Source organism: Aedes albopictus, chromosome 2 (genome assembly GCF_035046485.1).
Source record: "Aedes albopictus strain Foshan chromosome 2, AalbF5, whole genome shotgun sequence".
Lineage (NCBI taxonomy): Eukaryota > Metazoa > Arthropoda > Insecta > Diptera > Culicidae > Aedes > Aedes albopictus.
Window position 1 is genome coordinate 326,632,850 of NC_085137.1, and position 72,089 is coordinate 326,704,938.

The 72,089-nt window shown below is 40.8% G+C and overlaps 1 protein-coding gene and 2 long non-coding RNA genes across 3 annotated transcripts; all 3 read right to left on the reverse strand.

The window, feature by feature from the left end:
• Positions 1–628: 628 nt before the first annotated feature.
• On the reverse strand, positions 629–3,441 carry LOC134287191 (uncharacterized). The gene is made up of 2 exons (XR_009997104.1): positions 1,661–3,441; positions 629–1,486 (listed from the first exon to the last, which is right to left on the reverse strand). It is a non-coding gene; the product is annotated as an uncharacterized LOC134287191 (long non-coding RNA).
• A 17,436-nt stretch (positions 3,442–20,877) lies between these two features.
• Positions 20,878–22,428, reverse strand: LOC134287192 (uncharacterized). Its single transcript, XR_009997105.1, has 2 exons — positions 22,369–22,428; positions 20,878–21,822 (listed from the first exon to the last, which is right to left on the reverse strand). It is a non-coding gene; the product is annotated as an uncharacterized LOC134287192 (long non-coding RNA).
• A 6,887-nt stretch (positions 22,429–29,315) lies between these two features.
• On the reverse strand, positions 29,316–32,614 carry LOC115269935 (uncharacterized). The gene is made up of 6 exons (XM_062852446.1): positions 32,326–32,614; positions 32,036–32,263; positions 31,798–31,974; positions 30,669–31,559; positions 30,313–30,583; positions 29,316–30,250 (listed from the first exon to the last, which is right to left on the reverse strand). Exons 1-6 carry the CDS (start codon positions 32,513–32,515, stop codon positions 29,617–29,619), a joined length of 2,391 nt encoding a protein of 796 aa, XP_062708430.1. The 5' UTR covers positions 32,516–32,614; the 3' UTR covers positions 29,316–29,616.
• Positions 32,615–72,089: the final 39,475 nt, after the last annotated feature.

Consider the following 72,089-nt stretch of genomic DNA (forward strand, 5'->3'; position numbering starts at 1 on the left):
CAACAGTGATTTACAGCCTTTCTTATATATATTTTTTTCATCATTGAATTTTATATATTTTTAAAAGTTTTTAAGATCATCCTCCTCCTCTTCTTGGCGTAACGTCCTCACTGGGACAAAGCCTGCTTCTCAGCTTAGTGTTCTATGAGCACTTCCACAGTTATTAACTGAGAGCTTCCTCTGCCAATGACCATTTTGCATGTGTATATCGTGTGGCAGGTACGAAGATACTCTATGCCCAAGGAAGTCAAGGAAATGTCCTTTACGAAAAGATCCTGGACCGATCGGGAATCGAACCCGTCACCCTCAGCATGGTCATGCTGAATACCCGTGCGTTTACCGCCTCGGCTATATGGGCCATGAATAAGATCATGCATAAGTCAAATACTTAGCATGTCTCTTTATATTTAACTATTTAAGCCAATGTCACATAAATCAAGATTCTTCTCCGTTTTTGCATCTAGAACTGGTCAAACGTCAAGTGTTATCTATTGGTGTGATTGTAAGTAAGAAATCTATGTGACGCAGGCAAAATTATAATCCGATGATGTGAAGCGCCCTGTACCGTCCAGGGGCTCAACTAAACACTACACGGAATGTGATATCTTTCATTTCATTACAGTCCGACACAGTTTTAATAAACTATATTGAAGTATCACAAACCATCACTTATATTACAACGATTCACTTGTTCTTATATTACCCTAACATTTTCAGTATTTCTTCACCGAACTACTAGAGACACTTCCAGCTTCTTCTTGACCCGACTACTACGTCCTACCTACAGCCTTTATTTGGACAGTATCTAGAGGTGTCCCACATGGGAGCTCAAGACTTATCCGATGTGCTGCCTGCGTTAACGTTGTCACCGAACTCTCCGACTACTGGCCCCGACTGAAGCCAAAGCCTCCGTATTTATAGCCTAAATTTCCAAGCAAGACCCGAACCAGCTTGGGCGTGTCTAAAATTCCTACGATCATTCTCGTCTTGCCGAAGATGTCATGATAATTCCTAACAATGCCCGAACCAACTTGGGCGTATCCAAAACCCTACCAAATGAAAATACTAATAAGTCCAAAACCTAGACCTCTACCTATCCTACTTGTCCTCATCGTGATTAAAATCCTTCTCTTCTTGAAAACATCACGACTCTTCTATCTTGGGCGTATCCCAAGCCCTACCAAGAATATTAATGCCAACGAAAAACTTAAATCTCCTAACCACGCCTGACTTGGGCGTGTTCGCACAAAACCTACTGAGAATCTTTACACCAAGGCCTACATCTTCTAGCCCCGCCTCACTTGAGCATATACAAGGCTTGGGTGTGTGAAAGAATTGAACCCCACCATCGACGTCATTATCATTCTCCCCATCATCATCATCGTCACCATCATCATCCTCATCGTCTTTGGAATTTGGCACCAAATTCTCCAAAACAAAGCACCCGCTTTGTTATTGAAGTGTACCTTACTTGGGCACAGTGAACCTTAGCCGAGCCCCGTCCGCGGATGTTGGTTGAAATTATACCCCCACATTCTTTTCTTTCAGTTTACTCGAAGTCAAAACAAATCGAGTGCAAAACAAGTCCGGCGCCCTATGCCGCCAATACGGTGTCTCAAATTTCAGAACATTCCAGCTAAGGTTCACCTGAGTTCAGAACCTTACCCGGCCAATTCGGCGCCTTGATTTCGAAACAAAAATAAACAATCTTTGTTCCAGCGCGATCAATATGATGTCGCGGTTCCATATCATTCTTTCGGGTTTATTACCCATCGTTGTCCCAAGCGTAATTGAAATTGCATCACACCGACCGGACCTAACGCGTTGCAACACGATCGCACCCGGCCACCACCGGACGATGATGGGTTATAAAAACTAGGTCAATAACGAATGGCGCGATTTTCGTTGCTTCCAAAATGCCGCGCGTGAGGTAGGTAGACCCTACGATGAAAATTGAATCTAAAATCCCCCGGGCAGCTGTTGGGAATGTGGGGTGAAAATGCATTTTTGTTTCAGTTGAATTGACTTTGAATATCGGAGTGCGTGGGAATATTTAGGTCTATGCATGCCCTCCCACTTAGCGGAGTTTGAACGTGTATAAAATTTCACGTTCAAATGTTAGTATGTGGGTAAAATGTATCCCCCGAAAAAAAAACTCAGCATTTAAATGATGATGCTAGCGATGATTGTTAATATATAATCTGAAATTGCTATACTAATCTTCATCTTCCCTGTAAGTGTCTCAAAATGTTTTACATTACAGTTTTTCAACTTCCAAAAGAATTGTAAATTTACCGCATTAACTTACATTCTTCCTCAAGAGATTGACTTCATTGGTACTCGCTGCTGCTCCTCTTGGTTCGTCGTAGGAGTTCGGCTGCCATTGATATTTACCTTTTCTTGTTAAATGTCCAGATCGCTTGGTTAGTCTAACGTCTCAGATGAGTGGTATCGTTGCTCTCTGGTTTGTCTTGGAGATGATGTAGTTGCTTTAGTTGATGTTGTCTCCTGTCATAGCCATGAAATTTTGGTGTGCGGATATTATCTCGATCGAATCGTATTCCATGCTTGTAATTCCCGCGTTATCGTTTGTATACAAAAAAAAAATAGTTTTACTGTTGTTTTCTGTTGTTTCTCGAAAAAGTGTCTCAAGTTGCCTTCCGAACTGGATTGTTTATCATTGTCGTTTACGGTGTTGTGGTTGATTAATTATCGCCCTCCTTCTGAATTTTGTTGGTATTGGATCAATCTCAATAGTGATGCGAATATTGTTGTCTTTGACCTGGTGCAAATTGTGGAACTGTTGCACACTCTTTAAAGAGTTTGTAATTAGTTGACTTAAATTCCAAAGCTTTCGATGATGTCGAAATGTTGTATTCCTGATTATGGTTACTGTTAATTGTTGTTGTATAAAGCACGGAGTAAGTGCTTTTTCAATGGTGAATGTAATGCGGTTGGTGAACATTACATTATATCGGTTAATTTGGAAAACTTTGAAGACGTCCTCCTCTCATCATATGTCTGTATGAATTGTTGTTGTTGTGGTTGTTGTTGTTGTTTTGTTGTCATTGTTGTTGTTGTTGTTTTTCCCGATGCTCTGCATTGTGTTGGTTCATATTAGCAGATTCGCAGATGTACAATAATATTTGTCTCGATGTGCCACCCGAGTTGACCTTGAATCGTCTCCGGTGATAAAATTATATTCGCTGAATTCTCTCCTCCGCCATACCAGCACCTTTGACCTTCAACTTTCCATCCGATCTGTTATTTCTCGTCATCGTACCAATTGGCTGTGGTACGTTTTCATAGAGGTACTGTTGAACTGCTCCTCTGATTGCTCTCGCCAGGTGTTGCCTTCTCGTCTTGTCCTCCCGCGTCATCTCTCGAGGAAGTTGTATTTAAATTCTATCGAAACCATCGATTTATAAAATATTGATCTACCATGGCAAACCGAACTTTTAGTCTTCATGTTATTATTATTTGTGTTTCTTGTATGTGCAAAATATAACCTTTACAATAGTATTTATAAAATACTGAACCATTACATTAATCATGCTCTGTTACCGTTACTTTCCTTAATAGTCATAAACTGTTATTTTTTTTTTACTCAAAAACCCGTAAAATATTAAAATGTGAGTTGTAGCAATGGAAAGCTTCTGTAGGGTCACTATAAGCATCTGTATTACCAATTCCAAAAAATCTCACTACAGAATTCTCTCCAGTGTGTTTTTTTTTTCAATTCCTGTTTGCTCCGTTTCCTTTCGCAGGCTCGGCTTGATCGCCTCATTGCTACGACTTCTCCCCCTTACCGAATAAGGTTTTTGGATGGATACCTGTAACGAGACTTAGATCTTGTGTTTAATTCATGATTTGATAAAATATAAATATATTTATGTTTATTTCTAGTTTTTGCTTCTTGACGCAACCTAATGATTCCGAATCTATAAATATTACTTCATTTTTCATTCACATATTATTATTTTTCTTTTTTTTCAAATTAGTTATTCATTCACCATTCACACTCAACATTCACAAGCATCCTGGGGGGCCCTCCCTTGTCCTCATCATTCAATTTTCATCCGATCTCGTATATACTTTCAAAATTGTTATGTGACATGACCATATTATATAGGAGCGTCCTCCGTAGTTTCATTAGGGTCTAAATTGTTTCTAAATTGTTTTTTTTTTTTTGTTTAATCCGTTTTGCTTTATCGTTTCAGAGAATAATCGTTCGTTTGTTGTCATTGATTCTTTTTATTATTAATACTCTCAATCAACAATTTATGTCTTTTGTTTGTTTGCTCAAACCTCATTTATTATGTATTCCATATGTATTAATGTTAAATAGAGCTGCTTCTTTATTCAAGAATCTCTCAAGTTATTATTTTTCTTCTTATACATTCCCCGCTATTGTTACCCGATATACCCCAATGATATTTCCCCTTTCAAGATTACTTTTTATTTCCCATCATATTATTCCCAATATATCAATTCTTCATTCCCAATTTCTATATACCCTTTTCAATTAATCATTTTGCTTAGTTATGTTTACTCCTCCCAAATTACCCCTTTTCAGCTCTTCGGTACATTCAAATCGTTCTTGCATTCAAACTCATGCCGAATTGATGGACGCATTTTTGTTATAATTCAGCTGTACAAAATTTCCCGAAAACTTATTTGCATTATCCTGATTCATTCATCATTATCATTTCTTTATGTCTCTTCATATTCTCATAAAATTTATTTATTTATTTATTGCTATTATCATTATTTTTTTATTTCATTTTTTTATCAATTCCTTTTGAGTTGTTACGATATAATTTCAATTAAGGTAATTCGTATGCTCTCCAATCGTTAACCGTTTTGTTGTGAACCTTACTACAGTTATATGTGATAATTGTTTATTTAATATAATAATTCAATTAATATTCCTAGCTATCCTACGCAAGCCTCTATCCTAACATATTATTCCTATGGTATTTTTTTTAACAACATATTTAGTAACTAATATTTACAAAAAATCATTCGTAATAAGGAAATAATTGGTTTTTCAATATTTACATCAATTTATACATTGACGACTACGCATAGCTAATCAATCATTATACTTTTTTAACCTATTATTGTGGACTTTTTCAAATTTGTTCCCATTTTTAATGATTGTGGTTTGTTCGCTGGGTAGGTCAACGACTACGTATGGGCCTCTCCATTTACTTTGAAGTTTTTGACCTGTTCCTGTTGGGATTGCTTGTACTAAAACCAACTCGCCCCACATAGGTTGCCATTCTTCGGTTTTCTTATCATAAATAATTTTACGTTTCTCTTTCGAAATAATCAAATTTCTTTTGGCGTTTTCATGCAAATTTTTAAGAATTTGTTTCATTTCGCAAAAATAGTCATTATATGTTAGATCTGAATCTGTTGGAGTGTATATAGAGGTAGGAATCCTTGCCTTTCTTCCATATAAAAGTTCGAACGGACTGTAGCTTGTTGAGCTATTATTTGTAGTATTGTATTCAAAGGTAAAATAATCAAGATGTTGGTCCCATTGTTGCGGGTTTTCTCCGACAAATTGTCGCAAATATGTTTTCAATTCTCTGTTTGATCGTTCTACTAGATTTGCTTGTGGGTGATACGCACTTGTATTGATTTTTTTGATTTTCAAAATTTTGCATGCGTGTTTAAAAAATTTGCTCATGAAATTTGCTCCTTGGTCTGTCACCAGTTCCAACGGAGTACCGAATTTACAAATGAATTTTTCGACAAAAGTTTTGGATACAGTCTCCGCTTCTTGATTGTCCATTGGAGCTACTACCAAAAATCTTGTAAGGTCGTCCTGCATGACCAGCGCGTATTTGTTGCCCCATTCGGATTCTGGGAGAACAACAATGTCCATATATAATTTTTCAAATGGCTCGGATGACGTTGTAGTTACTTTTAACGGAATTCTGTTGGATTTACAAATTTTATTTTTCTGGCATGAATCACATTGTTTTACGTAATTCTCGATGTCTCTTCTCATGTTTTTCCAATTAAAAATAAGACCAATGCGTTTCCGCATTCGCCTTGCTCCAACATGTCCGCCTAAAGGAGCATCATGGAACTCTCGAAGAATTGTTCCGATATCTTCATTACGTACTTCAGTGCGTTCCGAATCTGCGTTATAAAGGCTTAACGTAATTTGATTTTTCAAAGCTAAAAATTGAATCATCTCAAGTACTTCAAATTGTTTAATCTTTCTGAACGAAATCAAATGAATATTTTTGGACGCTGTTATCGGCGCTTTATTTTGATTGAAGCAGTTGCTAAGTTTGTAAAAGAATGTTTTGGTATTAATCATTGAATTACTTTTGCCTTCCACAATAATTCCGAATAAATTACTATCTGGAATAGAAACAACTCCATCTTCGCAAAAATCTTTCAGTCCATGGGGTAAATCAATAATTTTTGAAATTTCATTAAATGCTGATCTGCTATTGAAAATTACAATGTTACAATCAGCATCTGCACTTTTCAAATTCCTAGAAATTTTCAATCGATTTACATCAGTTGGATTATTCTTGGACATCTCTAAAAATTCATCATATGCGCTTGCCGCAAATGTGTCATTAGTATGTGTGTTATTGCATAAATCGAAAACGTCGGCCATAATGGATTCCTCAACTTCAGCCTCGTCCGATATCGCACTCGTACTTGCTGGAGGTATATTTGACACCTTGTTTATGCCTCGTAGGTCGGAACCCGTGCAATTATTATTTACGCTATCATTCATATAGGTCATCTTTTGCGTTTTTGTTTTGGTTCCCTCGCTTTCATGGTCCCGGTCAGCGATCGCGCCCCTGTTATTGTCGCCAGAAACGGTGTAGTTTTTCATCAGCTGTTTGTTCGCTTGATCGCGGTCGCGGTGTTTTTGGTTGGATACGTTTTCTTGTTCTGCTCTTTTCGTTTGCTGTCGGGTGACCACAGCAATTAATTTCGACCTTGCGGTTTTAATTTCATCGGCTGGATTACTCTGCTCTTCTGATTCATTGTCTGGATTTAGCCTAGAGAGAAAATCCGCTACAACGTTATCCTTTCCTTGTTTGTATCGAATATCGCATTCCAATCCTTGCAATTTCAAACGCAAACGTGTGAGGACTGATGAAGTTTCTTTTAGATGCCATATTAAGATCAATGGTCTATGATCTGTGTAAACAATAAACCTCTGATTGTAGATATAATGACGGAAATAATTCACTGCCCATACTATGGCCAGTAATTCTTTCTCAATTGTATAATATTTTCGTTCTGCTCCAATAAGTCCCCTACTAGCGTAAGCTATGGGTCTGTCAATTGATTTTTCATTCGATAAAACTGCTCCAATAGCGTATTCACTGGCATCTGTCGTTAAAACAAATGTGTCCTTGTAATTTGGTCTCACTAGCAAAGAGTCAGACGTTAAAAAGTTTTTCAATTCTTCAAATGCTTTCTGGCACTCTGGGGTCCAGTTAAATTTTACATTTTTCTTCAATAGATCATTCAGAGGTTTTCGTTTTTCTGCAATTCCTGGTATAAACTTACCATAAAAGTTTACTGTTCCTAGGAATGATCGCACTCCTTTTACAGTTTTTGGTATTGCCATTTCTCGTATAGCCTTAATATTACCATCAAGCGGACGAATACCATTTTTATCAACTGTATGTCCTAAAAATTTCAATTCGGTTTTCAAAATTTGGCATTTTGTTGGTTCAATTTTTAAATTATGTTTACGAAGAGCTTTCAAAACTTTAATCAGATTCTCGTTATGCTCTTGAATTGTTCTTCCAAAAACAATGATATCATCCAAATAAACGATTGCTTTAACATCTTCAATTTCAAATAAAACTGTGTTCATCAGTCTTTGAAAAGTCGAGGGACTGTTTCTAAGCCCCATAGGCATTCTCGTGAATTCAAAATGACCTTTGGGTGTAGAAAATGCAGTTTTTGCAGCATCTCTTGGGTCTATAGGAACTTGATAAAATCCGGATTTCAGATCAATTGTTGAAAAGTATTTGCTATCGCCTAGGCTATCCAATATTTCATTTATTTGTGGAATCGGATATACAAATGGTTTAGTTATCAAATTCAATGCCCTAAAATCTACCACAATTCTATGCTTTTTGTTTCCTTCTTCGTCTAAATCTTTCTTTGGTATGCATAAAACAGGTGCATTCCAAGGACTTTTACTGGGCCTAATAATCCCTTGCCGACGCATTTCTTCAATTTCCTCATTAATTTGTTTCTTTGTTGATTCAGGGAACCTATACTGCCTTTTATTTATTGGCACATTAGTCGTTGTTTCAATTTCATGTACTGCTGCATCTGTTACTGTCAGGTGATCCCCCTTCAAATAAAATACATCACAATATCTTGCCATTATATTTTCCATTGCGTCGTAATTAGCGCTTTTCAAATGCTTCAAATCAATTGTATCTAGCAATTTTTCGATACGATTTTTACCTTGTATTTGTTCATAATTCAAATTATCTATCAAACTTAGATCTTGGTTTGAATCTAAATCCTCCGGCGTATATTGATTCCCGGCCTCTACATTCTTATTGTAACATCCATTATTATAATATTCTTCATCAAAATGTTGATTTATGCATTCCTCGTCTTCATAATACTTCTCATAAAGGCACATATTGCATGAATAATCTTTTTTCGGTACGATTGGCTGTGTAACTATTTCATCATGTATGACTTCATCAATATCAAAATTTACTTGACAGCTTTTGTCATTGTTATCATATTGTATACAATTACTATTATCTTGTAGATCAGTCTGACAAGATTTATCTGATACCATTACGTACTTTGTTGTTGTAATATTGTTAATATTATATTCTACACTATCTGGCTTGCGTAGGGCTATGTAATCAAAGTTCTGGCTAATATATAATGTATGCTGTTTCAAAAATTCTGCTCCTATGATACCATGTACATTTAAGTGGTGAACTAAATAAAATTTTATCTTATACTTAGACTTCCCAATTATTAAACTAACTTCAGTAGATCCGAGCGTTCTTGTTTGACTTCCATTGAATCCCGAAATCAAAAACTTTTCAGATTCAGAATAATCTATGTCTGTTGCTCCGATTCTAGGGGCTGCATCCCATCTTAATATGTTTAGTTGTGAGCCTGTGTCTATCATGTAATTGATTTTTGTGTATGGTCTTTCTACAGTGGGTATATTTAACATAAATTGATTATTGCCCGTCCAATGTATAAATACTTTTTCTTGTGCTGGAATGCATTTATCAAATTGAACCATTTGTTTTTGTGGTATGTTATAACTCTTATTTATGTTCATGGGCATCATTTTCTTATTACTTGCAGCATATAAGCGCCTTTCTAAACTATTTTCTGATTGACGGAGTGATCGGACGCAATTAACGAACCTCCGGTTATTTAGTTTTTTCGCTCATCATAGCAAATGTTATTGTTTTGAATTCCCATGTTGCGTTCATCAAAATTTCTGTTGGTCCAATAAGGCATTTGGTAATCACCACGATAAATTTCTTGTTGTCCTAGATATCTATAATTGTTAAAATCTTTTTCATAACCTATTTCGCTCTGGTTGAATCTACTTTTATCGTAATGGAAGTTGTGATCAATACATTGTGGATTACTGAATTTCTGTTTTTCATTTTGTTGCCTGTAAAATTCTGCAGTGTGGGAATCCCTCAATCTCTGCTCGATGCGTTCTTGTTGTTCCACATCGATGCATTCTTCTTGTAGGTAATCTAGCAAATCTTCCAATGAGTCTTCTTTTTTCGTTTTTGCAAAAATTTTCAAATTTATATCTTCCAATCCCGCTAGAAAATGTATTCTTAAATGTCTTTGAGCGTATGACTCAATTGTAGGATCTTTAATATAATCTTTTTCGAATTCATCAATATTCCTCTTAAGTTGAAGAACGCGATCTTTGTAGTTTTTAAAACTTTCACACTTGCCTTGTTCAAGGGTCTCTATTTTATTAAACAGTTCTTCCAAATGTAAACTAATTCCGAATTCTTTTTGGAGATTATCTTTCACTTTATCCCAAGTATTTGAAAGAATGTTTTTAAATTTTAACGCTGCTGGGCCTTTAAGTTTAGACAGTGCAATTTGAATGAGTACGGTTTCTGCATTTTTCCTTTCACTAGCATCAGTTATCCGTTTTATGGGTTTCAAAAAACAATTTATTTGATATATGAAAGCATCTAATTCACATGCACTACCATGAAATTCTGGAATACACTGTATAGCAAAATTTATTGGAAATTCAAATCTAGCGTTGTTCGCTCCACTATTGTTGCCTATTTCATCCATTGTATTAGTGGTCATTTTTATGTTGATATTTTTACTGATTTTTTTTTTCAAATTAACACGACCTTATTATCGCCGGTCTGCTGCATATTTACAAAATTATTATTATTTTTTTGTTTTGATTGATTCCATTCCATTGTAATGCTAGCTTACATCTGAAAATCATGTTTAGTGTAAAATTATGCCCTAAGTTCGAAAGCATAAGGGAAAAAAATACAGTAGAGCTGAAAATATTTTCGATATCCCGTACAAAGCTGGCGATTTTGAATCAACATTGCTATAACTGATAAAGATTTTTTTTTTTTTCGAAAGAAAAATGCAAATCTTGTTTTATTTATTGAATATTTTGCTACAATTTAAGGAGATTGTTCCCAACACTCATCAATATCTAATCTGACGAGAAAAAAAAAATAATTAGATATTCAAAACATATTACATTCAGCTTCCTATTATTCCTAAAAAGATATTTAAATTTGGTGAATTGTAACTTGAAATATTTAAATTTTAGTAAATTCTAAAAAAAAACTTGGTTGCGATTGTCTCGTATAATAAAAAAAAAAACTGTACTTCTTAGTTTTCTTATTTTAAATACGGTCTCAAAATCAGCACGTAATTATGCATCAATAATTTTAATCGTTAACAGAAGTCCGCGACTTTCCTTTGATTTTGTTAACTAGTGTTTGTTTGTATTTTTGTGTTTGTTCGTATTTTTCATCCACTTGTTCTTCTTGAAATCATTATTCTTGTTATATTTTTCCATTATTTATTAAAAATCACTATGATTTCCTTTTTTTATAAATTTTTGAATAACTTCTTTATTTTTCCCACAACAGTATTTCAATTAAAATGTTTTTGTTCATATCGTAAAAATTTTTCATCATTTCAAACCAACTCACAAAAAATTTAAACCATCTCAAAACACTTAATCATTTAAAAGGTTAATACTCACGATACCATCAAATAATGCAGGCTGAATGATGTCCATTGGTCCAGGCACTCGGTTCCATACACAGGTTGTTGCGTTGCCATTTCCAATTCGGTGTTACGTTGTATTCCACTATCACTTGCGCTGCCACGAATTTCATCTTTTCCATCCAGTCTGTAACATTGTTTTCTTCTCAATTGTTCAAAACTGTTCAATGTTCATGGTTTGCACTGATTCTGACACTGATTTCTTCTTCCAGTCAGAAAATTGGCGTTCCAATGTTCTGATTAGCGAACAGTTTTCCGCTGTCACCATATGAAGCGCCCTGTACCGTCCAGGGGCTCAACTAAACACTACACGGAATGTGATATCTTTCATTTCATTACAGTCCGACACAGTTTTAATAAACTATATTGAAGTATCACAAACCATCACTTATATTACAACGATTCACTTGTTCTTATATTACCCTAACATTTTCAGTATTTCTTCACCGAACTACTAGAGACACTTCCAGCTTCTTCTTGACCCGACTACTACGTCCTACCTACAGCCTTTATTTGGACAGTATCTAGAGGTGTCCCACATGGGAGCTCAAGACTTATCCGATGTGCTGCCTGCGTTAACGTTGTCACCGAACTCTCCGACTACTGGCCCCGACTGAAGCCAAAGCCTCCGTATTTATAGCCTAAATTTCCAAGCAAGACCCGAACCAGCTTGGGCGTGTCTAAAATTCCTACGATCATTCTCGTCTTGCCGAAGATGTCATGATAATTCCTAACAATGCCCGAACCAACTTGGGCGTATCCAAAACCCTACCAAATGAAAATACTAATAAGTCCAAAACCTAGACCTCTACCTATCCTACTTGTCCTCATCGTGATTAAAATCCTTCTCTTCTTGAAAACATCACGACTCTTCTATCTTGGGCGTATCCCAAGCCCTACCAAGAATATTAATGCCAACGAAAAACTTAAATCTCCTAACCACGCCTGACTTGGGCGTGTTCGCACAAAACCTACTGAGAATCTTTACACCAAGGCCTACATCTTCTAGCCCCGCCTCACTTGAGCATATACAAGGCTTGGGTGTGTGAAAGAATTGAACCCCACCATCGACGTCATTATCATTCTCCCCATCATCATCATCGTCACCATCATCATCCTCATCGTCTTTGGAATTTGGCACCAAATTCTCCAAAACAAAGCACCCGCTTTGTTATTGAAGTGTACCTTACTTGGGCACAGTGAACCTTAGCCGAGCCCCGTCCGCGGATGTTGGTTGAAATTATACCCCCACATTCTTTTCTTTCAGTTTACTCGAAGTCAAAACAAATCGAGTGCAAAACAAGTCCGGCGCCCTATGCCGCCAATACGGTGTCTCAAATTTCAGAACATTCCAGCTAAGGTTCACCTGAGTTCAGAACCTTACCCGGCCAATTCGGCGCCTTGATTTCGAAACAAAAATAAACAATCTTTGTTCCAGCGCGATCAATATGATGTCGCGGTTCCATATCATTCTTTCGGGTTTATTACCCATCGTTGTCCCAAGCGTAATTGAAATTGCATCACACCGACCGGACCTAACGCGTTGCAACACGATCGCACCCGGCCACCACCGGACGATGATGGGTTATAAAAACTAGGTCAATAACGAATGGCGCGATTTTCGTTGCTTCCAAAATGCCGCGCGTGAGGTAGGTAGACCCTACGATGAAAATTGAATCTAAAATCCCCCGGGCAGCTGTTGGGAATGTGGGGTGAAAATGCATTTTTGTTTCAGTTGAATTGACTTTGAATATCGGAGTGCGTGGGAATATTTAGGTCTATGCAGATGCCTCCACGAATTCCTCTCGGGAATCCTCTAGAAATAATTCGGGAAATTACCCACCCAAGTAACACACTTGTCACCGAAAAGTCACGGCGGCGCAGGTTTATGTTGCGCAAAAGTCACTGTGACTTACTTCTAGCAAGTAAGTGTTTATTTGTTAGAAGTAAGTCACAGTGACTTCTGCGCAACAAAAACCTGCGCCGCCGTGACTCTTCGGTGACAAGCGTGTTACTTGGGCAGGAGTTCCTGGTTGAGTGCCTCATGAAATACCTAATGTGATTCATCCTGAAGTTCTCTAAGGATATTTATCCAAGGATCCTTCAATCTTCTATGATTTCTCCTTAAATTTTTACTGAGTTTTATATCTGCTATGATATCTTTAGGAACGCCTGCCTTAATTGCTCCAGATTTCTTGATATGATTCCTCCACGAATTTTCCTTGTGGTTTCTCAAGGGATTTCTGTAGGATTCCCCAAAGAGATTTGCTTTTCAAGATTTATTATGTCCAAGATTTTTCCAAGATTTAATTTAATAATGTTCCTCTTAAAAGTTCTACTAGGATTTCTCCAGTTACTCCTGCAAGGATCCTCCAAAAAGTTCCAATATTTCAACTATTCTTGTTCGAAGAGTCCCAAATAACACCTTTCTCGCAGAAGACTCACGGCGGCGCAGGTTTTGTTGCGCAGGAGTCACTGTGACTTACTTCTAACAAATGAATTCTTACTTGCTAGAAGTAAATCGCAGTGACTTCTGTGTCACGAAAACCTGCGCCGCTGCGACTCTTCTATGACAAGTGTGTTACTAGGGGTATTTGCCAAGATTCACCCAGGTATTCTTGCTTCAACTCATCCAGCACAATTTGACGGAGTTTCCAAAAGATTTCCTCTTCAGTTCTCGCTAGAAAAAAATCTGTGATTTCTCCAGAAGTTTCTCCAGAGATTCCTTGGAAATTTCCTTCTGAGATACAGAAGTAATTCTCTAAAAAGATATTGTAAGGATTTCTCCAAGAATAACAGATAGAATTCCACTAGAAATTTCTTCAAAGATTCCTACAGATATTCCTTATTTGATTTTCCAGGAATTCTTCCTGAAATGCATCGAGGATTGGTTTTTTAAATTACTCAGGAATTCAATCTGAGTTTTTCCATGGATTCTCACTGTGACCCTTCTTGAAAATCCAACTAGGATTCCACCAGTGCACTAATTTCTCCAGAAGTTCCTGCTGAGATTTATACAGAAGTTCCTTATGTAATTAATTAAAGACTGCCCCTGAATGTTACCAAGAATAACTGCGTTTATAGCGGTAGAAATACCTCCGAGGATAAAGGATTATTTTTTTTTTCAGGCATTCCTCCAGGAGTTCCACCGTTTAATCAGGAATGTCTTTGGAAATTCCTTCAAGAGTTCTTCTGAGGATTTCTTCGCGAATTTCTCCAGTAATTTCTCAAGAAATTCCTCCAGCAATTTATCAGAGAATTTCTCTAGTGATTTTCTGCAAAATTTACTCTAAGACAAAGCAAGCCGTTACTGGCGTTCTTACAAATACTAGGTACACGAAATCGAGTTCACTACCAATGCTGTCTACTGTCATCTCGTTTGGAGCTTAAAGGCTATGTTCCAGTAGGGATGTAATGTCAATAATAAGTAGAAGATGTAATGTTTGTTCCGTGAAGAGCTGTCATCAACAGTGACACCGAAAATTCTTATAAAACTTTGAAATTGGCCGTATAACCTATAACTGGATAGCAGGCTTGGTTCCAGGAGGGGTGTAATATCATGCAGAAAATTTTATAAATCACTCTAATTATTCAAATAGTGAAAAGTTGGAACCAAAAAAAAAGTTACGTTATATCGAGGTAAAAGTTACGTTATATCGAGTTACGTTATATCGAGGTTACGTTATATCGAGGTTACGTTATATCGAGGTATGACTGTATACAGATTTTTTACGAAAAATATACAGATTTAAATGTGGCAACCCTGGATGGGAATAGTAATAGCGGCTGGCAAAAATCACGACTCAAAGTGCCGAATCCAAAAATTGAGGTCGACTGACGAGATGACGCACAGGCTGTATTATACGTCTGTTATGCCCGTGTAGCTGCCGGCTTAGAATAGCACTACGGACCCCCTGTTCCGGGGGTAAAAGTTTACCAAACAGGGAATCCCAATCCAAGGTGTCAGGCGACTCGTGCTGATGGATGAACGGTTGAGGGGGTTTCAAAGATGCTCGATCGTTAACGGAGCCCTTTTCGTGTTGCGTTACGGAGTAAAATCTACCGAAACCTAGTGTCGTCCTATTTTTCCAATTTTGGAATATGCGTTCTGGCAATTCAAGGAATCATAGTATTTAGTCCTTGTCACTGGTATCGTGGTGGCTTACGGTCTCTGAATAAACTAAGTTAACCAACTTTACTTTGCAGATAGTTAAAAACCTCGCCGTTCGAGGCTAAACTTGATGTAAACATCAATTTGGGTTAGGGATCCATGCGTTGCGTTGCGTTGCGTTGCGTGGTAACGGAGTAATTCGTAGATTGCATACTGAAAGTTGTCATGTTAAAACTTTAATACTCCTAATCTAATTGCTTATGGAATGCTATTTGGGAAGGAATAGCAATCCAACCAGAGGTTGAAGTAAGAAACACATGAGAACTTCCATTGCCGGCCACGCCCATCTTCTCCGTTACGAGGATAAGAAAGGATGTGATGATATGACACCTACTTTATAAGAGGTCAGCGACTCACCGACACTCCCATAGGTATCAAGGAGTTGGATATTTGGAACGGGGTAATTTGGTAATCACTATAAGCGAGTGATACGACAATATTCAGATTTTGTAGGTGTATTGGTGTAAATCATGTAGATGTGTTGGAATGAGTGAAATTGTTTTAGTATATTTAAACACCAACGTTGGGAGTGACATAGCTAAAAAATTTTGTCACTCCATGGGCCTTTTTGCTTCCGGGATGGGGCACAGGCATTTACACTGTGTCCTGGCTAACAAGCCTAGGCTTAACCGCCATTGATCGGTCTCTGAAACGATAAGAAACACGTTATGGGGATGGGAAAGGATTGTAGGGAAGGGATAACCATTTATCGAAATGCCAGCGACTCACCGACGCTCTCGAAAATAGAAAGGAAATAGGATTGGGGTACAGGAATGGGCAGGGGTTCAGTATGATTAAGCTATGCCTTATGTTTCTAGCTTGATATGTTAAAAACGGTCGCTTTAGTTGATTGATACTAAAGCAGCGATTAGATTGCGTTGAATAATTAATAGAATATATAAAGGAACAGACTCACCAGATTTTCCAATTCTCAGGTCCTTTCTATTGCATACCATGTTGAAAATGTCGTGTTTTTTCCTCTTCTGGATCATATGAGATAAACGACTATCTGTAGAAATTCCTAAAGGAATCGTAAGTATATTCCCGTTGGAGTCCCGAATAAGTTCTGGAAGAAATCCTGAAAGAATTCCCCGAGGAACCCTGGGCAAATCCTCGTTGAAATCCTGAAGAAATTCCGGAAACGGTCCTGGAAAAAAAATCCCAAAGAGGGAATCGCGAAAGAATCACCCAAGAAATTCTAGAAAAAAACCCTAATTAATCCACCTAGCGGTGATGGTGCCTTTCTCGTGCTTTAAAATATCCTTTCAACAAAACTCAAGCGACATGTTGACGACTTTGACATAAATACAAAATGAAAACTGCTTGCTAAATCTACTCAATATGGATACATTTTATATTTGTATAACATCCAATATTCAGAAATTATAAAACAAAATTCAAACCATATAAGTGTCATGAAGCCACAAAATTTTGAAACGTCATTTTAGATTTTCCGTTCATCATTTTATGACTCCGGATATCTACCCCAACTAAACTAACCGCCATCTTGAACATTGAGACACCATCTTGGATGTCCTGGTATTCATTTTTGGACCTATAATTACATAAAATAGTCGCCGTATTGCATTTTGGCATGTCGTTTATGATTTTCTGGTTACCAGTTTTGGACGAAGACCGGCATTCTTCCCTATTCAAACTATAGTCATATTGCAGACCTAGTGAAACAGCGGACAGCTTGGGTTTTCTGATTACAAATTTTGAATTCTGAACATATTGCCATACAAAATATGCCCATAATGCAAGAATTAAAAATCCTATAAAATAGGCACTTACTTGAATACTCTGGTAGACTCCGAACATATTTCCTATACAAAACACACTTATTTTACATAGTTTTAGAGCTCAAAATTCCTTAAAACAGCCGCCATCTTCTGTTGATGCGATCAAATTATTTTTCCATTCAACGTTGACCCATCCTGCTATAAATTTACACCTTAGGAATCTGAAATGGTACGATTTGGTGAGATCGCTTTAGTTTTGTCTATATTTTGTTCTTTTTCATATATGTGAACTTGGACCGATTCGTCACTGTTGTTCATACCTAACGTTTATCAGGCCATTAAACAAAGCCACGATTTAATTTTTCACATGAACGTTGGTTCTGCTACACAAAAGCTAGTCTCTAATGTGATCTAAGGCTATTTTCTTGCTAATTTTTCATTAGATTATCAAAAAATCTGCGATCTGATGTGTCGTATATATGGGTTTGGTTCATTTTTATATTTGGTAATATCCAGTGGGATAGCCGATTCTGATTCCATGAGTCATGGACCATGGTTGTCCCAATTATGGTCTGAGATTATTTTATTGCTTATTTTTCTCCTTTACCTAATCACCGCGATTTGATATATCGCATGTATGAGTTTGATTCACTTTTACTTTTAACCACTTTCGAAGCCACAGCTGAACCCGCAACACTACCGGGAATCTAATGTGGCCTGACCCTATTTTTCCATCAGGTTGTCGATAAGTCGTGATCAGTCTTGTTAGAGATCACAGTCATTTGAACCTTTCCGTTGATATTCGGCTTCCTTTGTCTCCGACAATTGCAACACAAGCAATCAAACTACTGTTCGAAACAAAAATGTCAAACGAATGCACTTCACCACGATAGCGGCTTCGGAAGACGGTTCGGCTTTTGTTATTCCTGTCTTCTTCCATAACAAGAGCTATGTTGCCCATCTGTGTGCCGTATTCAATGCAACATGCAAGAATAAACTCATATTAACATTCATAATCGGAATTGGCTGAGAATCTATGCGTAATGCTAGAATTATACACGTGTCATCGTGTCAGATGACATTGATTTGACTCTTTCTTATGTTTATTGATCTTCGTTCTACTGCTCGTGTTGTGTGTAGGTAAGAGGTAACGGTAGCACACAAATGTAACAAAGCAAGCTTACACCCGACTGCGGCAACGAAATGAAGGTAGTGAAAAGTGTCGAATGTTTACAAGACTGGTCGTGATTTGATACACCGCATCCATGGGTTTGGTTAAATTTTACATTCTACTACCCGGATCTGATTCTGGGTAACTACCGGCTGAACCAAATATGGTCTGACATTATTGTCTTGTTAACTGCTCATCGGTTAACCAAAAACGCTGCAAATTGAAGGTGTCACATGCAGGGTTTGACAATTTCGACGGGACTCTCGGAACCCATTCCGGAACACTACCAGTTGTCTTTAGTGTGACCTAAGGCTATTTTCTAGCTAACTGTTCATCAGGTTATCGCAAAAGCCACGATTTGATGTGTCACATGCCTGGATTTGGTTTACTTTTACATTTGGCTTCTCCCGGCCACTCAAAACCGATTCCGAAACACTTGCTGGCCGTTCATTAGGTAATCTAAAAAGCCGCTATTTGACGCATGTACAGTCGAGTCTCTTACTAAACGAATTCCTATTAAACGGACTCCTATTAAACGAACTTCTACTAGACAGGGGTGAGCGTTATAGGAGACTAAGAGCTTATGGGATTTCGGCATTTTGGGGGTGTGGCCTATTATCTCGGGTGTGTTAAGAGTTAACGCAATACTTTCTTCGGCAAAGTTTTAGGGCTTGATAAGATCTACCATTTAGAACTTTGGTTCATATGATTAGTTAGCAATTTGGCCGCTAGAGGGACCATCAACAATTTGATGCTAAATTGCACTACAGGAACCATATCAGGTTGTCAAGCAAACGTTACGATATGCGACAGCTCAAGACCCTGATCATTTGGAAGGATAGTGTCTTCGGGAAAGTTGTTGGGTACGCCAATAACTTACTGACGATGAGTTGCGAAGTTCGAAATTCCTCCACTGGGCGGCGCTAGTGAGCAAGTAAATTTTCAAAACCTCATATCTCAGAATCCCGATAACTTAGGAAGTTGGTGTCTTCGGCAATGTTGATCAGTATGATATAAACTTACATAAAAATAAACACTTGGTTCAAAATTCTGCCACTAGGAGGCGCTAGTGAACTTGCAAATTTTAGAAATCTCATAGCTCAGAATTATGATAATTTAGGAAGTTGGTGTCTTCGGCAAAGTTGATCAGTATGACATAAACTTACATAAAAATGAACACTTGTTTCGCAATTCTGCCACTAGGCGGCGCTAGTGAACTTGCAAATTTTAGAAATCTCATAGCTCAGAATTCTGATAACTTAGAAAGTTGGTGTCTTCGGCAAAGTTGATCAGTATGACATAAACTTACATAAAAATAAACACTTGTTTCAAAATTCTGCCACTAGGAGGCGCTAGTGAACTTGCAAATTTTAGAAATCTCATAGCTCAGAATTCTGATAACTTAGAAAGTTGGTGTTTTCGGCAAAGTTGAGCAGTATGACATAAACTTACATAAAAATAAACATTTGTTTCGCAATTCTGCCACTAGGCGGCGTTTACCGGGTTTTTCGTCTTTTTTCGACTTTTTTGGTGGTTTTTCGGCTTGGCAAAACTACTGTCGCTCCCCTCGATAACTTAGAAAGTTGTTGTCTTTGGAAAAGTTGATCAGAGTGACATAAACTTATAAAAAAATAACACTTGTTTCGCTATTCTGCCACTAGGCGGCGCTAGTGAACATACAAATTTTAGAAATCTCATAGCTCAGAATCCTGATAACTTAGAAAGTTGGTGTCTTCGGCAAAGTTGATCAGTATGATATAAACTTACATAAAAATAAACACTTGGTTCAAAATTCTGCCACTAGGAGGCGCTAGTGAACTTGCAAATTTTAGAAATCTCATAGCTCAGAATTATGATAATTTAGGAAGTTGGTGTCTTCGGCAAAGTTGATCAGTATGACATAAACTTACATAAAAATGAACACTTGTTTCAAAATTCTGCCACTAGGAGGCGCTAGTGGACTTCTCATAGCTCAGAACTCTGCAATCTTGGAGAGACTGTATTCTTCATTGATGATATACTTGGTTTGAAATTCTGCCCCTGGGCAGGATGCATATTTTATGAGTTGTATACCTTGATGTCAGTCGGACTCAAGGGGTCGGTCACTCGGCACATCTACTTTCGTCTTCAATGTGCCGGTACTGTGCCGAACTGTGCCGGTCGTGCCGAACTGTGCCCAATTGTGCCCGATACTGTGCCGTACACATTTAGCGTGCAGAGATTCTCAAGTATAATTTTTTTGATGTATCTGGCAACCATTCTAAATTTAGGTGTTTCGTAGCAATCCATTTGTAAACAAAACATATCAGGTGTGATGAAGTTATTTTAAATTAGCTCGCTGAAGTTATTTTAAACTACCTCGCTAACTACGTAAGATCCAAGGTAAATTTACACATAAAAACTGCTATGTGAATCGGTTGTTGAAGATATTGAAATTCAGTGTTGTTTTGTTCCAGGAGAGAGTAAAGAATGTGTTATTTTTCGGAGCAGCACCACCGCTGGTAGCCACGGTCATCATTCTGGCAGGAAATCGATTTCTGTTCGAGCAAACTGGAGAAGACCAAAGCATTATGCGGATGGACACTAGTCTACGATAGGTCTGCTGGTGCTGGGATTCGCATTAATGATGTTGGTGGATCGGGTAGCTCCACCGAGAGAGGATTTCCAGACGCACAATCAGAATGCCACCAACTGTCACAATCCAATCGATAGTTTCCGCCGCAGCTGACGAAGTGAGCACAACACCGGGCACGGAGACCACTGAACCGGCATACACAACATTCAAATCTCTGGAGACCGCTTCCAGCAGCAGAGTGGAAATGGGGGCCCTGCTGCCGCTGTTCCTGATCATTTGGTTACCACCAGTAGAGAACGTTCAATGAAGCGCTGACGAGGTAAACCCAAACATTACTCAGTTAGCAAAGCTGGCCTAACTTTATCGAAGGGAAAGCAATCGATTTATTACCAAATGTGTGTTTCCTGAATAATGTTGGTTTAGGCCTGGTATGTTATTGAGTGGTCGAATGTCGGATATATACTCAGAAATGTATAATAGTAAAAGCTACGGATATGCTAGAGCGAACGCGCCAGTTAAGACAGATTGATGTAGTTTTGTGCAATAATAACAAAATCACGATTTGTAGCACTTTTAAATAAATTTTTGTTTTAATTATCAAATGAGTTCGTTGTTATTTAAACCAGTTTATATGTTTGTAGGTAAGACAGTGTGTCACTTGACAAAGAAAGCTTGCTGTTCGGTGCTTTGATGTGTGTAACGTAATGGTCAATATCCGATTTTAGGTGTTTCTTATTGTTGACACTTAAGCATCCAACCGAAGACACAGTGTAGAAGTTTCCCAGAAGAAAGATTCCTCTTTTCTCTACATTCGCTGGACACTCTCTAGGTACAGTGGTGAGTGGACAAGTTTTCAATTTACCTGTGGATAAAACACATTTTTAGTTTTCATTGAATTTCAATGCACTCAATACTTTAAACCAAAATACACACCCTCATTCTGGAGCTCATTCTTGTTTACGGACGTATCCACTTTCGAACGTTTTTGGTTCGATCCAATCAGTAGGCCATTTGATTTTGCTGGCGTAAACGGGAATGCGAACGATTTACGTTCGAATGTGGATTCGATCGAAAACAAGAATGAGGGTGACAATCACGGTAATAGAATCTTCGAACTTTTATTCATTTAATGTAAATTTTAAAACGAACTGTGCATTGAGGATCTTCGTAAGAACACAGAACGAGACAGGAATTTTGACTGCAAGGACTATCCACGTGCAAGCCAGAATGTCAGTAGTTCAATTTTCTAAAGCAGTTACAAATCTTACTTGTAGTAAATAGGGTAGTAAACTGCCCCCATTCGCACAACAGTCCCATGTGAATAGGAGACCTAGCCAACATGGGACTCTTATGCTAATAAGGGCAGTAAATGCCCTGCTTAAGATATAGCTGAAGATACTCTTTTTACCTGTTTGGTATTGGAAGTTTGTTACATGGCAAACCATGGGTCCTTGTAATGCAATCCAATCTCTGGTACTGATCTCATGTTTAATGCAGTTTTGGTTAGATGAATCTTTTGGTGCAAGCATTCTTATTTGATGGAACCGTCTCAAGCGGTCGTTGGATCTTTTAAAACGCCCCGATGAAAGCATCCATAGCATTGTCGATTTTTTAATACTTATAACTTTACCGTTTCATCTGGTCACTCTTTGGCGAGTGTTCGTGCGAGACAGTCGCAACTTTTCGTTCGTCCGGTTTGTCTCCCGATACTATCCAGTTCGGTGGCTTTTTCCAGTGCTAGTTTTCCGAGTGATCAAGTGTTGAAGTGAAAATCCCTAGTGGGACGCGTGCGGTTGGCTAGGCCACAATTTTTGCCGCAAAAGTTCGTTTAGTTTGAGTAAAGTTCACGTTTTCATTTTATCACGTGGCGCATTGACCGATTATCGAGCACATCAGTGCAGCACCCCCCGCACACCGCGCCGCTCGCGCGGCCGTGATCGGCTTCTTCCAGTGAGTACCCAAGCTCATCGTCGTCGACAGCAGCAGCCCACCGAGAGAAGAGCAGAGAGCGTTCAACCGCCGCACACCAGCGCAGCGTCGGGCGCTCAGCAGCAGCTCGCTTCCTCCCTGTGCGGGCCATCCGATCGCTTGGACCTGTCGTCGTCCAGCCTGTGGCTAAACAGAGTGCACAAAGATAAGTACATAAAGTTACCTCTCGTTGTTCCCCCCTCTCCACTGACTCTTTGATTAGATTTAATTTGGTACATAAGCAGTTTTTTCTCACTTTTCCTGTAGCGTTAATTTTGTCCCTTGTTTTTTGATTATTTCTCGTCCCTGTGATAGTGGTAGTTTAAGATTTTTGAGTGACCCGTGGTGGTAGTTAGCTACCACAATGGGCGATGATGATGATGGCGGGGGAACATCGTACCGCATCAACGAAGCTTCGTTATTGGCATCGAACTGCTCAAGCCAACAAGGCGATGTAAATGCTAATCCTATTGTCTCCCTTCACCCTGGTGCTTCTGCAATGGACACCAACAGTAAATCTGTTTCGACGTCCCCCCGCCTCAAGGCCTACCCTCCCGACTTTGGCGGGCCATATGTTGTTTTCTTCCGACCCAAAGGCAAACGTTTGAACACCGTTCAAATCAGCAAGGATCTGACTAAGCGGTATTCTTCCGTTGTCTCCATTGACATGGTCGGTACAGCTAAGCTTCGGGTGACAGTAGGCGACCGAAAACACGCTAATGAGATTGTGGCCTGCGAGTTGTTTACACTTGAGTACTTCGTTTACCTACCAAGCGCGTCGATAGAGATTTCGGGGAAGGTCGCCGACGCATCTTTGACCTGCGAAACGATCATGCAAGGCTGTGGTCGTTTCCATAACCCTTCTCTTCCTCCTGTCCAGATACTGGATTGCCGGCAACTGCATTCGGTGTCCCAGGAGGGCGAGAAGAAGGTTTACACACCATCTGAAGAATTTTCTGTGACCTTCTCCGGATCTGCATTACCAGATCTGCTGGTGATTGGCAAACTTCGGCTACCTGTGAGGCTGTATGTACCGAAGGTAATGAATTGCATCAATTGCAAGCAGCTGGGCCACACCGCCCAGTACTGCAGCAATAAACCTCGCTGTGCAACATGCGGGGAGAGACATGTGGACGGTGCGTGTAAAACGCCGCCCAAGTGTGTTTATTGTGGCAGCGACCGTCCACATGATCTGATTGATTGCCCAAGGTACATACAGCAGAAAAAACATCAAAAACGATCGTTGCAGCAGCGATCACGGCGAAGCTACGCCGAAATGCTGAAAAAAGCTGCCCCGACCGTTGAATCCCGTAACATCTACTCGTCTTTATCTCTCGATGATCAGGGCTCTGACTCTGAGGTCGGGGACGGGGTTCCCTTTGTTTTCAAGGGTGAAACGAGGAAACGGATGAGGCTCCAGAGACCCACCAAAAAACCTCGGAATCTGCCTAGCAGCGACCCCCAACCCACCATGACAAATTTGAAGAGTGGTAAGAAAGCCACAAAACGTTCCCCTCCGGGATTCAAAATCCAGGACGAACGAGACTTTCCATCACTCCCGGGAACATCTAAAATCCCAGATGTCCCACGTTTTTCGAATTCTCAACCGGAAAGACAGCATTCGGAGCACCAGGAGCAACCTCAGGGTGCGCCATTGTTTACGCTCTCTGGCATTGTAGACATCATCCTCAGCTTCTTCAATGCTTCAGACTCCGTGAAGAACATTGTAAAAGGACTTCTTCCTTGCGTGACCCCTCTTTTGAAGCAGTTGGCTTCTAAAATGCCCCTCCTTGCGACAATCGTATCTTTCGATGGCTAATTTAACCACCGAGGTCGAAGATACGATTTCGGTTCTACACTGGAACTGTCGTAGTATTACACCGAAATTAGACGTTTTTAAATTTTTAGTTTACAATTTACAATGCGATGTTTTTGCACTATCCGAAACATGGCTGACACCTGATGTAACCTTACCTTTTCCCGATTATAATATCATTCGCCTTGATCGATCCGACTCTTACGGAGGGGTGCTTCTAGGGATCAAGAAGCAGCACTCATTTTACAGAGTCTATTTTCATCCGATGACAGGCATTGAAGCCGTCGCATGTGAGGTGACTATCCGAGGTAAAACCCTCAGTGTTGCCTCCATATATCTTCCACCGAGAACTGCAATATTTCGCAGGGATCTCGCCCACATCTGCTCGGTTATGCCCGAGCCTCGGCTGCTCATGGGAGATTTCAACTCCCATGGTACAGGCTGGGGGGAACTGTACGATGACAGCCGTTCAACGTTGATATATGACCTCTGCGACGACTTCAACATGACAATTTTGAATACCGGAGAAGTTACACGAGTGGCACCTCCAGCTCAAGATGGCAGCCCTAGAAACAGCCGATTAGACCTCTCAATCTGTTCGAGCTCACTATCGCTGGAGTGTACATGGAAGGTTATCCAGGATCCTCATGGTAGTGATCATCTGCCGATTGTTGTTTCTATTTCCAATGGGTCACATCAACCTCCATCTATCGACATCGCCTACGATCTCACCAAGCACATTGACTGGGAGAAGTACGCAGAAGCAATTATCGACGGTGAACAATCGGTAGAAGTCCTTCCACCGCGGGAAGAGTATCAGTTTCTATCAGAACTGATCTTCAGTAGTGCGCTTCAGGCACAACGTCGACCAGTGCCAGGTCCGTCGGTTCGCAGGAAACCCCCCAATCCGTGGTGGGATAGTGAGTGTACAGAAATATATCGCGAGAAATCCGCGGCGTTCAAAGAGTTTCGGAAACGCGGTTCGGTCGAAAACTTCAAGCGGTTCGCTTCCCTCGAAAGCAAGTTCAAGAACTTGATCAAGGCGAAGAAAAGCGGTTACTGGCGTCGGTTCGTCGAGGGTTTGTCGCGCGAGACTTCGATGAGAACTCTTTGGAACGTCGGTAGAAGAATGCGTAACGCGTCGTCGGTCAACGAGGATCGAGAAAGCTCTCCTCGATGGATCCTCAAGTTCGCAAAAAAAGTTTGTCCAGATTCCGTGCCCGTGGAGCGAATAATTCGTGATGTTTCCGACGATAGGGACGACATGGATAGGCCGTTTTCAATGATTGAATTCTCACTTGCTCTTCTTTCATGTAACAATTCCGCTCCAGGAATGGATCGAATCAAGTTCAACTTGCTTAAAAACCTCCCCGACGTCGCTAAGAGGCGCTTGTTGAACTTGTTCAATCAGTTCCTGGATAACAACATCGTTCCGGATGATTGGAGACAAGTGAGGGTGATAGCTGTTCAAAAACCCGGGAAACCCGCGTCGGATCATAATTCGTACCGTCCAATCGCGATGTTGTCTTGTCTACGGAAGCTGTTGGAGAAGATGATTCTCTTTCGACTGGACAAATGGGTTGAATCGAATGGCATGTTGTCAGACACACAGTTTGGTTTCCGCAGAGGCAAAGGTACGAACGACTGTCTTGCGTTGCTTTCTTCAGAAATTCAGCTTGCCTTTGCTCAAAAGCAGCAAATGGGCTCAGTGTTTTTGGATATTAAGGGTGCTTTTGATTCAGTTTGTGTCGATGTTCTTTCCGACAAACTACACGACTGTGGCCTTTCCCCAATTCTTAACAACTTTTTGTATAATTTGCTGTTTGAAAAGCAGATGAGTTTCGCTCATGGTGACTTGACAGTTTCACGAATTAGCTACATGGGCCTCCCCCAGGGTTCATGTCTAAGCCCCCTTCTTTACAACTTTTATGTTAGAGACATAGATGATTGTCTCATGGAAAACTGCACGTTAAGGCAGCTTGCGGATGACTGTGTTATCTCTGTAACGGGATCAATAGCAGTCGATCTGCAAGGACCACTACAGGATACTTTGGACAATTTGTCTACTTGGGCTCTCAAGCTGGGTATCGAGTTCTCTCCGGAGAAAACTGAGATGGTTGTCTTTTCTAAAAAACACAAACCGGCAAAGTTTCCGCTCGTTCTGATGGGTAAGACAATCACTCATAGCATGTCTTCACAATACCTCGGCGTCTGGTTCGACTCCAAATGCACCTGGGGGAAGCACATTGTGTATCTGATACAGAAATGCCAAAAACGAATCAACTTTATGCGAACTATTACCGGAACATGGTGGGGAGCACACCCGGAAGATCTGATCAGGCTGTACCAAACAACCATTCTATCGGTTTTAGAATACGGTAGCTTCTGTTTTCAATCCGCGGCGAAAACACACTTGCTGAAGCTTCAACGGGTTCAGTACCGTTGCCTTCGGATCGCGTTAGGTTGCATGAACTCGACTCACACAATGAGTTTAGAGGTACTTGCTGGTGTACAGCCTCTGACAGACCGCTTTGCGGAGTTGTCGTTCCGGTTCCTCATCCGATGCGAGGTTGTGAATCCGTTGGTCATAGAAAACTTCGAAAATCTGCTCGAACAGAATCCCCAAACTCGTTTTATGAGTGTGTACTACTGGTACATGACGCTGGAGGTAAGCCCATCTCCGGTTAACACCAATCGTGACAACTTCTCAGACTTCGACAGCTCCTCTGTGGATTTTGATCTCTCTATGAAGGATGAGATCACCGGTATACCGGAATCTTTTCGTTCCATAGGTATTCCACAAATTTTTGCAAGTAAGTTCGGGCATGTTAGCGGGGCCAGACAGTTCTTCACAGATGGTTCCAAAACCGATGATTCGTCTGGATTCGGTGTCTACAACGAATTTCATAGCGCCACCTTTATGCTTCAAAAGCCATGTTCGGTATATATTGCTGAGCTAGCGGCTATATACTACACCTTAGAGTACATTCGCACTCTCCCACCTGAGCACTACTTCATTTTTACCGACAGTCTAAGCTCTCTGGAGGCTGTTCGGTCAATGAAACCGATGAAGCACTCAGCGTACTTCCTGAAAGGAATACGCCAAGTCTTGAGTGCTTTGTCCAAACGCTCATACATCATTACCATAGCTTGGGTCCCTTCACATTGCTCAATTCCGGGCAATGAGAAAGCGGACTCTCTGGCTAAGGTGGGCGCTAGCGAAGGCGATATTTATGAGCGTCAAATCGCCTTCGACGAATTTTTTGAATTGGCCCGTCAGGAGACCTTGATCAGCTGGCAACACAAATGGAGAGATGGAGAGATGGGTAGATGGTTGCACTCCATCATTCCACAGGTGTCGAAGAAGCCATGGTTCAAAGGGTTGGATTTGAGCCGCGATTTCATTCGTGTAATGTGTCGGTTGATGTCCAACCACTATTTGTTGAACGCACATACCTTCCGTGTTGGGCTCTCAGAAAGCAATCTCTGTGTCTGTGGCGTGGCTTACCAGGATATCGAACATGTCGTGTGGGGATGCAATGAGTATCGTGAGGTCAGATCTGAGCTACATGAAATTCTCCGGGTCCGAGGAAAACAACAGAAACCCGTTAGAGAAGTGTTGGCAGGACTTGATTTGGAATACATGAACCTGATTTACCAGTTTTTGAAACGTGTTGATGTCAGAGTTTGATGTAGTACGTTCCTTGTTTTCGTTGTCCGCCTTTTGGTTTTGTTGTTCGCCCCTGTCTGTCGTCACCCCCTTCCGTTTGTCCTCTTCTTGTCGTTTTCTACCGATAAAGTCCTTTCTTTTTGGTTCCGTTACAGATATGGACAATTTGTCCCATCAAAGTTTTAGTATAAGTTAGCAAATAATTTAGTTTTAAACCCATAAATCCGTCCTTCCCATTTTTTTTTTCTTCAATCCTTAACCTCGAAACAGCCGCGAGTACTTCGGCTTCCCAAACTAACATAGTTTTAAGGCAGTAATAAATTGTAAAATGTATAACCATTGTAAAAAAAAACAAAAGATTTCGGCTCAGTTATGCCCATGTGGCGCCCGAGCCTTCCAAATAAACGAATAAGTAAAAAAAAAAAAAAAACTTTACCGTTTATCCCTTTTACGTAGAAAACGTTTCGATTGTTCTCGGATGAACATTGGCGTAGAAGTAGCTCTCCACCTGCATTGGAAAAGATTTTCTCTGCATCCTCAATTATATGTTTCATTGAATTTTCATTCAGCGAGGAACTTTCAACTTCCGCATCACTACTAATTCCATCTGTAATTTGATATTCATTTAGTTCGCATGCATCTGAAATAATGAAAAAAATGATATCGTTTGAATTCGATGAAGCCTTGAACTCAAGGAGACGTTTTCTTCGATTCTAAAGCCTGAAGTACACCTTAGCATTAGCATTAAGCGAGTCGCACAAATTCGTAGGTGGTACAGTCCCAGACCGCTGGTATGAGGGTTGCCTCCTTCTCGTCCGAACCAAAGCACAAAGATTTGTGATCTCTGACAAATCTCTGACTCTTAGACAAGACTGACGCAATCATTCAATGGTCGAGAACTGTCTTGGCCACGTCCTTGCGACTGCCGAAGGAAGGAAAGGATGGTTAGTTGGACACCTAAGAAAGATGTAGACAACTCTATAGATCTATACGAAGACGTATACGATCTCTCATGCTTTAAGGCCTGAAGTACACAGAGTCAAATATTAAAAAAAATCAAGAAACAACATCAGTTTGACACTCATGAAAATTTGATGGAGTCAAACAAGATGTTTGAGCATTGGATTTTTAAGACAAATATTTGACCCTGTATACTAACAGCTCGAATATGTATAGGCTTGTTTATGAACCAAGTTCTAAAGCTAACCCGAACTTACAGTTACCCTGCTTGTCTTAGTACCTTTGCATGCTGAATCATTTGAGTTGTTGGCGACCTCGGAGCTCTCAATCGAGACAAATTCAAATTCGGATTCTGTTTTGGAATTTCTGGTCATACTCTCCCTGAAATCAATTTCAAGATTTTGAACTCCTAGACAGGTTAATAAATGTTCCGCGTTTTTCGCAGCTGTGTCGATGGCCAGACGGATTTGATCGTCGTTAGGAAGATCTTGATTTGCTGTTTTTTGGCATTTTAGCTGCTGCTTTTGCAGACAAGGAAAGTTTAGATCTGCTTTTCTCCGATGCACTATCAGCAACTTCATTTGCACCTTCTGCATTCTTTGCTCAACTTCTTTCATTGTAAAATTGACTGCCGTATGGTTGACAGTCGTCATCGAACGAAGCTCCCGAAATGTTGTTTCACATGGTTGACTAGATAAGTGAGTAATTATGAATTGCTCCGGGCTGTCGGCTTGTCGGCACCTGACAATGAATTTTACCAAGCCATGTGCGTTTAACTCCAAACAGTGATACACGTTTGATGTCGGGCAGTCCTTCAGTGTTTTTCTATTGCTTATGCAAATTTGGCGCCATGCCCTTACAAATAACAAAGCAGTCCTGAAAGGAAAAAAATAATTTTAATAGATTTATAACTTTGCCGACATCATTTTGACACAAACCATATCGAAGTTATTCGTTCAATAGGAGACATATGCTCATCGTTGAAAGCCAAATATGCATGACGCATTATTTGTATATAAGTAGCAGTTCCAATACTGCCAGGTACCACATCGATTAGATGGTCAATAAGATCCAAAGACATCAGTTTTAGCGATGGGTCAAATTTCATTCGGTCCGCCGCGTTCAAATCTGAAGGGTTTAATTTGTGAATCATTTTTTGACCATTTTCCATCATTTGTTTGAGAACAGCTGATGAAATTACGTAGTCTCCTAAAGTAAAGTAAAGAGTAAATAAAAAAAATTAAGAAAAGAAGTCATAAGGTGTTTTATAATAATGTAAATAGAATATCATTACCTAAGCGCATTTGCTTTTTTGGATCTAGCAAAGAATGACGAAATTTATTAACTAAGTGAATACTGTCCTGGATGGAAATAGCTTTGAAATCAAGTTTGAAATCGTTATTCATAGCAAAGTGGGGACCATATTGTGATTCCGATCCCACGTGAAGTGCATGAAGAGTTGATCTTTGTCTCATAGCCATGAGAAGCCGCGGATCACCATCGGACGCGCTAGCAATGACAGTTATTCCAGCTTTTAGTAGCTCGGATTCTATATAATTCCAACGTGAAATGACTTGGTCATGTGTGAACCTGTTATCACTGCACATATACAAAATGCAGAATGGTGATGCTCCAACGGCCATTGGTGTTGCCATTACGATGTAAAGGTATTCACCCACAGAATAGCGCTCAAGGTCATTAATCATTTTTTCAACCGTGCTGGCGTTAAATGTATTCTGTTCAGGCATACCGGAATGGTCCAACGGAGCCACCAGGCCACGAATTGAGTCATTTCTTGAATCGTATTCTGGGTTGGGCGAAAGCGTTGTTCCATCTTCGCTTAAGGAAACTACTAGAGGATAATTGTGCGCGTTCAAATACTTCAGTAGAGGTGTCACCATTAGGATTCCTTCCTGAGTCTCTGTAGTATGCTTTGCGATATGTCGCTTCAATGTTTTTGAGCTAGGCAGCTGCATATTTGCCTTTATAAATTGATAGTTGCTATTGCCACCAGCCATCAATTCGTATGCAGCTGCATCTAGCTCAGGTTCCGTGTACCGTATTCCATTTGGCTTACATAATTTTGATCTCGAATCCATCTGAACATGTAAGTCAAGAAGAGGGCTTGAACTTTTTCTTGTGACATGTCCAATGAATTGGCTTCCAGTATAATTTTCCGGGTATCCTGAAGATTATGTTAATAGATTTTTATTTAAGAATACAAACCGTGCGACTCTTGTTATTAGAGACCATTCATATGCCACGTGGACAGAACAATCTTGAATTTTGACCAGCTTCTCTACTTCCCTTGGATAAGCATGGACTTCTCCAAAATCCTCTCCCTTTATAAATTATCCACGTGGTATATGGACAGCATCGGGACGGCACTGGCTTTATTTAGTTTATTTAAATTATGTTATTACTTGTAGCGGTTGAATGGCCTTCATGTTTTTGTTCCACTTGTTCTTCTACGATTTCGTGGTCCTTTGAGCTCTCCTTAACATCTTTGCTCTCGTGTTCTTTTGCGTATCCGTGCTCCTTAGTGTTTCGATCCCAGCTATCGTTCTCGTGTGCCTCTATAGCATCACCATGGTAATCATCTGAATCGAATCGAGAAAAAGTTTACCGAAATCAACTGAGACGAAACAAATTTTTTTTTACCTTGGGAGTCATACACGGTTTCATCAAAATATTTGCCCTTGGTATCAGACACATTATACTCGTGAATTTTTTCGGCCTGTAAATCACCTGTACTTGAGCTTACGGTGTCGTCAAGGTATTCTGCAGGTCCAATTTCGGTTTCTGCTTCATCGAGGTGCAGCGGATCTATTTCCGTACCAGCTGTATCCAGATGAGGTGGATCCATGCTAGACGTCGTAAGTTCAAAGTCTGAAACATTCAATTGGTTTAGAAGTTTGTGTGCACCACTTCATTTAAACGTTTTAATATACCACATGCAGTTCCGATACCAGTGGATTCCAGGGAAGGTCGTTTTATTGGACAATCGTTCTCGTTAGCATCGTCAGTAGCAACTGGTGTGACACTACGGCGTTTCTGTTTAGATGAGTGCGGTGTCTGGATGTGAAATGTTTTACAGTGCCGTTTGAAAGCAAAAATATGCCAACTGCCTGTTGTGTCCATGTTGAGGGAAATTTTAGACTGCTTACTGTCGTCACAAATGGGACAGGTCACGTGAGCGTGGATTTTGCCGCTTGTAGTGTATGCTTCTACTCGAAGATCTTGCATTTTTTTCTCGAAAGCTATCAAAAGCACCGTCCTGACAGCTTCTACAAAAAGAAACAGATAGGCGAAATGATTTCAAAAATGAATAAGTTGTTTCATCATAACAATTAAAAAGTCAGCTTTTAACAAAAACAAAGTTTTTTTTTATTTAATTTACAATACTTATTATGCATTAGAATAAAATAAAGTTGAAACATAAATATTTTCGAGCAAAATTCTAATGGTATTTTATGAATATATTATTATAGCTATATGTAATTTTTTTCAATAATGTATAATCTAAACTAATATTTATATGTATCTAGTGATTTTGCTTCACTCTTTAAGGTCACAGCTGCTCACGATAGAAATGTAAGAAGAATGAAGCATATTCAAATACCTAACTAGATTCCAACCACACGAAACAACAGAAAATATTGTTTCGTTTGTCTCAAGCAAAACTAAGTGCGATCCGTCATCAATCAACTGCATAAAATTGGTACGGGAAAATCGAAACAATAATATTCCATTGACATACATTTCGTTCAAATTGAGTGTCCCTTCTGTCATAGAGGCTCTCATCACTTCTCCACATTTTTGGCCTGCCGGTATTTCAATTAATCCTTTTTTTACCCGGAACACGTCGAATAACCAGATTTTTTTAGATATGAAGCGTCAGCGCCCTACTATTCAGAATACTCCTTCCCCGCGGGACCGTGTCGCACATCAAACCAACCGCCAGCAAATAGTTTCACCTCTAGCTTCTCCTCTACCGCAGCACAACGCTGTACTAATGCATCAAATGTTGAATCACCGTCGCCAGAACCCAGTTCCTTCAACCAAATTAATGCCCCAATTCAGAAGAGTCTTGTCAACGATGGTTTAAATCACAATTTGTTGGTTTACTACCAAAATGTGGGTGGAATTAACACACGTATTTCAGATTATCTTCTTGCATCCTCAGACAGTAGTTACGACGCGATAGCACTCTGTGAAACATGGCTCAATGGTGAAACTATTTCCAACCAAATTTTCGGTACCATTTACAATGTTTTTCGCTTGGATCGAAACACCAATAATAGTAAGAAGCTTTCTGGTGGGGGAGTATTATTGGCTTTACGAGCCAACCTCAAAGCTCGACAGTTATTAATACCCGATACTGAAGCTGTTGAACAGATCTGGGTAGCTGTTAGTTTTAAAAGCCACACTTTATACATTTGTGTTGTATACATTCCGCCCGATCGCACACAAGATCCGAATGTCATTGATCAACATATCCGCTCGCTTTCATGGATAACTTCTCGAATGCAGCTCAAAGATACCATTTTGATAGTGGGTGACTTTAACTTACCCAATATAAAATGGAAAAGAGGTACCTCAAACTACCTGTATCCTGATGTCGCGCACTCATCCATCAGCTCAATAAGTGCCAGCTTATTAGATTATTATAATTTGGCAGGAGTTTATCAGTTTAGTCACTTGGAGAACAGTAATGGTAGGATGCTCGATCTATGTTTCGGAACTATCGATAGCAGTATTTATTTTTCGGTAATTGAGGCGCCTTCGCCCCTTGTGAGTTCGTCATTTCACCATTCTCCTTTGCTAATCACGGCGACCAGCTCTACACCCTGTCTGTTTTCTGATCCAGTAGAAAGTATCTATTATGACTTCAACAAAGGCAACTATTCGGATATGAATAGCTTTTTTGATTCCTTAAATTGGCATGAAATAATCATCAATATGAATGTCAATCTGGCTGTTACTACGGTTTCTAACATAATGCTATATGCGATTGACCAGTTTGTCCCTAAGCGGATACCCACTCCACCCAAGAGTCCACCGTGGGTCACCAGTCGTTTAAAACGCTTAAAAACGACCAAAAGATCAGCCCTTAGGAAAAATTCCAAGCATAAGACGCAGCATCACAAAGTTATCTACTACTCAGCAAATCTTCGATATAAACGCGTTAATCAAAGACTGTTTTCTTCTTATCAGCGAAGGGTTCAACAAAAGTTACGACGTAACCCTAAAGGCTTCTGGACCTACGTAAACCAACAAAGGAAGGAAACAGGTCTTCCATCAACCATGACGTATAAAAATGTTGAGCAGTCGACAACAGAAGGAATTTGCCAACTTTTTCTCCAACAATTTTCCAGTGTTTTTTCAAACCATTGCCTCAATGAGGAGGCTGTGCAACAAGCTGCCGTAAATGTTCCAATTTACCCTCCAGTCGACCAACATCCTGTTATTACTGCAGAGTCTGTCGCGACTACTTGTTGTTCCCTGAAATCTTCTACCAGCTCCGGTCCAGATGGTATTCCATCAATAGTTCTTAAAAAATGTTCAAGCAGCTTGTCCGTTCCTCTATCTGTATTATTCAATACATCTTTGTGCTCCGGTATATTTCCTGATTATTGGAAGAAATCATATATTTTCCCCGTTTTCAAGAAAGGCCATAAAAGAGATGTTAGCAACTATCGGGGTATAGCAGCTCTATGCGCTACTGCTAAGCTATTCGAAAAGATCGTTTACAAGTTTTTATGTCATAATTGTCTAAAATACATATCAGAGGATCAGCATGGCTTCGTTCCTAAACGCTCAACCAACACCAATCTCATTCTGTATACTTCGCTCATAACAAAAGTTATTGAAAAAGGACTTCAAGTAGATACTATTTATACAGATTTCTCAGCAGCATTTGACAAAATTAATCATCAAATAGCTGTTGCAAAATTTGCGCGTTTAGGATTCTCTGGCTCTTTGCTGTGTTGGCTTCAATCGTATTTAAATTCACGTGAAATGGCAATTAAAATAGGAGATTGTATGTCATCATACTTTCCAGTAACTTCAGGAGTACCACAGGGTAGTCATCTTGGCCCCTTAATATTTATAGTCTACCTTAACGATGTCAATTTAATATTGGATTCCCTTAAACTCTCATTTGCGGATGATTTTAAGCTATATTGGATTATCAAGAATATGCATGATGCAGAATTCTTACAAGCGCAACTCAATGTATTCGTCAATTGGTGTGAATTGAACTGCATGGTTCTTAATGCAGATAAATGTTCTGTTATTTCTTTTTCTCATAAACGATCGTCTGTAGATTGTAATTATAAGATTGGTTCCTCTAGTCTTGAAAGGAAAACTGTTGTAAAGGATCTAGGAGTTTTATTAGATTCGAAGCTTACATTTAAAGAACAGATCGACTTCGTGATTTCTATGGCTTCTCGCACACTTGGATTCATTTTCCGCATAGCAAAGAATTTTAAAAACATTCAATGTTTAAAAGTACTTTACTGCTCGTTAGTAAGATCAATAATTGAGCATTCTTGTATAGTTTGGGACCCTTACTACCAAAATAGTATCTACCGTATAGAATCAATACAACGTAAATTTATACGATTCGCATTACGCCATTTCCCCTGGAACAACCCTACTAGTTTACCTAGCTACGAATCACGTTGCAATCTTATAGGCTTGGAATTACTTAGCGTTCGGCGCAAAGTATCTAAATCGTTGTTTGTATCAGATATCTTACAATCTAGAATTGATTGTTCTTATCTACTTGCTCATTTAAATTTCAACATTCCTCGACGTCAACTTCGCTCTCGAACATTCTTTTATTTACCAGGCGCACGAGCAAACTATAGCCATAATGAGCCTTTCTTGAGTATGTGTAGGGTTTTTAACCAATGCTCCAATGAATTCGACTTCCACCTTTCTCGAAATGTGTTACGCAGGAAATTTTCTAATGTACTTTCAAATATATAACGAGATGTATACTTTAAGTGTAGTTATGTTAATTTTAAGATAGCTGGTTTAGTTTTTAGTTTTAAGTTGATTGTATCATTTGGAGTTGATTGTATTCTGTTGATACTTAAAAGATTAATAAATAAATAAATAAAATATGGACTGGAATTTTGCGTCAAATGAAAATCAAGGAAGTTAGGAACAAATAATTCACGACCATGCTTAAAATATGAGTTCCATTTCTGGTCAGTGTGGGAACTTCTCGTAATGAAAATTTTCTCGACTTTATACAGGGTGTTTGATTCCGGGTTTTGGATATTTTCAGGGCTGATAGGTCTTGATGAGAGATGAAAAAGTTCCCATGGAACATAGGGTCGGAAATCACTGCTAAGTGAGTTAATCACATTTTAAGTTTTTAATTTTTGGTTATCTTTGAAGTCCCATATCTACTAAACTATCAATCGTACAAACTTTCTCAGCGCACGAATTGAAAGCTAATTACTTCTACTTTCTTAGTCTCTTGGACGTAAACTTTGTAAAAATAGTTTAAAAGGCCTTAAATTGAAAAATAATGCAAATTTGGTCGAAAAAATCGACTCTTTTTTGGACATTTTTGATGATTTAAATAGGAAAATAAAGCTTTTGTTAAAAAAGTTCTTCTACAAAACATGCACGAACTTGTTCCCTAAACATGTTTCTTTGACACCAAAACTCTATCTTTTGTAGTTAAGCCAAAAAATGTTTTTGAAAATAACGTTCCAAATTGCATTAACTTCATGCCAAAACAATGGTCATCACCCTATCCGTCGTGCGTTCGTGTGCTGTTGCTCCACGGCATGAGGACGACTACTGCTGCTGGCTTGGCTGCTGGTTATGTCATCGCATACAGAAAACGAGCTCGCTCTTTGTCGCGTCACATCTCCGCCTGTGGAATCACTCGAGGCGGAGTTTGGATTTGCGCATACTAAGTGCGACGTGCAGTTAACTTGTTTTTCGACGGAGCGAAAGGAAAGCGTCGACGAAAGTGTATTTACAAGAGCAACCATTTAAATCCTTCGCACTCGTAGCTCTGCTGCGGTGCTGTTCAGATGGGGGGAGGTCTGTGCGTGCGGCAATTTAGAGCATGCACTTATTTGATGCATTTCATTTTTTTTTTTTGTATGATGTGCAAGGATAATGATTTTTCTTATTTCTTGCATTACATTCCCACTGGGACAGAGCCTGTTTCTCAGCTCAGTTGTAAAACATACAGCAATAAATTCCTTTGGAACCAATCATGGGGATCCTTGGGAAATGATACCTTTGGGGAATCTAATCAACAAGTTGGACATTTTAGGAGAAGTTGGGGATTCTTAAGGGACATTGGGGATTTTTAGGCGATATTGGGGAGGGTAAAGGGAACTTAGGAATCATGGGGGTCCTTGAGAAATGATACCTTTGGGGAATTTAATCAACAAGTTGGACATTTTAGGAGAAGTTGGGGATTCTTAAGGGACATTGGGGATTTTTAGGCGATATTGAGGAGGGTAAAGGGAATTTAGGAATCATGGGGGTCCTTGAGAAATGATACCTTTGGGGAATTTAATCAACAAGTTGGACATTTTAGGAGAAGTTGGAGATTCTTAAGGGACATTGGGGATTTTTAGGCGATATTGAGGAGGGTAAAGGGAATTTAGGAATCATGGGGGTCCTTGAGAAATGATACCTTTGGGGAATTTAATCAACAAGTTGGACATTTTAGGAGAAGTTGGGGATTCTTAACGGACATTGGGTATTTTTAGGAGATATTGGGGCGGGTAAAGGGAACTTAGGAATCATGGGGGTCCTTGCGAAATGATACCTTTGGGGAATCTAATCAACATGTTGGCCATCTTAGGAGAAGTTGGGGATTCTTAAGGGACATTGGGGATTTTTAGGCGATATTGGGGAGGGTAAAGGGAACTTAGGAATCATGGGGGTCCTTGAGAAATGATACCTTTGGGAAATTTAATCAACAAGTTGGACATTTTAGGAGAAGTTGGGGATTCTTAAGGGACATTGGGGATTTTAGGCGATATTGGGGAGGGTAAAGGGAACTTAGGAATCATGGGGGTCCTTGAGAAATGATACCTTTATGGAATCTAATCAACAAGTTGGACATTTAAGGAGATATTGGGTAGGGTAAAGGGAACTTAGGAATCATGGTGGTCCTCGGGAAATGATACCTTTGGGAAATTTAATCAACATGTTGGCCATCTTAGGAGAAGTTGGGGATTCTTAAGGGACATTGGGGATTTTTAGGCGATATTGGGGAGGATAAAGGGAACTTAGGAATCATGGGGGTCCTTGAGAAATGATACCTTTGGGGAATTTAATCAACAAGTTGGACATTTTAGGAGAAGTTGGGGATTCTTAACGGACATTGGGTATTTTTAGGAGATATTGGGGCGGGTAAAGGGAACTTAGGAATCATGGGGGTCCTTGGGATATGATACTTTTGGGGAATCTAATCAACATGTTGGCCATCTTAGGAGAAGTTGGGGATTCTTAAGGGACATTGGGGATTTTTAGGCGATATTGGGGAGGGTAAAGGGAACTTAGGAATCATGGGGGTCCTTGAGAAATGATACCTTTGGGGAATTTAATCAACAAGTTGAACATTTTAGGAGAAGTTGGGGATTCTTAACGGACATTGGGTATTTTTAGGAGATATTGGGGCGGGTAAAGGGAACTTAGGAATCATGGGGGTCCTTGAGAAATGATACCTTTGGGGAATCTAATCAACATGTTGGCCATCTTCAGGTATCAGGTATCAGAAGGCCGGCTCCAGAGGCACGTTATCCTCCATTTGGGACATTTGTGCCATCGCCAAAATAACAGCCTATTTCATCATCTACCTGAGGGAAAAGGAAGGAAAAAGGATTTGGATGGGGATAGGGACAGGTAGGGAAATAGGAAAAATACCCTGGAAGAGGGTACTAACGCACAAGCGTACCACAATGGGTTCAAACAGCGCCCTGAAAAGGGCACTGTAATAACGCATAAAGCGAAAGAGAGCCTATAGCTCTTTACCACAGCGGGTTAAGAACAACAGAATATCCTGAAGATTCAGGTTTCTGAAGTCAGTTTCACTTAATAAGTGTTTACCGAATACTCGGAAACGCAGTTGCGCGAAAACTGGACAGTTACATATCAAATGATACGAAGTTCCATAATCGGATTCACAGCTATCACAGGCAAATGAATCAGCTTGCTGAATATTCGCCATGTGATAGCTGAGTCGGCAGTGGCCAGTCAATGCTTTGACCAGCATGCTGCAATTCTGCTTAGACAGATTAGTTAGATACTTCGCCACCCGTAGAGATGGCTCAGCACTATACAATTTGGTTTGACGACATGACTCCAAACTATTCCAATATTGTCTGTGTTGAGTGACAGCCCAGGTGTGAATCTGAAGCTTAATCCAACACTTCGATATCGAAATAGCTGGCTCAGGGCCAATGAAGTCATGTGATGCTCCAGAGCGAGCTAACTCATCAGCCAATTCATTTCCAGCGATGGAAGAATGACCAGGTACCCATAGAAGGTGAACAGCGTTTGCTGAATTCAGCTCCTCGATTTGAGTTCGACAAGCGATAACTATCTTCGACCTGGAGTTGGCCGAAGCAAGTGCTTTAATAGCAGCCTGGCTCTCTGAACAGAAGTATATTACTTTGCCCATTACGTGCTGCTGAAGTGCTGATTGCACTCCGCACATAAGAGCAAAGATTTCGGCCTGAAAAACGGTACAGTGTCTACCAAGTGAATAAGACTGATACAGCCTTAGCTCACGAGAATAAACACCAGCACCTGCTCGACCTTCGAGAAGGGAGCCATCAGTGTAACATACGATGCCGTCTGAAATACTTCTTTCCAGATAACCAGATGTCCACTCTTCCCGGGAAGGGAATTTCGTGGAAAATGTCCTATATGGAAAATTACAAGCAATTGTAAGATCACTTGGAGCAAGGACAATTTTGTCCCAATTCACCAAAAGTGGAAACAACGAGGTGTGTGTTGAACTGCGGTTCACAGTAGTTTCCTCTAGTAGACCGAGTACCCGTAACCGGTAAGTGCAAGAAAGGGCTTCTTGTTTGAGATGAATGTGTAGTGGGGCAACGTCAAAGAGAACTTCTAGCGCTGCCGTAGGAGTTGAAGAGAACGCTCCAGACATCGCCATTAAGCACATCCTTTGGAGATGGCCTAATTTTGATTGGACCGTTCTCACTCCACCCTTTTGCCACCACACAAGACATCCATAAGCCAATATTGGCCGAACCACAGTTGTGTAAATCCATTTGATATACTTGGGTTTTAGACCCCAAGTTGTACCAAAAGTACGCCGGCATTGCCCGAAGGCCATACAAGCTTTCTTGATTCTGAACTCAATGTGAGGTGTCCAGGAAAGCTTGGAATCAAGAATGACTCCAACGTACTTTACCTGTTCAGTCACATCGATTTCAGAATCAAAGAGACGCAAAGGTCGAACGCCATTACGGTTTCGCCTTTCCGTGAAAAGAACAATAGATGTTTTACTCGGATTAACCGAAAGGCCATATTGGCGACACCAACCCTCAACTACCTGAAGGGCGTTTTGCATCAGGTCGAAAAGGGTGCTGATGCACATACCAACTAACAATGTTAGGTAGTCGTCGGCAAAACCATAAGTAGGAAAACCGCTATTATTGAGTTGCCTCAATAGCGTATCTGCTACGAGATTCCACAAAAGCGGTGATAAGACTCCCCCTTGGGGGCATCCACAAACACTCAATTTCCTAATCCCTGCTAGACGCAATGTCGAGAAGAGATATCGGTTTTTGAGCATTTGGTGAATCCAATTGGAAATCATTGGAGATATACCATGACTCCGTGCGGCTTCCAATATGGCATCGAAAGGCACGTTGTCAAAGGCACCCTCGATATCTAAGAAAACACCCAAACAAGATTGCTTTTGAGCGAATGCTTTCTCGATATCGTAAACAACCTTGTGTAAAAGAGTCACAGTGGACTTACCAGATTGGTAGGCATGTTGGTTCACATGAAGAGGCACGTTGGCCAGACGAACATCACGGATATGATGATCCACAATGCGTTCTAAGCATTTCAGAAGAAAAGAGGTCAAACTGATAGGTCTGAAACTCTTTGCTTCTTCATACGACGCACGACCCACTTTCGGAATAAACTTTACAGTAATATCCCTCCAGGATTTGGGAATATACCCTGTAGCAAAACTGCAAACAAGTAGTTTTTTCAAAACATGTTTGAAATAATCAAATCCCTTCTGAAGCAAAATAGGATAAATCCCATCTGCCCCAGGAGATTTGAAAGGAGCAAAGCTATTAAGAGCCCACTCAATCGATTCTATAGTTACAATACTCCGAGCCGAAGCTAAAGAATCATAACTACAAGAAAAGACATCAGGATCATCCGAAGATGTAATATCCACACATCCAGGGAAGTGTGTGCTGAATAAGCATTCCAGAACTTCCTCATCAGAGGAAGTCAGATCGCCATTTGGCAAACGAAGTTCGTTCACCCGGAAATCCTTAGATTTCGCAAGGATTTTGTTTAACCGACTGACTTCACTCAAGCTGGAAACATTTGTACAAAGGTTTTTCCAGCCGGATCGTTCAGCAGACCGGAGAGCTTTCCTGTAGGCCTTGCGAGCCGACCTGAAAGCCTCCGAACCAGCCGAACGTCGTCTGTTCCAACTCTTTCTACATTGTTTCCTGAGTTTCGCCAGATCAGAGTTCCACCAAGGGGTTCCTCTTGTGATCTTCACAGACCGTAGAGGGCATGCTTCTTCAAAAGCTTCCATGATGAAGGTCGTTGTAGTATCAACGGCATCATCTAAATCACTTGGAGTGTCAATGGATGGTGAATATCCATGAAATTTGGCTGCAACCAAATCAGTATAAAGATCCCAGTTTGTTGACCGAGGATTCCTGAAACGCAATGTTTGCGAAGTAACATTTAAATGTTCAAAAAAGATATAGCGATGGTCAGATAAAGATTCTTCATCTGACACATGCCAATTGGTCAGCTCGTGACTAATTCTGCTTGAGCAAAGCGTTATATCTAACACTTCCTCTCTAGCAGATACCATGAAGGTTGGGCGGTTGCCTATGTTAAGTAATGCAAGATCTGTACTACTTAAGTACTCCATCAAACTGGAGCCTCTCAAGTTAATGTCTGAGCTGCCCCAGATGATATGGTGAGCATTAGCATCACTGCCAACAATTAGCGGAAGGCCTTTTGAAGTACAGTATGCGATGACTTGTTTGAAAGCATCCGTAGGGGATGGTTCATCATGTGGTAAATACACAGAACAATAGACGTATTTCCTGTTGAGGTTTCCAACAGATACATCAATTGTGATAGCACATACATCTCTGGTGGTTAGTTCAGAGATGAGTGTAGCAACTATTGCGTTGTTGACAAGCACACAGGCTCGAGGCATGACACGCGAGTTTGCCATTTCATGTTTACTGAAAGTGGCAAACACCGGGTTCACAAGGTTTCCTAGATAGAAATTTCCCTTACGAAAGTAAGGTTCTTGTACCAAGGCCACTTGGGCTGTACCATTTTGCATAAGTCTGCAAAGATTGATCGTCGCTGTTCTTTTATGCTGAAAATTGATCTGAGCTATCCTAACCGTAGCCACTACCCAAACTAGGTAAGATTAAACTCTTCGCAACAGCAGCACAACAAAGAACAGCAACAATAAAACCAAATCGGTATCGATTGGAAAACACCAAAGGCGAGGATACGCAGAATACACTGTGTAAATCGCATAATGCGAAACCATATAGGTGAAAATTTAAACTAATTAACAACATCTTCATAATCCCGCCCTTATTTAGCCTCAAGTGAGACTAAAGAAGGGCAGCTGATTGTCTCGGAGAAACACAAGGTCCACTGCACCATTGCTCCGGTTAGCGCAGTAAGGGCTACATACTGTGGAGGGCGCCCTGGTACTCCACAGGCTCCGTTAGCGGTTAGGTTTTTATTAGACCCCCCTAGCCATTCATTCCTAGGCACGGTAAGCATAAAGCCGCATCACACCATGAATTAGGGGTCACCTGTTGGTGGATTCTTACCACCGGAACAGGCGGTCCGTAGTGTTATTCTTAGCCAATTGAGACAATCGCTACCGACACTACACAGCTATCTAGGCTGATCGAGAAAAGAAGTTAATATTGATGATCAACTTCATACGGACTCGAACAGCCGACCAAATTTAATCAACAAGTTGGACATTTTAGGAGAAGTTGGGGATTCTTAACGGACATTGGGTATTTTTAGGAAATATTGGGGCGGGTAAAGGGAACTTAGGAATTATGGGGGTCCTTGAGAAATGATACCTTTGGGGAATCTAATCAACATGTTGGCCATCTTAGGAGAAGTTGGGGATTCTTAAGGGACATTGGGGATTTTTAGGCGATATTGGGGAGGGTAAAGGGAACTTAGGAATCATGGGGGTCCTTGAGAAATGATACCTTTGGGAAATTTAATCAACAAGTTGGACATTTTAGGAGAAGTTGGGGATTCTTAAGGGACATTGGGGATTTTAGGCGATATTGGGGAGGGTAAAGGGAACTTAGGAATCATGGGGGTCCTTGAGAAATGATACCTTTATGGAATCTAATCAACAAGTTGGACATTTAAGGAGATATTGGGTAGGGTAAAGGGAACTTAGGAATCATGGTGGTCCTCGGGAAATGATACCTTTGGGAAATTTAATCAACATGTTGGCCATCTTAGGAGAAGTTGGGGATTCTTAAGGGACATTGGGGATTTTTAGGCGATATTGGGAAGGGTAAAGGGAACTTAGGAATCATGGGGGTCCTTGAGAAATGATACCTTTGGGAAATTTAATCAACAAGTTGGACATTTTAGGAGAAGTTGGGGATTCTTAAGGGACATTGGGGATTTTTAGGCGATATTGGGGAGGGTAAAGGGAACTTAGGAATCATGGGGGTCCTTGAGAAATGATACCTTTGGGGAATCTAATCAACAAGTTGGACATTTTAGGAGAAGTTGGAGATTCTTAAGGGACATTGGGGATTTTTAGGCGATATTGGGGAGGGTAAAGGGAACTTAGGAATCATGGGGGTCCTTGAGAAATGATACCTTTGGGGAATTTAATCAACAAGTTGGACATTTTAGGAGAAGTTGGGGATTCTTAAGGGACATTGGGGATTTTAGGCGATATTGGGGAGGGTAAAGGGAACTTAGGAATCATGGGGGTCCTTGAGAAATGATACCTTTATGGAATCTAATCAACAAGTTGGACATTTAAGGAGATATTGGGTAGGGTAAAGGGAACTTAGGAATCATGGTGGTCCTCGGGAAATGATACCTTTGGGGAATCTAATCAACAAGTTGGACATTTAAGAGAAGTTGGAGATTTTTAGGGATCATTGCGAATTATTAAGGAACATTGGGGATTTTTAGGAGATAATGGGGATTTTTATGAAACATTGGGAATTTTTAGGAGATATTGGGGATTTTTCGGAACATTGGGGATTTTTAGGAGATATTGGGTAGGGAAAAGGAAACTTTGGAATCATAGCGGTCCTCGGGAAATGATACCTTTGGGGAATCTAATCAACAAGTAGACCATTTTAGGAGATATTGGGTAGCGTAAAGGGAACTTAGGAATCATGGTGGTTGTCCTCGGGAAATGATACCTTTGGGGAATCTAATCAACAAGTTGGACATTCAAGAGAAGTTGGGGATTCTTAAGGGACATAGGGGATTTTTAGGAGATATTGGGGATTTTTAAAGACATTGGGGATTTTTAAGGAGATGTTGGGGAGGGTTAAAAAATTTAGGAATCATGGGGGTCCTTGGGAAATGATACCTTTGGGGAATCTAATCAACAAGTTGGTAATCTTAGGAGAAGTTGGGGATTCTTAAGGGACATTGGGGATTTTTAGGAGATATTGGGGATTTTTAAGGAACATTGGGGATTTTTAGGAGATATTGGGTCGGGTAAAGGGAACTCAGCAATCATGGGGGTCTCGGGAAATGATACCTTTGGGGAAGTTGGGAATTCTTAAGGAACATTGGTAATTTTTAGGAGATATTGGGTCGGGTAAAGGGAACTTAGGAATCATGGGGTTCCTTGGGATATGATACCTTTGGGGAATCGAATCACAAAGTTGGCCATTTTAGGAGATATTGGGGATTTTTAAGGAACATTGGGGATTTTTAGGAGATATTGGGGAAGGTAAAGGGAACTTAGAAATCATGGAGGTCTTTGGGAAATTATACCTATGGGGAATTCAATCAACCAGTTGGACATTTTAGGAGAAGTTTGGGATTCTTGAGGAACATTGGGAATTTATAGGAGATATTGAAGATTTTTAAGGAACATTGGGGATTTGTAGGAGATATTGGGGAGGGTAAAGGGAACTTAGGAATCATGGGGGTCCTTGGGAAGTGATACCTTTGGGAAAGTTGGGAATTCTTAAGGAACATTGGGAATTTTTAGGAGATATTGGGGATTTTTAAGGAACATTGGGGATTTTAAGGAGATATTGGGGAGGGTAAAGGGAACTTAGGAATCATGGGAGTCCTTGGGAAATTATACCTATGGGGAATATAATCAACAAGTTGGACAATTTAGAAGAAGTTGGGGATTTTTAAGGAACGTTGGGGATTTTTAGGAGATATTGGGAAGGGTAAAGGGAACTTAGGAATCATGGGGGTCCTTGGGATATGATACCTTTGGGGAATCTAATCAACAATTTGGACATTTTAGGATATATTGGAGATTTTTAAGGAACATTGGGGATTTTAAGAAGATATTGGAGAGGGTAAAGGGAACTTAGGAATAATGGTGGTCCTTGGGAAATGATACTCTTGGGGAATCTGATCAACAAGTTGGACATTTTAGGAGAAGTTGGGGATTCTTAAGGGACATTGGGGATTTTTAGGCGATATTGGGGAGGGTAAAGGGAACTTAATAATCATGGGGGTCCTAGGGAAATGATACCTTTGGGATTCGTTAGATTTAGTTGGACTTTTTAGGAGTAGTTGGGAATTCTTCAAGAACATTGGAAATTTTGAGGAGATATTGGGGATTTTTTAAGGAATGTTGGGGCTTTTCAGAAGATATAGGGGATTTTTTAAGGAATTTTGGGGCTTTTGAGAAAATTTTGAAGATTTTTTAAGGAACGATTGGGATTTTAAGGAGATATTGGGGAGGTTAAGGGGAACTTAGGAATTATGGGGGTCTGCATGGAAAATGATACCTCTGGGGAACCTTAGCAACAAGTTGATCATTTTAGCAGAAGTGGGGGATTTTTTAAGAAACATTGGTAATTTTTAGGAGATATTGTAGAGGGTAAAGGAAACAGGAATCATGGAGGTCTTCTAAGGAAAAAATGGCTTTGGGAAATCTATCGAAAAAGTTGGACGATTTAGGAGAAGTTGGGGATTCTTAAGGAACATTGAGAATTTTAAGGAGATATTGGGAATTTTTTAAGGAACGTTGGAGATTTTTAGGAAATATTGGGGAGGGTTTAGGGAATTTAGGAATAATTGGCGTCCTTGGGAAATGATACCCTTGGGGAATCTAAACAACAAGTTGGACATTTTATAAGAAGCTGGGGATTCTTAAGGAGATATTAGGGATTTTTGAAGGAACGTATGAGGTCATTTCCCAAGGACCCCTATGATTCCTTAGTTTCTTTTACCCTCCCCAATATCTCCTCAAAATCTCCAATGTCCCTTAAGCATCCCCAACTTCTCGTGAATTGTCCAACTTGTCGATTAGATTCCCCAAAAGCATCATATCCCAAGGACCCCTATGATTCCTAAGTTCCCTTTACCCGCCCCAATATCTCCTAAAATCCCCAATGTTCCTTTAAAATCACCAATGTTCCTTAAAAATCCCCAATATCTCCTAAAAATCCCCAATGCTCCTTAAGAATCCCCAACTCCTCCTAAATTGTCCAACTTGTTGATTAGATTCCCAAAGGTATCATTTCCCAAGGACCCCCATGATTCCTATGCTCCCTTTACCCTCTCCAATATCGCTTGAAAATCCACAATGTCCCTTAAGAATCCCCAACTTCTCCTAAAATGGCCAACTTGTTGATTAGATTTCCCAAAGGTATCATATCCCAAGGACCCCCATGATTCCCAAGTTCGATTTACCCTCCCCAATATCTCCTAAAAATCCCCAATGCCCCTTAAGAATCCCCAATTTCTACTAGGAGGACCCCCCTGATTCCTAAGTTCCCTATTCCCCTTCCCAATATCTCCTAAAAATCCCCAATGTTCCTTAAAAATCCCCAATGTTCCTTAAAAATTTTCAATATCTCCTAAAAATCGCCAATGTTCCTTAAGAATTCCCAACTTCTCCTAAATTGTCCAACTTGTCGAATAAATTCCCCAAAGGTGTCATTTCTCAAGGACCCCCATGATTCCTAAGTTCCCTTTACCCTCCCCAATATCGCCTAAAAATCCCCAATGTCCCTTAAGAATCCCCAACTTCTCCTAAAATGGTAAACTTGTTGATTAGATTCCCCAAAGGTATCATTTCTCAAGGACCCCCATGATTCCTAAGTTCCCTATTCCCCTTCCCAATATCTCCTAAAAATCCCCAATGTTCCTTAAAAATCCCCAATGTTCCTTAAAAATCCTCAATATCTCCTAAAAATCCCCAATGTTCCTTAAGAATCCCCAATTTCTCCTAAAATGTCCGACATGTCGATTAGATTCCCCAAAGGTATCATTTCCCAAGGACCCCCATGATTCCTAAGTTCCCTTTGCCCGACCCAATATCTCCTAAAAATCCCCAATATCCCTTAAGAATCCCCAACTAATCCTAAAATGTCCAATTTGTTGATAAAATTCCCCAAAGGTATCATTTCCCAAGGACCCCCATGATTCCTAAGTTCCCTTTACCCGCCCCAATATCTCCTTAAAATCCCCAATGTCCCTTAAGAATCCCCAACTAATGCTAAAATGTCCAACTAGTTGATTAAATTCCCCAAAGGTATCATATCCCAAGGACCCCCACGATTCCTAAGTTCCCTTTACCCGCCCCAATATCTCCTAAAAATCCGCAATGTCCCTTAAGAATCCCAACTTCTCCTAAAATGTCTAGCTTGTTGATTAGATTGCCCAAAGGTATCATTTCCCAAGGACCCCCATGATCCCAAAGTTCCCTTTACTCGCCCCAATATCTCCTAAAAATCCCCAATGTCCCTTAAGAATCCCCAACTTCTCCTAAAATGTCCATTTTGTTGATTAGATTCTCCAAAGGTATCATTTCTCAAGGACCCCCATGATTCCTAAGTTCCCTTTACCCGCCCCAATATCGCCTAAAAATCCCCAATGTCCCTTAAGAATCCCCAACTTCTCCTAAAATGTCCAACTTGTTGATTAGATTCTCCAAAGGTATCATATCTCAAGGACCCCCACAATTCCTTTACTCTCCCCAATATCGCCTAAAAATCCCCAATGTCCCTTAAGAATCCCCAACTTCTCCTAAAATGTCCAACTTGTTGATTAAATTCCCCAAAGGTATCATTTCCCAAGGACACCCATGATTCCTAAGTTCCCTTTACCCGCACCAATGTCTCCTAAAAATCCCCAATGTCCCTTAAGAATCCCCAACTTCTCCTAAAATGTCCAGCTTGTTGATTAGATTCCCCAAAGGTATCATTTCTCAAGGACCCCCATGATTCCTAAGTTCCCTTTACCCTCCCCAATATCGCCTAAAAATCCCCAATGTCCCTTAAAAATCCCCAACTTCTCCTAAAATTTCCAACTTGTTGATTAGATTCCGCAAAGGTATCATTTCTCAAGGACCCCCATGATTCCTAAGTTCCCTTCACCCTCCCCAACATCGCCTAAAATCCCCAATGTCCCAATAAGTATTCCCAACTTCTCCTAAAATGTCCAACTTGTTGATTAGATTCTCCAAAGGTATCATTTCTCAAGGACCCTCATGATTCCTAAGTTCCCTTTACCCTCCCCAATATCGCCTAAAAATCCCCAATGTCCCTTAAGAATCCCCAACTTCTCCTAAAATGTCCAACTTGTTGATTAAATTCCCCAAAGGTATCATTTCTCAAGGACCCCCATGATTCCTAAGTTCCCTTTACCCTCCCCAATATCGCCTAAAATCCCCAATGTCCCTTAAGAATCCCCAACTTCTCCTAAAATGTCCAACTTGTTGATTAGATTCCCCAAAGGTATCATTTCTCAAGGACCCCCATGATTCCTAAGTTCCCTTTATCCTCCCCAATATCGCCTAAAATCCCCAATGTCCCTTAAGAATCCCCAACTTCTCCTTAAATGTCCAACTTGTTGATTAGATTCCCCAAAGGTATCATTTCTCAAGGACCCTCATGATTCCTAAGTTCCCTTTACCCTCCCCAATATCGCCTAAAAATCCCCAATGTCCCTTAAGAATCCCCAACTTCTCCTAAAATGTCCAACTTGTTGATTAGATTCCCCAAAGGTATCATTTCTCAAGGACCCCCATGATTCCTAAGTTCCCTTTATCCTCCCCAATATCGCCTAAAATCCCCAATGTCCCTTAAGAATCCCCAACTTCTCCTAAAATGTCCAACTTGTTGATTAGATTCCCCAAAGGTATCATATCTCAAGGACCCCCATAATTCCTTTACCCTCCCCAATATCGCCTAAAAATCCCCAATGTCCCTTAAGAATCCCCAACTTCTCCTAAGATGGCCAACATGTTGATTAGATTCCCCAAAAGTATCATATCCCAAGGACCCCCATGATTCCTAAGTTCCCTTTACCCGCCCCAATATCGCCTAAAAATCCCCAATGTCCCTTAAGAATCCCCAACTTCTCCTAAAATGTCCAACTTGTTGATTAGATTCCCCAAAAGTATCAAATCCCAAGGACCCCCATGATTCCTAAGTTCTTTTTACCCTCCCCAATATCGCCTAAAAATCCCCAATGTCCCTTAAGAATCCCCAACTTCTCCTAAAATGTCCAACTTGTTGATTAGATTCCCCAAAGGTATCATTTCTCAAGGACCCCCATGATTCCTAAGTTCCCTTTACCCTCCCCAATATCGCCTAAAAATCCCCAATGTCCCTTAAGAATCCCCAACTTCTCCTAAAATGTCCAACTTGTTGATTAAATTCCCCAAAGGTATCATTTCTCAAGGACCCCCATGATTCCTAAGTTCCCTTTACCCTCCCCAATATCGCCTAAAAATCCCCAATGTCCCTTAAGAATCCCCAACTTCTCCTAAAATGTCCAACTTGTTGATTAGATTCCCCAAAAGTATCATATCTCAAGGACCCCCATAATTCCTAAGTTCCCTTTACCCTCCCCAATATCGCCTAAAAATCCCCAATGTCCCTTAAGAATCCCCAACTTCTCCTAAAATGTCCAACTTGTTGATTAGATTCCCCAAAGGTATCATATCTCAAGGACCCCCATAATTCCTTTACCCTCCCCAATATCGCCTAAAAATCCCCAATGTCCCTTAAGAATCCCCAACTTCTCCTAAAATGTCCAACTTGTTGATTAGATTTCCCAAAGGTATCATTTCTCAAGGACCCCCATGATTCCTAAGTTCCCTTTACCCGCCCCAATATCGCCTAAAAATCCCCAATGTCCCTTAAGAATCCCCAACTTCTCCTAAAATGTCCAACTTGTTGATAAGATTCCCCAAAGGTATCATTTCTCAAGGACCCCCATGATTCCTAAGTTCCCTTTACCCGCCCCAATATCGCCTAAAAATCCCCAATGTCCCTTAAGAATCCCCAACTTCTCCTAAAATGTCCAACTTGTTGATTAAATTCCCCAAAGGTATCATTTCTCAAGGACCCCCATGATTCCTAAGTTCTCTTTACCCTCCCCAATATCGCCTAAAAATCCCCAATGTCCCTTAAGAATCCCCAACTTCTCCTAAAATGTCCAACTTGTTGATTAGATTCCCCAAAGGTATCATTTCTCAAGGACCCCCATGATTCCTTAGTTCCCTTTACCCTCCCCAATATCGCCTAAAAATCCCCAATGTCCCTTAAGAATCCCCAACTTCTCCTAAAATGACCAACTTGTTGATTAAATTCCCCAAAGGTATCATTTCTCAAGGACCCCCATGATTCCTAAGTTCCCTTTACCCTCCCCAATATCGCCTAAAAATCCCCAATGTCCCTTAAGAATCCCCAACTTCTCCTAGAATGTCCAACTTGTTGATTAGATTCCCCAAAGGTATCATTTCTCAAGGACCCCCATGATTCCTAAGTTCCCTTTACCCTCCCCAATATCGCCTAAAAATCCCCAATGTCCCTTAAGAATCCCCAACTTCTCCTAAAATGTCCAACTTGTTGATTAAATTCCCCAAAGGTATCATTTCTCAAGGACCCCCATGATTCCTAAGTTCCCTTTACCCTCCCCAATATCGCCTAAAAATCCCCAATGTCCCTTAAGAATCCCCAACTTCTCCTAAGATGGCCAACATGTTGATTAGATTCCCCAAAAGTATCATATCCCAAGGACCCCCATGATTCCTAAGTTCCCTTTACCCGCCCCAATATCTCCTAAAAATACCCAATGTCCGTGAAGAATCCCCAACTTCTCCTAAAATGTCCAACTTGTTGATTAAATTCCCCAAAGGTATCATATCTCAAGGACCCCCATAATTCCTAAGTTCCCTTTACCCTCCCCAATATCGCCTAAAAATCCCCAATGTCCCTTAAGAATCCCCAACTTCTCCTAAAATGTCCAACTTGTTGATTAGATTCCCCAAAGGTATCATATCTCAAGGACCCCCATAATTCCTTTACCCTCCCCAATATCGCCTAAAAATCCCCAATGTCCCTTAAGAATCCCCAACTTCTCCTAAGATGGCCAACATGTTGATTAGATTCCCCAAAAGTATCATATCCCAAGGACCCCCATGATTCCTAAGTTCCCTTTACCCGCCCCAATATCGCCTAAAAATCCCCAATGTCCCTTAAGAATCCCCAACTTCTCCTAAAATGTCCAACTTGTTGATTAAATTCCCCAAAGGTATCATTTCTCAAGGACCCCCATAATTCCTTTACCCTCCCCAATATCGCCTAAAAATCCCCAATGTCCCTTAAGAATCCCCAACTTCTCCTAAGATGGCCAACATGTTGATTAGATTTTCAAAAGTATCATATCCCAAGGACCACCATGATTCCTAAGTTCCCTTTACCCGCCCCAATATCGCCTAAAAATCCCCAATGTCCCTTAAGAATCCCCAACTTCTCCTAAAATGTCCAACTTGTTGGTTAGATTCCCCAAAGGTATCATTTCTCAAGGACCCCCATGATTCCTAAGTTCCCTTTACCCTCCCCAATATCGCCTAAAAATCCCCAATGTCCCTTAAGAATCCCCAACTTCTCCTAAAATGTCCAACTTGTTGATTAAATTCCCCAAAGGTATCATTTCTCAAGGACCCCCATAATTCCTTTACCCTCCCCAATATCGCCTAAAAATCCCCAATGTCCCTTAAGAATCCCCAACTTCTCCTAAGATGGCCAACATGTTGATTAGATTCCCAAAAGTATCATATCCCAAGGACCCCCATGATTCCTAAGTTCTTTTTACCCGCCCCAATATCGCCTAAAAATCCCCAATGTCCCTTAAGAATCCCCAACTTCTCCTAAAATGTCCAACTTGTTGATTAAATTCCCCAAAGGTATCATTTCTCAAGGATCCCCATGATTCCTAAGTTCCCTTTACCCTCCCCAATATCGCCTAAAAATCCCCAATGTCCCTTAAGAATCCCCAACTTCTCCTAAAATGTCCAACTTGTTGATTAAATTCCCCAAAGGTATCATTTCTCAAGGATCCCCATGATTCCTAAGTTCCCTTTACCCTCCCCAATATCGCCAAAAAATCCCCAATGTCCCTTAAGAATCCCCAACTTCTCCTAAAATGTCCAACTTGTTGATTAAATTCCCCAAAGGTATCATTTCTCAAGGATCCCCATGATTCCTAAGTTCCCTTTACCCTCCCCAATATCGCCTAAAAATCCCCAATGTCCCTTAAGAATCCCCAACTTCTCCTAAAATGTCCAACTTGTTGATTAAATTCCCCAAAGGTATCATTTCTCAAGGATCCCCATGATTCCTAAGTTCCCTTTACCCTCCCCAATATCGCCAAAAAATCCCCAATGTCCCTTAAGAATCCACAACTTCTCCTAAAATGTCCAACTTGTTGATTAGATTCCCCAAAGGTATCATTTCTCAAGGACCCCCATGATTCCTAAGTTCCCTTTACCCTCCCCAATATCGCCTAAAAATCCCCAATGTCCCTTAAGAATCCCCAACTTCTCCTAAAATGTCCAACTTGTTGATTAAATTCCCCAAAGGTATCATTTCTCAAGGATCCCCATGATTCCTAAGTTCCCTTTACCCTCCCCAATATCGCCAAAAAATCCCCAATGTCCCTTAAGAATCCCCAACTTCTCCTAAAATGTCCAACTTGTTGATTAAATTCCCCAAAGGTATCATTTCTCAAGGACCCCCATGATTCCTAAGTTCCCTTTACCCTCCCCAATATCGCCTAAAAATCCCCAATGTCCCTTAAGAATCCCCAACTTCTCCTAAAATGTCCAACTTGTTGATTAAATTCCCCAAAGGTATCATTTCTCAAGGATCCCCATGATTCCTAAGTTCCCTTTACCCTCCCCAATATCGCCTAAAAATCCCCAATGTCCCTTAAGAATCCCCAACTTCTCCTAAAATGTCCAACTTGTTGATTAGATTCCCCAAAGGTATCATTTCTCAAGGACCCCCATGATTCCTAAGTTCCCTTTACCCTCCCCAATATCGCCTAAAAATCCCCAATGTCCCTTAAGAATCCCCAACTTCTCCTAAAATGTCCAACTTGTTGATTAGATTCCCCAAAGGTATCATTTCTCAAGGACCCCCATGATTCCTAAGTTCCCTTTACCCTCCCCAATATCGCCTAAAAATCCCCAATGTCCCTTAAGAATCCCCAACTTCTCCTAAAATGTCCAACTTGTTGATTAAATTCCCCAAAGGTATCATTTCTCAAGGATCCCCATGATTCCTAAGTTCCCTTTACCCTCCCCAATATCGCCAAAAAATCCCCAATGTCCCTTAAGAATCCCCAACTTCTCCTAAAATGTCCAACTTGTTGATTAGATTCCCCAAAGGTATCATTTCTCAAGGACCCCCATGATTCCTAAGTTCCCTTTACCCTCCCCAATATCGCCTAAAAATCCCCAATGTCCCTTAAGAATCCCCAACTTCTCCTAAAATGTCCAACTTGTTGATTAGATTCCCCAAAGGTATCATATCTCAAGGACCCCCATAATTCCTTTACCCTCCCCAATATCGCCTAAAAATCCCCAATGTCCCTTAAGAATCCCCAACTTCTCCTAAGATGGCCAACATGTTGATTAGATTCCCCAAAAGTATCATTTCTCAAGGACCCCCATGATTCCTAAGTTCCCTTTACCCTCCCCAATATCGCCTAAAAATCCCCAATGTCCCTTAAGAATCCCCAACTTCTCCTAAAATGTCCAACTTGTTGATTAGATTCCCCAAAGGTATCATTTCTCAAGGACCCCCATGATTCCTAAGTTCCCTTTACCCGCCCCAATATCGCCTAAAAATCCCCAATGTCCCTTAAGAATCCCCAACTTCTCCTAAAATGTCCAACTTGTTGATTAAATTCCCCAAAGGTATCATTTCTCAAGGACCCCCATGATTCCTAAGTTCTCTTTACCCTCCCCAATATCGCCTAAAAATCCCCAATGTCCCTTAAGAATCCCCAACTTCTCCTAAATTGTCCAACTTGTTGATTAGATTCCCCAAAGGTATCATTTCTCAAGGACCCCCATGATTCCTTAGTTCCCTTTACCCTCCCCAATATCGCCTAAAAATCCCCAATGTCCCTTAAGAATCCCCAACTTCTCCTAAAATGTCCAACTTGTTGATTAGATTCTCCAAAAGTATCATATCTCAAGGACCCCCATAATTCCTAAGTTCCCTTTACCCTCCCCAATATCGCCTAAAAATCCCCAATGTCCCTTAAGAATCCCCAACTTCTCCTAAAATGTCCAACTTGTTGATTAGATTCTCCAAAAGTATCATATCTCAAGGACCCCCATAATTCCTAAGTTCCCTTTACCCTCCCCAATATCGCCTAAAAATCCCCAATGTCCCTTAAGAATCCCCAACTTCTCCTAAAATGTCCAACTTGTTGATTAAATTCCCCAAAGGTATCATTTCTCAAGGATCCCCATGATTCCTAAGTTCCCTTTACCCTCCCCAATATCGCCAAAAAATCCCCAATGTCCCTTAAGAATCCCCAACTTCTCCTAAAATGTCCAACTTGTTGATTAAATTCCCCAAAGGTATCATTTCTCAAGGACCCCCATGATTCCTAAGTTCCCTTTACCCTCCCCAATATCGCCTAAAAATCCCCAATGTCCCTTAAGAATCCCCAACTTCTCCTAAAATGTCCAACTTGTTGATTAGATTCCCCAAAGGTATCATATCTCAAGGACCCCCATAATTCCTTTACCCTCCCCAATATCGCCTAAAAATCCCCAATGTCCCTTAAGAATCCCCAACTTCTCCTAAGATGGCCAACATGTTGATTAGATTCCCCAAAAGTATCATATCCCAAGGACCCCCATGATTCCTAAGTTCCCTTTACCCGCCCCAATATCGCCTAAAAATCCCCAATGTCCCTTAAGAATCCCCAACTTCTCCTAAGATGGCCAACATGTTGATCAGATTCCCCAAAAGTATCATATCCCAAGGACCCCCATGATTCCTAAGTTCCCTTTACCCGCCCCAATATCGCCTAAAAATCCCCAATGTCCCTTAAGAATCCCCAACTTCTCCTAAAATGTCCAACTTGTTGATTAGATTCCCCAAAGGTATCATTTCTCAAGGACCCCCATGATTCCTAAGTTCCCTTTACCCTCCCCAATATCGCCTAAAAATCCCCAATGTCCCTTAAGAATCCCCAACTTCTCCTAAAATGTCCAACTTGTTGATTAAATTCCCCAAAGGTATCATTTCTCAAGGATCCCCATGATTCCTAAGTTCCCTTTACCCTCCCCAATATCGCCAAAAAATCCCCAATGTCCCTTAAGAATCCCCAACTTCTCCTAAAATGTCCAACTTGTTGATTAAATTCCCCAAAGGTATCATTTCTCAAGGACCCCCATGATTCCTAAGTTCCCTTTACCCTCCCCAATATCGCCTAAAAATCCCCAATGTCCCTTAAGAATCCCCAACTTCTCCTAAAATGTCCAACTTGTTGATTAGATTCCCCAAAGGTATCATATCTCAAGGACCCCCATAATTCCTTTACCCTCCCCAATATCGCCTAAAAATCCCCAATGTCCCTTAAGAATCCCCAACTTCTCCTAAGATGGCCAACATGTTGATTAGATTCCCCAAAAGTATCATTTCTCAAGGACCCCCATGATTCCTAAGTTCCCTTTACCCTCCCCAATATCGCCTAAAAATCCCCAATGTCCCTTAAGAATCCCCAACTTCTCCTAAAATGTCCAACTTGTTGATTAGATTCCCCAAAGGTATCATTTCTCAAGGACCCCCATGATTCCTAAGTTCCCTTTACCCGCCCCAATATCGCCTAAAAATCCCCAATGTCCCTTAAGAATCCCCAACTTCTCCTAAAATGTCCAACTTGTTGATTAAATTCCCCAAAGGTATCATTTCTCAAGGACCCCCATGATTCCTAAGTTCTCTTTACCCTCCCCAATATCGCCTAAAAATCCCCAATGTCCCTTAAGAATCCCCAACTTCTCCTAAATTGTCCAACTTGTTGATTAGATTCCCCAAAGGTATCATTTCTCAAGGACCCCCATGATTCCTTAGTTCCCTTTACCCTCCCCAATATCGCCTAAAAATCCCCAATGTCCCTTAAGAATCCCCAACTTCTCCTAAAATGTCCAACTTGTTGATTAAATTCCCCAAAGGTATCATTTCTCAAGGACCCCCATGATTCCTAAGTTCCCTTTACCCTCCCCAATATCGCCTAAAAATCCCCAATGTCCCTTAAGAATCCCCAACTTCTCCTAGAATGTCCAACTTGTTGATTAGATTCCCCAAAGGTATCATTTCTCAAGGACCCCCATGATTCCTAAGTTCCCTTTACCCTCCCCAATATCGCCTAAAAATCCCCAATGTCCCTTAAGAATCCCCAACTTCTCCTAAAATGTCCAACTTGTTGATTAAATTCCCCAAAGGTATCATTTCTCAAGGACCCCCATGATTCCTAAGTTCCCTTTACCCTCCCCAATATCGCCTAAAAATCCCCAATGTCCCTTAAGAATCCCCAACTTCTCCTAAGATGGCCAACATGTTGATTAGATTCCCCAAAAGTATCATATCCCAAGGACCCCCATGATTCCTAAGTTCCCTTTACCCGCCCCAATATCTCCTAAAAATACCCAATGTCCGTGAAGAATCCCCAACTTCTCCTAAAATGTCCAACTTGTTGATTAGATTCCCCAAAGGTATCATATCTCAAGGACCCCCATAATTCCTTTACCCTCCCCAATATCGCCTAAAAATCCCCAATGTCCCTTAAGAATCCCCAACTTCTCCTAAGATGGCCAACATGTTGATTAGATTCCCAAAAGTATCATATCCCAAAGACCACCATGATTCCTAAGTTCCCTTTACCCGCCCCAATATCGCCTAAAAATCCCCAATGTCCCTTAAGAATCCCCAACTTCTCCTAAAATGTCCAACTTGTTGATTAGATTCCCCAAAAGTATCATATCCCAAGGACCCCCATGATTCCTAAGTTCTTATTACCCGCCCCAATATCGCCTAAAAATCCCCAATGTCCCTTAAGAATCCCCAACTTCTCCTAAAATGTCCAACTTGTTGATTAAATTCCCCAAAGGTATCATTTCTCAAGGACCCCCATGATTCCTAAGTTCCCTTTACCCTCCCCAATATCGCCTAAAAATCCCCAATGTCCCTTAAGAATCCCCAACTTCTCCTAAAATGTCCAACTTGTTGATTAGATTCCCCAAAAGTATCATATCTCAAGGACCCCCATAATTCCAAAGTTCCCTTTACCCTCCCCAATATCGCCTAAAAATCCCCAATGTCCCTTAAGAATCCCCAACTTCTCCTAAAATGTCCAACTTGTTGATTAGATTCCCCAAAGGTATCATATCTCAAGGACCCCCATAATTCCTTTACCCTCCCCAATATCGCCTAATAATCCCCAATGTCCCTTAAGAATCCCCAACTTCTCCTAAGATGGCCAACATGTTGATTAGATTCCCCAAAAGTATCATATCCCAAGGACCCCCATGATTCCTAAGTTCCCTTTACCCGCCCCAATATCGCCTAAAAATCCCCAATGTCCCTTAAGAATCCCCAACTTCTCCTAAAATGTCCAACTTGTTGGTTAGATTCCCCAAAGGTATCATTTCTCAAGGACCCCCATGATTCCTAAGTTCCCTTTACCCTCCCCAATATCGCCTAAAAATCCCCAATGTCCCTTAAGAATCCCCAACTTCTCCTAAAATGTCCAACTTGTTGATTAAATTCCCCAAAGGTATCATTTCTCAAGGACCCCCATAATTCCTTTACCCTCCCCAATATCGCCTAAAAATCCCCAATGTCCCTTAAGAATCCCCAACTTCTCCTAAGATGGCCAACATGTTGATTAGATTCCCAAAAGTATCATATCCCAAGGACCCCCATGATTCCTAAGTTCTTTTTACCCGCCCCAATATCGCCTAAAAATCCCCAATGTCCCTTAAGAATCCCCAACTTCTCCTAAAATGTCCAACTTGTTGATTAAATTCCCCAAAGGTATCGTTTCTCAAGGATCCCCATGATTCCTAAGTTCCCTTTACCCTCCCCAATATCGCCTAAAAATCCCCAATGTCCCTTAAGAATCCCCAACTTCTCCTAAAATGTCCAACTTGTTGATTAAATTCCCCAAAGGTATCATTTCTCAAGGACCCCCATGATTCCTAAGTTCCCTTTACCCTCCCCAATATCGCCTAAAAATCCCCAATGTCCCTTAAGAATCCCCAACTTCTCCTAAAATGTCCAACTTGTTGATTAAATTCCCCAAAGGTATCATTTCTCAAGGATCCCCATGATTCCTAAGTTCCCTTTACCCTCCCCAATATCGCCAAAAAATCCCCAATGTCCCTTAAGAATCCCCAACTTCTCCTAAAATGTCCAACTTGTTGATTAAATTCCCCAAAGGTATCATTTCTCAAGGATCCCCATGATTCCTAAGTTCCCTTTACCCTCCCCAATATCGCCAAAAAATCCCCAATGTCCCTTAAGAATCCCCAACTTCTCCTAAAATGTCCAACTTGTTGATTAAATTCCCCAAAGGTATCATTTCTCAAGGATCCCCATGATTCCTAAGTTCCCTTTACCCTCCCCAATATCGCCAAAAAATCCCCAATGTCCCTTAAGAATCCCCAACTTCTCCTAAAATGTCCAACTTGTTGATTAAATTCCCCAAAGGTATCATTTCTCAAGGACCCCCATGATTCCTAAGTTCCCTTTACCCTCCCCAATATCGCCTAAAAATCCCCAATGTCCCTTAAGAATCCCCAACTTCTCCTAAAATGTCCAACTTGTTGATTAAATTCCCCAAAGGTATCATTTCTCAAGGATCCCCATGATTCCTAAGTTCCCTTCACCCTCCCCAATATCGCCAAAAAATCCCCAATGTCCCTTAAGAATCCCCAACTTCTCCTAAAATGTCCAACTTGTTGATTAAATTCCCCAAAGGTATCATTTCTCAAGGACCCCCATGATTCCTAAGTTCCCTTTACCCTCCCCAATATCGCCTAAAAATCCCCAATGTCCCTTAAGAATCCCCAACTTCTCCTAAAATGTCCAACTTGTTGATTAAATTCCCCAAAGGTATCATTTCTCAAGGATCCCCATGATTCCTAAGTTCCCTTTACCCTCCCCAATATCGCCAAAAAATCCCCAATGTCCCTTAAGAATCCCCAACTTCTCCTAAAATGTCCAACTTGTTGATTAAATTCCCCAAAGGTATCATTTCTCAAGGACCCCCATGATTCCTAAGTTCCCTTTACCCTCCCCAATATCGCCTAAAAATCCCCAATGTCCCTTAAGAATCCCCAACTTCTCCTAAAATGTCCAACTTGTTGATTAGATTCCCCAAAGGTATCATATCTCAAGGACCCCCATAATTCCTTTACCCTCCCCAATATCGCCTAAAAATCCCCAATGTCCCTTAAGAATCCCCAACTTCTCCTAAGATGGCCAACATGTTGATTAGATTCCCCAAAAGTATCATATCCCAAGGACCCCCATGATTCCTAAGTTCCCTTTACCCGCCCCAATATCGCCTAAAAATCCCCAATGTCCCTTAAGAATCCCCAACTTCTCCTAAGATGGCCAACATGTTGATCAGATTCCCCAAAAGTATCATATCCCAAGGACCCCCATGATTCCTAAGTTCCCTTTACCCGCCCCAATATCGCCTAAAAATCCCCAATGTCCCTTAAGAATCCCCAACTTCTCCTAAAATGTCCAACTTGTTGATTAGATTCCCCAAAGGTATCATTTCTCAAGGACCCCCATGATTCCTAAGTTCCCTTTACCCTCCCCAATATCGCCTAAAAATCCCCAATGTCCCTTAAGAATCCCCAACTTCTCCTAAAATGTCCAACTTGTTGATTAAATTCCCCAAAGGTATCATTTCTCAAGGATCCCCATGATTCCTAAGTTCCCTTTACCCTCCCCAATATCGCCAAAAAATCCCCAATGTCCCTTAAGAATCCCCAACTTCTCCTAAAATGTCCAACTTGTTGATTAAATTCCCCAAAGGTATCATTTCTCAAGGACCCCCATGATTCCTAAGTTCCCTTTACCCTCCCCAATATCGCCTAAAAATCCCCAATGTCCCTTAAGAATCCCCAACTTCTCCTAAAATGTCCAACTTGTTGATTAGATTCCCCAAAGGTATCATATCTCAAGGACCCCCATAATTCCTTTACCCTCCCCAATATCGCCTAAAAATCCCCAATGTCCCTTAAGAATCCCCAACTTCTCCTAAGATGGCCAACATGTTGATTAGATTCCCCAAAAGTATCATTTCTCAAGGACCCCCATGATTCCTAAGTTCCCTTTACCCTCCCCAATATCGCCTAAAAATCCCCAATGTCCCTTAAGAATCCCCAACTTCTCCTAAAATGTCCAACTTGTTGATTAAATTCCCCAAATGTATTATTTCTCAAGGACCCCCATGATTCCTAAGTTCCCTTTACCCTCCCCAATATCGCCTAAAAATCCCCAATGTCCCTTAAGAATCCCCAACTTCTCCTAAGATGGCCAACATGTTGATTAGATTCCCCAAAAGTATCATATCCCAAGGACCCCCATGATTCCTAAGTTCCCTTTACCCGCCCCAATATCGCCTAAAAATCCCCAATGTCCCTTAAGAATCCCCAACTTCTCCTAAAATGTCCAACTTGTTGATTAAATTCCCCAAAGGTATCATTTCTCAAGGACCCCCATAATTCCTTTACCCTCCCCAATATCGCCTAAAAATCCCCAATGTCCCTTAAGAATCCCCAACTTCTCCTAAGATGGCCAACATGTTGATTAGATTCCCCAAAAGTATCATATCCCAAGGACCCCCATGATTCCTAAGTTCCCTTTACCCGCCCCAATATCGCCTAAAAATCCCCAATGTCCCTTAAGAATCCCCAACTTCTCCTAAAATGTCCAACTTGTTGATTAGATTTCCTAAAGGTATCATATCTCAAGGACCCCCATAATTCCTAAGTTCCCTCCCCAATATTGCCTAAAAATCCCCAATGTCCCTTAAGAATCCCCAACTTCTCCTAAGATGGCCAACATGTTGATTAGATTCCCCAAAAGTATCATTTCTCAAGGACCCCCATGATTCCTAAGTTCCCTTTACCCTCCCCAATATCGCCTAAAAATCCCCAATGTCCCTTAAGAATCCCCAACTTCTCCTAAAATGTCCAACTTGTTGATTAGATTCCCCAAAGGTATCATTTCTCAAGGACCCCCATGATTCCTAAGTTCCCTTTACCCGCCCCAATATCGCCTAAAAATCCCCAATGTCCCTTAAGAATCCCCAACTTCTCCTAAAATGTCCAACTTGTTGATTAGATTTCCTAAAGGTATCATATCCCAAGGACCCCCATAATTCCTAAGTTCCCTCCCCAATATTGCCTAAAAATCCCCAATGTCCCTTAAGAATCCCCAACTTCTCCTAAGATGGCCAACATGTTGATTAGATTCCCCAAAAGTATCATTTCTCAAGGACCCCCATGATTCCTAAGTTCCCTTTACCCTCCCCAATATCGCCTAAAATCCCCAATGTCCCTTAAGAATCCCCAACTTCTCCTAAAATGTCTAACTTGTTGATTAAATTCCCCAAAGGTATCATTTCTCAAGGACCCCCATGATTCCTAAGTTCCCTTTACCCTCCCCAATATCGCCTAAAAATCCCCAATGTCCCTTAAGAATCCCCAACTTCTCCTAAGATGGCCAACATGTTGATTAGATTCCCCAAAAGTATCATATCCCAAGGACCCCCATGATTCCTAAGTTCCCTTTACCCGCCCCAATATCGCCTAAAAATCCCCAATGTCCCTTAAGAATCCCCAACTTCTCCTAAAATGTCCAACTTGTTGATTAGATTCCCCAAAGGTATCATTTCTCAAGGACCCCCATGATTCCTAAGTTCCCTTAACCCTCCCCAATATCGCCTAAAATCCCCAATGTCCCTTAAGAATCCCCAACTTCTCCTAAGATGGCCAACATGTTGATTAGATTCCCCAAAAGTATCATATCCCAAGGACCCCCATGATTCCTAAGTTCCCTATACCCGCCCCAATATCGCCTAAAAATCCCCAATGTCCCTTAAGAATCCCCAACTTCTCCTAAAATGTCCAACTTGTTGATTAGATTCCCCAAAGGTATCATTTCTCAAGGACCCCCATGATTCCTAAGTTCCCTTTACCCTCCCCAATATCGCCTAAAATCCCCAATGTCCCTTAAGAATCCCCAACTTCTCCTAAAATGTCCAACTTGTTGATTAAATTCCCCAAAGGTATCATTTCTCAAGGACCCCCATGATTCCTAAGTTCCCTTTACCCTCCCCAATATCTCCTAAAAATACCCAATGTCCGTTAAGAATCCCCAACTTCTCCTAAAATGTCCAACTTGTTGATTAGATTCCCCAAAAGTATCATATCCCAAGGACCCCCATGATTCCTAAGTTCCCTTTACCCGCCCCAATATCGCCTAAAAATCCCCAATGTCCCTTAAGAATCCCCAACTTCTCCTAAAATGTCCAACTTGTTGATTAGATTCCCCAAAGGTATCATTTCTCAAGGACCCCCATGATTCCTAAGTTCCCTTTACCCTCCCCAATATCGCCTAAAATCCCCAATCTCCCTTAAGAATCCCCAACTTCTCCTAAAATGTCCAACTTGTTGATTAAATTCCCCAAAGGTATCATTTCTCAAGGACCCCCATGATTCCTAAGTTCCCTTTATCCTCCCCAATATCGCCTAAAATCCCCAATGTCCCTTAAGAATCCCCAACTTCTCCTAAAATGTCCAACTTGTTGATTAAATTCCCCAAAGGTATCATTTCTCAAGGACCCCCATGATTCCTAAGTTCCCTTTACCCTCCCCAATATCGCCTAAAAATCCCCAATGTCCCTTAAGAATCCCCAACTTCTCCTAAAATGTCCAACTTGTTGATTAAATTCCCCAAAGGTATCATTTCTCAAGGACCCCCATGATTCCTAAGTTCCCTTTATCCTCCCCAATATCGCCTAAAATCCCCAATGTCCCTTAAGAATCCCCAACTTCTCCTAAAATGTCCAACTTGTTGATTAAATTCCCCAAAGGTATCATTTCTCAAGGACCCCCATGATTCCTAAGTTCCCTTTACCCTCTCCAATATCGCCTAAAATCCCCAATGTCCCTTAAGAATCCCCAACTTCTCCTAAGATGGCCAACATGTTGATTAGATTCCCCAAAAGTATCATATCCCAAGGACCCCCATGATTCCTAAGTTCCCTTTACCCGCCCCAATATCGCCTAAAAATCCCCAATGTCCCTTAAGAATCCCCAACTTCTCCTAAAATGTCCAACTTGTTGATTAGATTTCCTAAAGGTATCATATCTCAAGGACCCCCATAATTCCTAAGTTCCCTCCCCAATATTGCCTAAAAATCCCCAATGTCCCTTAAGAATCCCCAACTTCTCCTAAGATGGCCAACATGTTGATTAGATTCCCCAAAAGTATCATTTCTCAAGGACCCCCATGATTCCTAAGTTCCCTTTACCCTCCCCAATATCGCCTAAAAATCCCCAATGTCCCTTAAGAATCCCCAACTTCTCCTAAAATGTCCAACTTGTTGATTAGATTCCCCAAAGGTATCATTTCTCAAGGACCCCCATGATTCCTAAGTTCCCTTTACCCGCCCCAATATCGCCTAAAAATCCCCAATGTCCCTTAAGAATCCCCAACTTCTCCTAAAATGTCCAACTTGTTGATTAGATTTCCTAAAGGTATCATATCTCAAGGACCCCCATAATTCCTAAGTTCCCTCCCCAATATTGCCTAAAAATCCCCAATGTCCCTTAAGAATCCCCAACTTCTCCTAAGATGGCCAACATGTTGATTAGATTCCCCAAAAGTATCATTTCTCAAGGACCCCCATGATTCCTAAGTTCCCTTTACCCTCCCCAATATCGCCTAAAATCCCCAATGTCCCTTAAGAATCCCCAACTTCTCCTAAAATGTCTAACTTGTTGATTAAATTCCCCAAAGGTATCATTTCTCAAGGACCCCCATGATTCCTAAGTTCCCTTTACCCTCCCCAATATCGCCTAAAAATCCCCAATGTCCCTTAAGAATCCCCAACTTCTCCTAAGATGGCCAACATGTTGATTAGATTCCCCAAAAGTATCATATCCCAAGGACCCCCATGATTCCTAAGTTCCCTTTACCCGCCCCAATATCGCCTAAAAATCCCCAATGTCCCTTAAGAATCCCCAACTTCTCCTAAAATGTCCAACTTGTTGATTAGATTCCCCAAAGGTATCATTTCTCAAGGACCCCCATGATTCCTAAGTTCCCTTAACCCTCCCCAATATCGCCTAAAATCCCCAATGTCCCTTAAGAATCCCCAACTTCTCCTAAGATGGCCAACATGTTGATTAGATTCCCCAAAAGTATCATATCCCAAGGACCCCCATGATTCCTAAGTTCCCTTTACCCGCCCCAATATCGCCTAAAAATCCCCAATGTCCCTTAAGAATCCCCAACTTCTCCTAAAATGTCCAACTTGTTGATTAGATTCCCCAAAGGTATCATTTCTCAAGGACCCCCATGATTCCTAAGTTCCCTTTACCCTCCCCAATATCGCCTAAAATCCCCAATGTCCCTTAAGAATCCCCAACTTCTCCTAAAATGTCCAACTTGTTGATTAAATTCCCCAAAGGTATCATTTCTCAAGGACCCCCATGATTCCTAAGTTCCCTTTACCCTCCCCAATATCTCCTAAAAATACCCAATGTCCGTTAAGAATCCCCAACTTCTCCTAAAATGTCCAACTTGTTGATTAGATTCCCCAAAAGTATCATATCCCAAGGACCCCCATGATTCCTAAGTTCCCTTTACCCGCCCCAATATCGCCTAAAAATCCCCAATGTCCCTTAAGAATCCCCAACTTCTCCTAAAATGTCCAACTTGTTGATTAGATTCCCCAAAGGTATCATTTCTCAAGGACCCCCATGATTCCTAAGTTCCCTTTACCCTCCCCAATATCGCCTAAAATCCCCAATCTCCCTTAAGAATCCCCAACTTCTCCTAAAATGTCCAACTTGTTGATTAAATTCCCCAAAGGTATCATTTCTCAAGGACCCCCATGATTCCTAAGTTCCCTTTATCCTCCCCAATATCGCCTAAAATCCCCAATGTCCCTTAAGAATCCCCAACTTCTCCTAAAATGTCCAACTTGTTGATTAAATTCCCCAAAGGTATCATTTCTCAAGGACCCCCATGATTCCTAAGTTCCCTTTATCCTCCCCAATATCGCCTAAAATCCCCAATGTCCCTTAAGAATCCCCAACTTCTCCTAAAATGTCCAACTTGTTGATTAAATTCCCCAAAGGTATCATTTCTCAAGGACCCCCATGATTCCTAAGTTCCCTTTATCCTCCCCAATATCGCTTAAAAATCCCCAATGTCCCTTAAGAATCTCCAACTTCTCCTAAAATGTCCAACTTGTTGATTAGATTCCCCAAAGGTATCATTTCCCAAGGACCCCCATGATTCCTAAGTTCCCTTTACCCTCCCCAATATCGCCTAAAAATCCCCAATGTCCCTTAAGAATCCCCAACTTCTCCTAAAATGTCCAACTTGTTGATTAAATTCCCCAAAGGTATCATTTCTCAAGGACCCCCATGATTCCTAAGTTCCCTTTACCCTCCCCAATATCGCCTAAAAATCCCCAATGTCCCTTAAGAATCCCCAACTTCTCCTAAAATGTCCAACTTGTTGATTAGATTCCCCAAAGGTATCATTTCCCAAGGATCCCCATGATTGGTTCCAAAGGAATTTATTGCTGTATGTTTTACAACTGAGCTGAGAAACAGGCTCTGTCCCAGTGGGAATGTAATGCAAGAAATAAGAAAAATCATTATCCTTGCACATCATACAAAAAAAAAAAATGAAATGCATCAAATAAGTGCATGCTCTAAATTGCCGCACGCACAGACCTCCCCCCATCTGAACAGCACCGCAGCAGAGCTACGAGTGCGAAGGATTTAAATGGTTGCTCTTGTAAATACACTTTCGTCGACGCTTTCCTTTCGCTCCGTCGAAAAACAAGTTAACTGCACGTCGCACTTAGTATGCGCAAATCCAAACTCCGCCTCGAGTGATTCCACAGGCGGAGATGTGACGCGACAAAGAGCGAGCTCGTTTTCTGTATGCGATGACATAACCAGCAGCCAAGCCAGCAGCAGTAGTCGTCCTCATGCCGTGGAGCAACAGCACACGAACGCACGACGGATAGGGTGATGACCATTGTTTTGGCATGAAGTTAATGCAATTTGGAACGTTATTTTCAAAAACATTTTTTGGCTTAACTACAAAAGATAGAGTTTTGGTGTCAAAGAAACATGTTTAGGGAACAAGTTCGTGCATGTTTTGTAGAAGAACTTTTTTAACAAAAGCTTTATTTTCCTATTTAAATCATCAAAAATGTCCAAAAAAGAGTCGATTTTTTCGACCAAATTTGCATTATTTTTCAATTTAAGGCCTTTTAAACTATTTTTACAAAGTTTACGTCCAAGAGACTAAGAAAGTAGAAGTAATTAGCTTTCAATTCGTGCGCTGAGAAAGTTTGTACGATTGATAGTTTAGTAGATATGGGACTTCAAAGATAACCAAAAATTAAAAACTTAAAATGAGATTAACTCACTTAGCAGTGATTTCCGACCCTATGTTCCATGGGAACTTTTTCATCTCTCATCAAGACCTATCAGCCCTGAAAATATCCAAAACCCGGAACCAAACACCCTGTATAGCGTTCGTATAGCGTAAGAAAATCACTAAAATTTGTTACAAAGTGACTTTCAGTACACTTGCATAAATGTGCATCGTTTCTTAAATCGGCCAGTTCTTATTGAGATCTACCTAAGGATCTACTTCAGAGTCTGTATAGCAAGGGTAGTTTGAAAGTAGGTTTGAAATTGTTGGATAAGCATAATTGTGGTAAATATGAGAAATATGTATAGCATGACATCTTTACTGCCGTTCTATGCATAACTGTCCCATGCTTTATGGGACTCCCATATAACATGGGACAATTGGGCGTAGAACGGCAGTGCAGGTCTTTGGTTACACTCACAGGGACGAAAAGTAATCCCAAATTTTGGTTTGCAGTTTTTGGACATGATTCTCCAATTCCACGTCCTTGTGTCGTTCGTCATTAGGAATTATATGTGGTTTCTGTGCATTTTTACGCTTGATTTTCTTCAAAAATTTGCTGATCCCGCAGCGGTTGATGATGCCTGCTAAATCAAGGAGGCATAAGGTTTCCCCTTCAGTAAACCGGAAGTTCTCGGGCTGCAATGCGTAATTTCTGCCGTAAATCTCTCTCAATGGAATTCCTCCTGCTAAAGCTTCTTCTTTTAAGCTCTCCACCATCCCACGCATATCCTCCTCAATGAGTTTGATAGTTTCTCGCGTAAGTCTCGCCAGAGATTGGCTGCATAGGTTGTTTATGTTGAGGATATTTTTAAGATGCAGGTTTATTGCGCCATATTCTTCCTCAAGTTTCGTCCAGAAAAAATCCTAAAATAAATTAAAGTGATTCATAATGTATCAATCCTTTCCGATCTCTACAGCATGTAAAATGTTCTAGGACTGGCAAAGGCCTTGTTATCATATCACCAGTAAATAAGATCGATGATTTTTTTTGCGCAATTTGATGCATCAATAACAAGTCAATTTGGCCGTGTTGGATCGCAAAAATCACGTACATACTTACCATGTCTATTACGGAGTGGTCCATTTTTAAATTGAAGCAGGTTCCTTTAATTGTAGTCCTTAAATAATGATATTTCAAGAGCCGAAGTCTTGGCCGAACTAATTTCTTGAATTTGCCCAACGATCTGTTTACTTTTAAGTCTAGCTGCAACAGTCGCAGTGACAGAAAGCGACAGTGCTCCCATTTAATTTAATCAATGCACTGCTATTTATAATTATGTGTTAGAGCGTGCTGAAATGTGCCGGCAAGTGTGCCGAAGTGTGCCGGCCAGTGTGCCGATGTGTGCCGAAGTGTGCCCGGGCACAATGTGCCGAGTGACCGACCCCTTGGTCGGACTCAAAAGGAATCCTCCGTGGAATTTTTAAGAGTAGCTAAAACTACTAGACGAATTAAAAGAATTAAAAAATTAAAGAATTGCGAAACAATTGTTTATTTTTTATGTAAGTTTATGTCATTCTGATCAACTTTGCCAAAGCCACCATCTTTTTAAGTTATCGGGGGGAGCGGCACTAGTTTTTCTGAGCTGAAAACCCCCCAAAAAAGTCGAAAAAATACGAAAACGCCGCCTAGTGGCAGAATTTTGAAACAAGTGTTTATTTTTATGTAAGTTTATGTCATACTGATCAACTTTGCCGAAAACACCAACTTTCTAAGTTATCAGGATTCTGAGCTATGAGATTTCTAAAATTTGGAAGTTCACTAGCGCCTCCTAGTGGCAGAATTTTGAACCAAGTGTTTATTTTTATGTGAGTTTATATCATACTGATCAACTTTGCCGAAGACACCAACTTTCTAAGTTATCAGGATTCTGAGCTATGAGATTTCTAAAATTTGTATGTTCACTAGCGCCGCCTGGTGGCAGAATTGCGAAACAAGTGTTTATTCTTATATAAGTTTATGTCACTCTGATCAACTTTTACAAAGACAACAACTTTCTAAGTTATCGAGGGGAGCGACAGTAGTTTTGCCAAGCCGAAAAACCACCAAAAAAGTCGAAAAAAGACGAAAAAACCCGGTAAACGCCGCCTAGTGGCAGAATTGCGAAACAAATGTTTATTTTTATGTAAGTTTATGTCATACTGCTCAACTTTGCCGAAAACACCAACTTTCTAAGTTATCAGAATTCTGAGCTATGAGATTTCTAAAATTTGCAAGTTCACTAGCGCCTCCTAGTGGCAGAATTTTGAAACAAGTGTTTATTTTTATGTAAGTTTATGTCATACTGATCAACTTTGCCGAAGACACCAACTTTCTAAGTTATCAGAATTCAGAGCTATGAGATTTCTAAAATTTGCAAGTTCACTAGCACCTCCTAGTGGCAGAATTTTGAAACAAGTGTTTATTTTTATGTAAGTTTATGTCATACTGATCAACTTTGCCGAAGACACCAACTTTCTAAGTTATCAGGATTCTGAGCTATGGGATTTCTAAAATTTGCATGTTTACTAGCGCCGCCTAGTGGCAGAATTGCGAAACAAGTGTTTATTTTTATGTAAGTTTATGTCATACTGATCAACTTTGCCGAAGACACCAACTTCCTAAGTTATCGGGATTCTGAGATATGAGGTTTTGAAAATTTACTTGCTCACTAGCGCCGTCCAGTGGATGAATTTCGAACTTCGCAACTCATCGTCAGTAAGTTATTGGCGTACCCAACAACTTTCCCGAAGACACTATCCTTCCAAATGATCAGGGTCTTGAGCTGTCGCATATCGTAACGTTTGCTTGACAACCTGATATGGTTCATGTAGTGCAATTTAGCATCAACTTGTTGATGGTCCCTCTAGCGGCCAAATTGCTAACTAATCATATGAACCAAAGTTCTAAATGGTAGATCTTATCAAGCCCTAAAACTTTGCCGAAGAAAGTATTGCGTTAACTCTTAACACACCCGAGATAATAGGCCACACCCCCAAAATGCCGAAATCCCATATGCTCTTAGTCTCCTATTAAGCGGATTCCTATTGCGCCCCCCGACCAGTGATCTTATAAGAGTCTCGACTGTACGGGTTTGTTTCTCTTTCAGATTTGACCACTTCGGCGGGAACCCCGGAACCGGTTCCGGAACACTACCGGTTCAGATATCGTCTGAGATGGTTTTCCTGCTCATTATCCATCAGGTCATCGCAAATGCCGTGGTTTGATGTGCCGCATGCATGGGTTTGGTTCAATTGTATATTTGGCCACCTCCAGCGGGACGCCTAGAACCGGTTTCGGAACACTACCGGTTCAGATATGATCTGAGACTCTTTTCCTACTTACCGCTCATCAGGTCATCGGAAATGCCGTGGTTTGATGTGTCACATGCATGGGTTTGGTTCAATTGTATTTTTGGCCACTTCCAGTGGAACGCCTAGAACCGGTTCCGGAACACTACCGGTTCAGATATGGTCTGGGATGATTTTCCTGCTCATTGTCCATCAGGTCATCGAAAATGCCGTGGTTTGATGTGTCGCATGCATGGGTTTGGTTCAATTGCATATTTGGCCACTTCCAGCGGGACGCCCAGAACCGGTTCGGGAACACTACCGGTTCAGATATGGTCTGAGACTATTTTCCTGCTTACCGCTCATCAGGTTATTGAAAATGCCGTGGTTTGATGTGTCGCATGCATAGGTTTGATGCATTTTCATATCTGGTCCCTTCCTGGGGTACCGTTCCGGAACACCTAAATGGTCATATCTCCGGAACGGCTGGACCGATTCGAACCATTTTCAATAGGAAACAATGGAACCAGATTCCGCGTCGAATGAACCGTCGGTCATTGAAATCGGATGAGGTTTACTGCCAAAAAGTGATGTGAGTTTTTTTGTACACACACATACACACATACATACACACACACATACATACACACAGACATCACCTCAATTCGTCGAGCTGAGTCGATTGGTATATGTGACTCGACCCTCCGGGCCTTCTATCGAGAAGTCATTTTTGGAGTGAACATATAGCCTTTCCAGTACACTTAGTGTACGAGAAAGGCAAAAAGGTACGAAAGAATTCTCGATGGAATCCTTGGACATTCCCATTGAAATTCTTAGCTTAGCTTAGACTGAATGCACATATGCTTGCTAAAAACGGCGCCGGCCACCTCCTTGCAGTCAGGTTGGGAGAGGGAAGGAATATTTTGTGAAAGTTGGCGTTT

What these genes read in the sequence shown, in the direction of transcription:
- LOC115269935 (XM_062852446.1), bottom strand. Translation starts at nt 32,515, where the DNA reads ATGGACACAACAGGCAGTTGGCATATTTTTGCTTTCAAACGGCACTGT. An exon ending in TGGTATCGGAACTGCATGTG is followed by an intron (nt 32,264 to 32,325) that starts GTATATTAAAAC and finishes TGAATGTTTCAG; the next exon opens with ACTTTGAACTTACGACGTCT. An exon ending in GAACGAATAACTTCGATATG is followed by an intron (nt 30,251 to 30,312) that starts GTTTGTGTCAAA and finishes TTTTCCTTTCAG; the next exon opens with GACTGCTTTGTTATTTGTAA.